General features: G+C 35.5%; 1 protein-coding gene across 4 annotated transcripts; it reads right to left on the reverse strand.

Annotated features, from left to right (window-relative positions):
- Nucleotides 1-5,996: 5,996 nt before the first annotated feature.
- On the reverse strand, nt 5,997-33,044 carry C9orf72 (C9orf72-SMCR8 complex subunit). 4 transcript variants are annotated; one of them, XM_005334183.5, is made up of 12 exons: nt 32,691-32,775; nt 28,692-28,917; nt 25,929-26,416; nt 24,809-24,868; nt 21,832-21,927; nt 21,050-21,114; nt 19,755-19,827; nt 16,944-17,060; nt 12,712-12,947; nt 9,137-9,194; nt 7,951-8,060; nt 5,997-7,839 (listed from the first exon to the last, which is right to left on the reverse strand). In XM_005334183.5, exons 3-12 carry the CDS (start codon nt 26,370-26,372, stop codon nt 7,653-7,655), a joined length of 1,446 nt encoding a protein of 481 aa, XP_005334240.2. In that variant the 5' UTR covers nt 26,373-26,416; nt 28,692-28,917; nt 32,691-32,775; the 3' UTR covers nt 5,997-7,652. The 4 variants fall into 4 exon arrangements, with proteins under 4 accessions (XP_005334240.2, XP_021588022.2, XP_013217800.2 ...); XM_021732347.3 differs by lacking the exons at nt 28,692-28,917; nt 32,691-32,775 and adding an exon at nt 32,957-33,044; XM_013362346.3 differs by lacking the exon at nt 28,692-28,917.
- Between the last annotated feature and the right edge of the window lie 39,045 nt (nt 33,045-72,089).

A 72,089-nucleotide genomic window follows, 5' to 3' on the forward strand; every position in this document is an offset into this window, starting at 1 on the left:
TAGGAGTGCTCTGTGGGTTTCTCCAAGGACAAAGGCCATGTCCCTTCGTTGGACAGGCTTTGCTCTGAGATAGAGGCTGGTTTTTCATGACCTTCTTTATCCCTGGTGTGTTAGTTAATTTTTCACCACAGTGATCCAAACACCTCACAAGAACAACTTCGAGGAGCGAAGATTTATTTTTATTTTTGCCCAGTTTCAGAGGATGATTGGAGGAGTGGGGAATGAAAGGGTAAAGTTTCTAAGCTGGAAAGCTTGAATGTAAAAGATTAGGTATTATTAAGTTCCTCTGTTACACCCAGAACCTGAAATTCCTGAGATTGTTAAAACAACGCCCTACTGGCCATTTAGCCTAGGGCCCTGTGTAGTTTGTCACAGGGCCCGAACCAATCAGTTTGAATGTGTAACGCGCTTAGGAATGACCAATCACCCCCGCCCGACCTGTTCCCGCCAATGAATGTGCTAATCACGTCTCAGAGTTGTTGTTCAATTTCCCCGCGCCTCATGATGATTTGTTCTGATGTATGCAAAGCCCACCGCCCTCTCCAGAAAGTGTACTTAAGCTCTGCTTGACCTCTGCTCTGGGCTCTGGGCTGCTCTCCCTTCTTGAGTGAGCACAGAGCCCCAGCGCGCTGGAATGGATCCCCAATAAATCCCCTTTTGCCAATTGCATGGAGTAAGTCTCTTGTGCGGTCTCTCCCTCCGACGCTCCACGGACCCCTTTTACAATAGTAGATGGCCAGTTGCTTCCATCTGCTGAGTGAGGCAGATCACGGTGTAAGGGTGTGGCAGAAGAAAGCTCTGCTCAGCCCACGCAGCCCAGAAGTAGAGAGGGTGGGGAGGGGGAGGGAGGGAGAAGGGAGGAAGATGCCGGGGAGAAGATCAACCCTTCCAAGGACATGTCCTCAGTGATCTACTTCCTATAAATAGGTACTACCACCCAGTAGTCCTTTCAGCCATACATGGATTTATCCACTGATGAGGTTAGAGCCCTCATGATCAAATCACTTTCAGAAAGCTTTACCGCTGAGCACAAGAGACTTTTCAGGACATTTCAGATCCAAACCATAATACTTGGTACTATTCTTTGCTCTGAAATCTACTTTGTTTGGTGTGAATATTGCTATCCTAGCTTCTTTTGATTAACATTAGTATGGGGTTCTTTCCTTTCCATTTTAGTCCATTTGCATGTTTCTGGGGATTGAATTGAGGGCCATCCTACCACTGAAGTTACATCCCTAGTCCTCTAAAAAATTTTTGGATTTTGAAACAGGGTCTTGCTAAGTTGCCCATTTTGGCTTCGAACATTCATCCTCCTGCTTCAGCCTCTTTAGTAGCTGGCATTAGAAGCATACACTGCTGCATCTTTATTTTTAAGGTGTGCTTCTGTTGGCAGCCTACAGTTGAATCTTGATTTTTATACAATTTGACCATCTCAGCAACTTAATTTTTTTAATTGATAAAAATTGTATGCATATAATGAACAATATGTAGATCTCACATGTATGCGAGTTCATTTGGCATTGATCTCTTTTAATTGCAATGTTTAGAATGCTTATAACCCAAATCTCTTTTAAAATAATTATCTTTATGTAAAAATAAATGTGGAGTTTATAACATATGTAAAGATAAAATATGAGGCCACAATAGCACAAAGGTGAGAAGAAAGAAAGATGTATACCACTGTAAGGATGTTTTTCTTCCATTTTTTTTGGCGTATTAAAATTGTACATACTAGTGAGATTCATTATTACATATTCATATATGCTTACAATTTAACAATATAATTTGGACAATACCATTCCCCAATATTGCCCTTTCCCCTTCCCTTATTCCTCCCCCCTGGTTCCTTTCCTTTACTATACTGATCTCCCTTCAAATTTCATTAGTCTCCCCATTCTTCTTTTCCTTTTTCCTCTCTAGCTTCCACATGACAGAAAACATGACTCTTGATCTTCTGAGTTTGGCTTATTTTAGCATAATGTTCTCAAGTTCCATCCATTTTCCTGCAAGTTACATAATTTCATTCTTCTTTATGGCTGAATAAAACTCCTTATGTATACATATCACACTTTATTTATTCATTCATCCACTGATGGACAACTAGGCTTGTTCCATATAGTATACAGAACTACACAGTATACAGAACTATACTGTATATAGAACTATACTGTAAGGATCTTGTAGGTCAAGTAGTATACCACTTGAAGATAAGCTGTAAGTTAAAGATGTATACAATTAGTCAATTACTAAAATAACAAAGTGATGAACAAACAGCTAATCAGGTAACAGGTAAAGTAGAATAATAAAAAGTAATCCAAAAGGGGGAGGAGGAGGAGGAGGAGGAGAGGGGAGGGGGAGAGGATGGTGGTGAGGGAAGAGGAGGAGAGTGGGGGAGGAGAGGATGGTGGTGGGGGAGGAGGAGAGTGGGGTGGAAGAGAGGATGGTGGTGGGGGAGGAGGAGGGTGGGGAGGAGGAGAGGATGGTGGGGGGGAGGAGGGTGGGGAGGAGGAGAGGATGGTGGGGGGGAGGAGGAGGAGAGGATGGTGGTGGGGGAGGAGGAGGAGGGTGGAGTGGAGGAGAGGATGGTGGTGGGGGAGGAGAGGATGGTGGTGGGGGAGGAGGAGGGTGGGGGAGGAGAAGAGGAGAGGATGGTGGTGGGGGAGGAGGAGGAGGGTGGGGGAGGAGGAGGAAGAGGAGGAGGAGGAGCAAGATGATGGGTTTAAGCTGCCATACCAATAATCATAGTAAATGTTCTTTGCCTGGCATGCACAAGTTCTGGGTTCCATCTCCAGCACTGGGGGAAGGGGTAAATGTTCTAATTGCCCCAAGTACAAGTCAGAGACTGTCTAGGTGGATGAAAGAGCAAACCAAGATGCAAAAGCACTGGTTAGGTACCTCACACAGTTTAAGTGATACAACCTAACAAGTATTTGAGGTGGGTATTATTCCATTTCAAATATTTTAAAAAATGAGCCTCATTTATCAGTTCTAATAGTCTTTTGGTATAGTTTAAATTTTTCCATATATAGAACCATATCCTGCAAACAGGGATAATTTGACTTCTTCCCTTCCTATGCATATGACTTTTTTTTTTGTCTAACCTAATCACTCTGTTTAAAACTTCTAGTATTATATTGAAAAAAGAACAATGGGAGTGGATTCCCTTGTCTTGAATTCAGTTCATGCAGCAACATACAAAAAATTGTGCTTTTCCATATACCAAGAATGAATTTGCTGAGAAAAAAGATCATGAAAGTAATCCCATTCATAATAACTATAAAACAATTCTAAAATTCATACCAAAAGACCCTGAATAGCCAAAGCAATCTTGTGCAAACAGGAAAAAGCTGGAGGCATCACAGCACCTAATTTCAAGATATCTTATAAAGCCACAGTAACCAAAAGAGCATGGTACTGGTATAAAAAGACACAAGACCAAAGGATTAGAATACAGATTCCAGAAATAAGCCCATGTATCTAATCGATTCTCAACAAAGGCATCAAAAACATACATTAGAGAAAGAAAAGCCCCTTCAAATAAATGGTACTGGAAAACCGAATGTACACATACAGAAGATTGAAACTTGACTCCTCTCTCTCAGTCTGGAAAAAAAAAAAATCAACTCAAAATGAATCAGGAACTTAAATTTAGAACCTGAAATTACTAGAAAAAAATATAGGGGCAACATCTAAGACACTGGTAAAGGCAATGATTTTTTTTTTTGGATAGGACCTCAAAAGCACAGAAAACAAAAGCAAAAAATTGACAAGTGGGATTATATTGCACTTAAAAGTTTCTACAGAACAAAGAAAATAATAGAATGAAGAGACAACATACAGAATGGGAGAAAATATTTGCCAACTATTCCTCTGTCAAAAAGTTAATACCCAGATTATACAAGGAACTCAAAACACTTAAGGAAAAAAAAAGTATTGGGGCAATATTAGGGCAAATATCTGAGCAGTTACTTCTCAGAAATACAAATGGCTGAAATGAAAAAAATTCTCAATGTCATTAGTCATTAGAGAAATACAAATCAAAACTACAATGAGATGCTGTCTAACCCCAGAATAGCTACTATCAAAACAAACAAACAAACAAACATATAAATGCTGGAGTAGATATAGAGAAAAAAGTACTAAAGAACTTTTATATACTGGTGGTGGGAATGTAAATTTGTGCAGCCATTATGGGAAATCTATGGAAGTTCCTAAAAAATTTAAAACTGTATCAATCAAATGATCCAGCCAAACCATTTTTGGGTATACATCCAAAGGAAACAAAATCAGCATACCAAAGAGACACCTGAACACCTATCTTTATTGTGGTACTATTACAATAGCTAAAATGTCCATATATATATCCACCTAGATATCAGTGTAGGTATCCATAACAGATGAATGGATAAAGAAAATTTGGTCTATTTACACAATGAAATATTATTCAGCCATAAAGAACAACATCTTGTCATTTGCAGCAAAATGAATCAATTGGAAGTAGAAGACATTGTTAAGTGAAAAAAGGCTGACAGGAAAGACAAATGGTGAGTGTTCTCTCTCCTATGTGGAAGTCAAACTGAATGTAGACTAGTAAATAGAGCTTGGGAAGGATGTAGGGCAGGGAAAGTGAATATAGACAGGTTGGATTTGATCATGCATGCTGTATGCATATTATGGAAATATCACATTGAGCCCTTTGATATGTAAAATTGATGCATACTAATAACTTTTATAAAATTATAATTAAAAAGTAAAAAATACTTTTTAAAAGATCCTCAGAAAGGTTCAAACAACACAGTAAGGTACTATGAAGTGCTGTAGGTCCATAATACTTGGTTCCTTCTCTCTTCAGTTCAACAACAGAGTACGTGCTACATTGAGGAACAGTGCTAGGTGCTGCGTTGCATGGAAACTACAATTGTCCAGGAAGATATCCAACTCCACTAGCTGTGTGACCACTGGCTGCAAGTTATACTTCTTTAATAAATCTTTTCATATTTAAGATGAAAATAATGAGCCTGATAGAGTTATAGTGATGATAGCCTGAGAAAGTCCAGTGGATAGGGTGTGTTAATTGAGAGTAGCTATCTTTGTAACTTTAAGCTACACTCTGTAGATTCTAGGAGAGATACCAATTTGTGCAATTACAAATCAAAATCTAAATACTGTTATTTAGATTTTATCCAGAAGTGACATTCATTATTTTTCTGTTTAGCCTGTAGCATCACAGAAACATATCATATAAATAATCACATCATTTTACTTTATAGCATTTTATGAAGCTTTGGTTTCTTCTTTGAGAATGTTACTGATGAAATAAATCACTTTTTTTTTTTTTTTAAAGCATGGTGGAGTTACTGGGAATTGAACCCTCAGGTATTTTGCCACTGAGGTATATTCTCAGCACTTTTTACTTTTTATTTTAAGACAAGATCTCATTAAGTTGCTAAGGCTGGCCTTGAACTTGTATTCTTCTGCTTGGGCGTATTTAGATGAAGGAATTAAAAATCAGTTTGTGCTTGGCAAATCAGTCTTGTTTTAAAGAAATCTTTCAACCCAACAGCTATATTTATTAATAAAACTTTTTTCATGGAGTGAAAATGCCAATCCCACTTCTTGCTTTCCAAATGAAAGAGTTCAGATTACTTGTACTTTTACCTTGGATACCAGTACCAGATACCTAGAATGAGTAACTTCAGGTAATATTAATATCATTATAACAGAAAATTTTTAAAAGTTTACTTAACTACTATTTTACATTTGAAATATGTTAAGTGAAAAATTAAAATGCCATCCTGAAAGTTAAACAAAACACTATTTTATTTTTTAAACATAAGAGTGCTGCATCATACAGTACCTTTAAATATATTTTCTTTGAAGATAGAAAATTAAAAAAAGATAGTTTAGATCCAACATGACTGTCAGCCAAATCAGAAGCTAATCAATCTTCCAATATCATAATAGTGTTTTTTCCTGAACAATAAATGAAAGAGACAAAATTTCAAAGAATTTTATTCAAAATTCTCCAACTAGGAGAAAAGGTAACAATGTTTACACATGCTTTAATAACTTATTTCACTGTACATCTTATGTTCTATACAACAATACAATAAACCAACAAAAGAAAATAAGTCAGCTCTTAAATAGGGATCTACCATATAAAAGCATTGAGCACATACAGGACACTAAAAGATGGTATCTACAAAATTTTTCTTGACTGAGCTACACGTAGTATATCCATCTTGTTCAGTGTTTAAGATGTCTACCTCTTTCTGACTCATTATGCAAAAGCTATTATGACCTTTCAGAATAGAACATATCTTTTTCATTAAATTTTGTAGATGGGAGCAGAAGGGCTCTATCAATTTTATATCTTTCATCTACTTATATTTTCCCTTTCATGTCACTTCCAGTTTTAAATAAAAATATCTGTGTTTGATATGCTCCTATGTCAACACTTCTCTAGCAGAGAATTATGTTAATTATTTTTTAGCCAGTAAAATGGTCCAAACACATTAAGGAAAGTAAAGAAACAGACCACTTAGTTCTGACAAAAATAGCACCTAAAAAAATATCACTTCCGTTAAGTTTCTCCTGCTGCTCTTATGTGATGCAGGCAGCAAGGCAATAACTTCCAATACATGGGCAGAAATAAAAGGTGGAAGAAGACCAAAAACTGTTTTCTGTTCTCAAAAGATCTTATTAGTTAGTGTATTCTCTAATGCATTTTATAAACTTGGATCACCATGACTGCCAAACCAGGTAAATGATAGATTCTGTATGAGAAAAATAAGTGGAAAGGACTGACTAGTGGAATCCGAACTTCTTCCAAGTAATTATACTTTCCATGGGGGGTGGGGAAGGCGCAGGAGGTGCACATTTCTATTTGGCTTGAAAATAATAAAAATTAATCTGAAAAGTTGGCAACAACTACTAAAACAATTCAATTTCCTATATTTTCCTGGACAGAGCTTAACCATATTGGATGTTGACAACAATGATAAACAAAAACCACACTGAGTTTACCATAATCAGGGACTGCAAATAACTGCCTGACATTTTTATATAGACTGAATTCTAAAGACTAAATCTACAAAGTAGGATCTAATGATTAAATTTCAATAATTATTGAATTATTGATCAATCTCTTCTTCCTATTCAAGCTAACTTCTTTTCTGTGGAACTGAAAATTTTAAATGCTCTAAATTTGCAGATGATTGCAAAAGTCTTACAGTAATCCTACATACCAAGAAACACCAAAAAATGTCAAGTCAATTACTATGATATTTGCAGAAGCTAACTCAGATTTCACTTTGATACATGTAAACCATGAATCATAAATTAAAAAAAAACAGTAGTTGTGGTCAAATTTATATACTATTAATATATCTTTAAAAGACAGCAATAGTATTTGTTATAATTGTAAACAGAAGTCCCCAAGAGAGCACATCTAGAAAGAGATATATTCAATGTTAACGATGCACCTGACATCCCCTACAGACCTCTTGTGGCAACTGTAGTGTAACTAACTTTAACTGCAATGCTGAGTAGGACTCTAGGGGCATAATTTTGGGGAATGATGCTTCCCACACCATGGAACTATTTCAATAGCAATAGTGACTGTGATGAAATATACTTAATAAATTCCACGTTTAAAAAGTCATTAGGACATCTCGTTCTTGTACACTTGTGTAGAAAGGTCTTCCAAAGATAAAAGAATGTAGGCCTGGTTTGATTTTCTCTGCTAGAGCCATTATTATGTTAAGATCGCCCTCTGCTGTTAAATCAAGGTCTATCTTCAGATTTCGAAGAGATTTAAAGGGCTTTTTCCCCTTCTGCCTACAAATAATAAAAGAAAGAAAGACCCAAACATTATAATACAGCAAATATCAAAAGGGAACAAAACAAAAACATACAAAGGCTTTTCTTCTGTAGAGGACTGTTACTCACGTATCATCTTCTATGTATTTTATTAGTGTCAAGGCTTTTCTGTGAAGGACAAGCAGAAACTGTGCAAGGAAAGTACTCCTGAGAGATAAACCAGGTTTCAAATGAAAGACCTGCAGGAAAATGAAGCATTTTAACATATAGATTTCCTACCATTCTATGTATACAGCATGTTTCCCTGACAGTGTTGGGAGTTACCTGGCATTTTCACTAATGCCCTCTAATATACAGGAGTGTGGTAGTAGCACTAGACTGAAAGCAATCTGAGTTTTTATAATTTCCTATTTTATCTATTTTGGTGCATTCAAATTTTGCATTCTATATCAAAATATATCCATGATCATTTATTTTATTATGAAAAATCATTAGGTAAGTTATTTGATGCTGTTTATCTAACTTTTTCTAATCAAATCTTAAAATTGAAGCTCTCAGAAGTTAGGCCATACTCATGGACTATGGTTTTGAAATACATATCTGTATTCTAGCATGGGTAGGAGAAATGTGTGCTTATGTAGGGGGAGAGTAGAAGGGTTTTACTTCGGCATGAGAAACATGGAAATTGCATGACTACAAATTATCCTTGAACTTTGCAATATATCCTTGAACTTTGCAATATATCACAAACTACACAGACCTGAATCCAAATTTTCCAGTTAACATAAGGATCTCATTATTTCAAAGTTACACGTATGACAGTCTCCTGGCTCAATCCCCAGAACAACATTACAACAATGTTTTGTTATATAAGAAATAAGTCCCAGGTATCTATCATTTTCTTCAAATGTGTAATTAAGTAAATATTTTTAAAAAATGAGACAATAAAGATGTTATAATCTAAACAGAAGTATACTAAGTTTTAAGAACATTTTTGGCTCAATAAAAGCAAATAAACAACTTACCTCCCCTCAAAAAAACAAAACAAAAATCAAAACCCCTGAGTGAGGCTAGCATTTGAAATTAAAATATTTATTTTCAGTGGGAATGCTGGATTTTTAATTGTTAATGAGGCTAGACTCTACTAATAATTCATAAGAAAAATGATTTAGGAGCTTTAGAAAGATCATAGAATAGGTACTACAAAAAAGAGAACTTAATTCCATGATGTTTCAAATATATAGCACAAGCACTATATGATATGTTTGAAAAGAAAACATTTAATCATTCTGACAATGGATGGTTCCATGTTTACCTGATCCAGGAAGGCTTTGACTAGAGTGTCTCTGTGTAAGACATCCTGGAAAATATTCCTACAAAGAAAAGAAAAGGTCCAAATGTTGAAATGGCTGTTTAAGACACTTTCTACAACCTCTTACTCCACAGTCAATAAGTTAAATTCATATAAATGGTATATCATGCATAAACATATTTATTAGATTATAGATGTACATTTTTGGAGATAGAAAATATATTTCCAGAGGCTGGCATTGGGTATTTAATGGTACAATGTGTGTTTAGCATGCATTGGTCCCTGAGTTCAATTCTTAGCACCAAAAATGAATAGATAAAAATAAATAAATAAAATTTAAAAATACACAGATCCAAACTCAAGGATATTATTGGTGTTTATCAGGTTAACATATAATTATTTTTTCTAAATAATATTCCCACACTATGGAACTACTTCAACAGCAATCATGATTATGATGAAATATACACAATACACCAGGAAGGGTATGTGTACATCTACTAATCTATTTCAGAACTCTCATCTTACACATACAACAAAAGTCTTGGGGCTGGGGATGTGGCTCAAGCAGTAGCGTGTTTGCCTGGCATGCGCGGGGCTCTGGGTTCGATCCTCAGCACCACATAAAAATAAAATAAAGATGTTGTGTCCACTTAAAACTAAAAAAATAAATATTAAAAAATTCTCTTTTTTTAAAAAAAAGTCTTAGACAATTAATAAATATAATTGCTAATTCTGACAATCTCACACACACAAAAAACCCAGCAGCAAAAATAACACTAATGTTATCACCAAAAACTAAAACAAATCAGTGACATTTGAGTGGGATCAAGGAATAAACCCAGTTGATAATGGGCAATATCACAACCTCTGGGTTAGCATTAAGAGGACACCATCTGCAAATAACATGAACTAGAAACCTAAGAAAGTGTCATCTACCTTGGCAATGACCAAAGAGAGAGAAGTCAAGACACAATACCCACTTGAAATGATTTGTGTCTAACACAGCACCTAGGACATACCAGATGCTAAAACAAGAAAGACTGTTTTCTTCCCAGGCCTCACAGCCTTTCATCTTTTCTCTTCCATCTTCCTTAGATTTCATTCAGATCAGAGAGGTAACATAACATTCAATAAATGAAGTAATTTTTTAAATGAAAGAGAGACTGAAAATAGTAGATAGAGATCATCATATTACTGATAGGAGGGATACAGAAGAGAATGGGTGGTGCAAACTAAGTAAGAGAGTAACTCAAGTTTCTTAATTTAGGAGATGAGTGTAACTAACTACAGCAGGAACTGAAAAAGGAGAAGTCAACATTTCAAGATTATTGGCTGGGCATTAACAACACCACTTTTCAAGCTTTGAGGAGAGATTGTGACTATAAGGCCCAGTGTTCTGGTTTATTTCATTGAATGAATATCTCGATCATATCAGAATTGTATGAAGCAAAGTATCTAAAAATATTTTCAGTGACTGGATTTTAATATATAGACAGTGACTAAAATTATTTTTATAAGTTGAGGTAGAATGCTTGCCTAGTATGTATAGGTCACTGTGTTGGACCCCAGCAGAGCAGGAAAAAAACAAACAAACAAAAACAGCTCCCATACATAGAAAAAGTAAGTAGTATTGTTTAAAATGAGTCTACCACAAATTAAAGTTTATACATATTCTTGTAATCGAAACTATTTTTCAAACTTTTATGTTCAAAACATTTAGGGTTGTAAATAAAATTTTAAATTTATGACATTATTATGCCATGTTCAGCAAAACAAGAATAGCTGGCTTAAACATATTTACAAAACAAAACGAAAACACTAAATGGTTGCAAACCCATTCTTTTTTTTTTTTTAAATACAGCAACAACAGAACTATTTTCTTTTCTTTATTTTTTTTTTTTGAGAGAGAGAGAGAGAGAGAGAGAGAATTTTTTTTTTTTTTAATATTTATTTTTTAGTTTTCGGCGGACACAACTTCTTTGTTTGTATGTGGTGCTGAGGATCGAACCCGGGCCGCACGAATGCCAGGCAAGCGTGCTACCGCTTGAGCCACATCCCCAGCCCGCAAACCCATTCTAAAGTTTACTAAATTCTCTTAATGGAGCTCCTAAGCAGGCAATCAATCAAAAAAAAAAAATTCTAAACCTTTTAGAAAGTGCAAATTAATTTTGAGAAATCTATATTCATACCCAAACTACTAATATGTGAAAACTCAGTGACATGGAATTCCAATTTGGCCAATGCTTTTTTTCTGAAGCAATTCCTCTAAAACTTTCTAAATAGCCAATGAGAACACTGGAGACCTGAGAAAGATGGACCCTAATTAAGTCATCTTTATGCATATAGAGACCTATGTTGCTGGGGATTCCTTGGACATAATGTTCTTATTCTGTGCTTTTGGTCAACATTTTACTATGGCTACTATGCTAAATGAGTTTGTTGCCTCAGTTCAAAATTTTCCTTAAAAGCAAAGCACAGAGCTACTCAATCCAATTTTATTGCTGCTTTATATACTTCAACCTGGGTTATTATAGTTATGGTTTTTTGAGTATATTTTATGTGCCAGCACTGTGCCAAGCACTTTTAATTGATTCAAAAAACCTTAATATACTACAATTCTTTTTCTGACTTCAGAACACCATTTAAGTATTTTCTTGAAGTTTTATAACTATGAATTATCATCATCATGTTTTTTTCCGTAAATGATCCACAATCAATATTTAACTGTCATTATTATTCTTTTTAGTGCACTGATCACACTTTGTGGTAAGAAATGACTAAGGGGGCTGGGGATGTGGCTCAAGCGGTAGCGCGCTCGCCTGGCATGCGTGCTGCCCGGGTTCCATCCTCAGCACCACATACCAACAAAGATGTTGTGTCCGCCGAGAACTAAAAAAATAAATAAATAAATATTAAAAATTCTCTCTTTCTCTCTCTCCTCTCTCACTCTCTCTTTAAAAAAAAAAAAAAAAAAGAAATGACTAAGGCAAATATAAAAATAACATAAAATATATTACGTGCAATATAAAACACAAAACATAAGAACACTATATTAATGTATTTCAACAGTTTAATTGTTTTCACAATATCTTTGTTTATTTATCTTTTTATGTGGTGCTGAGGATCGAACCTAGAGTCTCAGACGTGCAAGGCAAGCACTCTACCACTGAGCCACAACCCCAGAATTATTTAATATTTATGTACAAGAAAAAAAGACTTGGAATTACTTTATATAATAATCCTGTTCAGACTATTATACACTAAGTTATAAGTAGTGAAGGGAGGCTATTTGATGCACTACTATTAACCATACTATTTCCTACAGGCTATGAGCTCAATACCTATTTGTTAAAAAAGTATTTAAATGTTTCTTTTAAGAGCTAATTTTAACTTATTTTAGGGGAAATACAATAATATTTTCAAAATGGATAGCTTTGTTTTTAAAAAAGTTGATTAAATATTTTTTAAGCATCATTATGCTAGTGATATTTCTTTCCTTTTAAATATAATGTGTTTGTTTTACTCATAAAAGATTCATATTGTTTGCCAAAATCAAAAGGCAGAGCATTACATACAAATCAGGAGTGAAGCTCTCATCTGTGTAGATGATGGTGTCCTGTGCCATGTCTTCTTCTGAAGTGGCTCTCCAAAATGCTGTCAGCTCCGATCTCATGTATCTACGCTGATTATAAATGTGTTCATGACAGGGTGGCATCTGCTTCACAGTATTGACATCCACATCGATATGTGTGGTGGGATATGGTGCATACATGACTTGACGGAAGGGCAGTACAAAGCTTCCAGTTGAATCCTGTCAGAATGAAAAGAGAACTTACTGTCTTACATGCCAAATGATATTAAGTTTTTTTTTCTAATTAAAACAATGGCTTTGATTTTATTCTAGAATTTTATCATACCTTACAGACAGAAGTGTTCATTACAACATCAGTTTTAAAGCAAAAACATGAGAAACACTTTAAGCATCCAAAAAGAAGTGATTAAATAAATTTAAAATGAATTTATTATCTAATTGATAAAAATAAAATTACTGAAAAGTTCATGTTGAAATTGGAAGAGGTTTACAAAATATTGTGAAAAAGCAGGTTAGAACATGCAGAGTATAATTCAATAGGGAGAGGTTGAAGAAACTACATAATTTACAAAGCTGAATGAATATTTCCAGAGATTTTATTGTTTCAATATATTTTTCATTTTTAATTGACACATAGTAATTATACATATTTTTTGGGGTATAGTATGACATACATACAGAAGAAAAAAATACTAGAAAGATATGTGCCAAATAATAACTGTGGTTATATCCAGGCATAGTGGTGCATGTCTATAATCCCAGTGACTCAGGAGGCTGAGGCAGGAGGACTATGAGTTCAAAGCCAGTCAGAACAACTTAGCAAGGTCCTAAGCAACTAAGTGAGACCCTGTCCCAGGATAAAAATAAAAAGGGCTGATGATGTTGCTCAGTGGTTAAGTACATCTAGGTTCAATTCCTGGCATCAAAAAAAAAACAAAAAACAAAAAAAAAAACTGGTTCCCAATTGATTGTATAATTACCTATTGTGTATGAGATACTACGTTATGAAGAGAACATAGAAGCTATTTCACTCTAATAATGCTGCAGTAATCATTTTTATATTATGTCAAGGTATTTTCTGGAAGGTTATATAATTTAGATTTGCATGGAGAACTCCTGAAATAGTTTTTCATTAAATCAGTTTCAAGTTTTCCATTAAGCATCTGGTACTGATCTCTTTCAGGATAAAATTATATAATAAAATGAGAGGCTGCTGAAGAAACCTTTTATGTTATGCCTTTAGTAGAAAGAAGTACAAATTTCCAACTTTGTAAAACTTAAATTAGAAACATGCTTCTTTAGTTTATTTTAATACTATTCTTCTGAGTGCAGTACAGGCATTTTACTGTGCTGAATTAATAATTTATAAAGCTGAATTAATATTTCCAAAGACTATTGTTTCAATACATTTTTTATCTTTAATTGATATATAGTAATTATGTATGTTTATGGGGTACAGTATGACATTTCAACACATGTGTTCAATGTGTAATGATCTGATCAGGGTAATATATCAATCACCTCAGATATTTATCATTTCCTTTTGTTGAGGATGTTCAAAATTCTCTCTACTAGCTATTCTGAAATATACAATTGATTGCTGTATTAATTCATAATAACGTGCTACAGGACACTAGAAGTTATTTCTCCTATCCAACTGCATCGTTATACTCATTAAGCATCTTCTCTTCATCCCTTCTCCCCCACACCCTTTCGAAGTTCTGGTAACCATTACTCTATGCTTCTATGAGATCAACTTTTTAGCTTTTACATGTATGTTAGAATATAGATTATTCATCTTTCTATGCCTAACTTATTTCACTTAACATAATGTCTTCCAGTTTAATCAATGTTGCAGCAAATAACAGAATTTCATTTTTAATGACTGAATAATTTTATTTATCCATCCATTAATGAACATCTAGGGTGATCTCATACCCTGGCTGTTGTGAATAGTACTGTAATAAACACACCAGTGAAGATGTTTCTTTGATATATGGATTTCATTTTTATTGAGTACATACTCAGTAGTAGGACTGTTAGATCAAATGGCAGTTCTATTTTTAGATTTCTGAGGAATCTTCATATTGTTTTCCACAATGGAGTGCTAATCTATGTTCCCACAAGAGAGCTCTCCTTTTTTTTTTTAATCTTTGAAAGAATGTTATTTTTTTGAATTTTTGATCATATCTACTCTAACTGGGGCTAAGATGGTATCTCATTGTCATTTTAATTTGCATTTCCCTAGTGATAATACTGAACATTATTTCATTTGTTTATTGGCTATTTGCATACATTTGACAGATGTTGATTCAGATAATTTTTAAATCTGATTACTTTTTAAAAATTTGCTGTTGAGTTGTTTGAGTTCTTTATACATGCTGGATATTAATCCCTCATCTAATGAATAGTTTGCAAATATTTTCTCCTTTTTCACAGATTGTCTCTTCCCTCTGTTGACTGTTTCCTTTATTGGGCCAAAGCTTTCTAATTTGAGATTATCACATTATTATTTTGAATTGATTTTGTACAGGTTAGGAGATAGTGGTATAGTTTCATTCTTCTGTATTCAGATATCCAGTTTCCTAGTACTATTCATTAAAGAGACTTTCCTTTCTCCAATGTATATACTTGGTCCCTTTGGCAAAGATCAATTAGCTGTAAATAATGTGAATTTGTTTCGGGATTCTCTATTCTGTTTCACTGATCTATGTTCATGTTTTTATGTCAGTACCAAGCTGTCTTGTTTACTATTACTTTATAGTATGTTCTGAAGTCAGGTATTAAGCCATCAAATTTGTTCTTTTTCCTTAAGATTGATTTGGCTATTTAAGGTCTTTGGTATTACAAGAAGAAATGCATTGATTCTGTAGATTGCTTTGTGTGGTAAGAACATTTTTAGAATATTAATTCTCGTCCATGAACACTGGATGTCTTTCCATTTTTTGGCATCATCTTCAACTTCTTTAATTTGTTTTATAATTTTCATTGTAGAGATCACATCTTTGTTTATAGTACTCCTAGATATATGTTTTTGTAGTTATTGTGAGTAGGTTTTTTTCTTGATTTCTTTCTCAAAATTTTGTTATTATAAAAAAGAAAAAAAAAAAGAAATTCTGTTATTATTATGTCAATCAGTACCATTTGTATGTTGACTTTTTTTATCTGTAAATTCACTGAAATTGTTTATCAGTTCTAACAGTTTTTTTGGTGAAGCCTTTAGGTTTTTTGATATATAAAATCAAGTCATCCACAAACAGGGATAATTTTATCTCTTCCTTTCTTATTTGGGTGTCTTATATCTTTCTCTTACCTTCTTGCTCTAGCTAAGACTTCCAATATCACACTGGACAGGAAAGGTAAAAGAGGACATCCTTATCTTGTTTCTAATCTCAGATGAAATTATTTCAACTTCTCTCTAGTCAGTATGATATTCGATGTAAGTTTGCCATATTCAGCCTTTCTGGCATTGAGGTGTGTTCCTTCTATACCTAATTTTTTAAGGGTATGTGCAACATTTTAAAATATTTTAATACTTATTTTCTTTCATTTTGCTATGCCTACATCCTTAAGAAAGCATTTACTATGAAAGAATCACACAACCATAAGGAAAGCATTTCTTCATTTCTTTGACTATAACTGAGACATCAATAGTAAATTCAATAAAGTACATAATTGCTTTTTCCTTAATTATTGAAAATAATTATCAATTACCTTTATATGTTTTAGTCTTTGAAAAATAAACTCAACTAAATGAATATAAACTTTTTCTAATATGTATTAGTAATACATACTTTTTCAAATGTGTATATTAATATATATGTATGAATTACTCAAATCTTACACACTTTTAAAGATCTTTAAATTTTTTCAATAAATTTCCTATGTAAATACAAAATGGTAACAAAAATTCAAATTGGTTCAGTAAAAAAAAAAATATTTAGAGGTGCAACCTAATTCAAGCACATATTTTTTAAAAAATCCTGAGGCTATACACATATCTACACAGGAAACCACCTGGCAAGGAAAAGATATTTCATGGTGTTACACTGACGATACTAAATATATATTCATAAGATAATATAGTCTATGCTCAGAACTATGTAAAGGAAGTCAGTCCTTGGGCATTAAACAAAATACTTCAAGTATTTTTACAAAGAGTCTCAAAAATTATTTTTAAAAAATGGTTTCACTTTTGATAAATGGAAAGTATACCTTTAGCAGGCCTTGCACAAAGAGTCCTGACTCATATTTAAATGATGATTCTGCTTCACATAATCTGGAGCATTTTCTCTCTGCTGGAGTCAGAAAAAGGCATAATGTTCTCACTATCTATAAAAGAAAAGATTTTAGCATTAAAATATGAAGTAAAAAGACCACTGATTTGCTTATGAAAATGTTTTTAAATTAAAAATTTTAATTGTTTTGTCAATTAACATAAAAATATAAATCCTGTTCCTTAGTCACCTGGAACAGTCCATAGGATATAACACTTATTGCTTACAAAAGGTGATTTTTATGGCCAAATGAGTTCAAGATATGCTTAGTAAATTAACTATATGGTGTCTCAAAACCTGTAACTTTTCTTTCTTTTTTTTTTTTTTTTTGTACCAGGATTGAATCCAAAGGCACTTAAACACTGAGCAACATCCCTAGCCCATTTAAAAAAATCTTTTTTTTTCTTTAAATTTTGAGACAGGGTCTTGATAAGTTGCTTAGGGCCTCACTAAGTTGCTTAGGCTGGTTTTGAATTTGTGATCCTCCTGCCTCAGCCTCCCCAACTGCTGGAATTACAAGTGTGCACCACCACATCTGGTAAAATCTGTAATATCTGAATACATATTGTGACTCTCCAGGTGAAAAATATAATATGTACCTTTTCTCATACTTATTTGACATATTTGTATTAGGTTATTAATTTTAGTGGGAATTTATGACCCAATACAGTAATTGGTTATATCTCCACCCAGCAACAATTGTTTTTCAAGCAAGTAAATAACTTTCAAGAATAAAACTAAGTGCATTTAAATTACCCAAGTTATAACTTATGTTGTAACAGTTCTACATGTAAATCCCATTATAATGAATATCAAGGAGTATCCAAATTCTTAAACCAAAAGAAAATTAATTCTATTAAATTTGACTTAATATAAACATGCTATTGGTGGGGGTTCAGAAAACACTGATTCTAATAGCATCTGACCTAGGGTACAACTAGAAAAAATAAAAATGAGCCATATAACTGTTGGAATTCAGACTAGAGTGATAATGTTAAAGCACTGTTTTTTAATTACAGAAGTGGAAACTTTTTTGTCAAATTAAAAAGACAAAAGGCAAGCTATTCAATCTTAAGAGGATAAAGGATGAGAAAAAAAATTTTTAAAATATGTTTTTAGTAATACATGGGCACAATATCTTTATTTTGTTTATTTCTTTTTATATGGTGCTGAGGATCGAACCCAGGGTCTCACACATAAGAGGCGAGTGCTCTACCACTGAGCCACAACCCAGGCCGGAGAAAAATTTTTAATAAACAGAGCCTTCCTCCTTTCATAATGCAGACTGAGAAGCACTTCTAAAGAACTCTAAGGCTTTGTGGGGGTGGGTCACAAATGGGAAACCACATTTTTGGGGCAACACAAATAAGATTAATAGTCTCTAGATGAAATATAATGAGAGAAGAATATTAATCTCTCATAAATGGTTGTATAAGAGATATAATTTTGGCAAATTAAGGCTCATGTGAATTCATGGGATGACAAATTAAACAAAAATAATGAATAGCTTTATAAAACAAATAATCACCTCCAACATATCTCTTGTTTAAAATGTTGTTAAAAAGAAATTAGATTTGCTTAAATTGATAGACATATGTACTTATCTCTGGATTCTTTCTAATTTCTAACTAATGGTCAGTGAAGAAAAGTACAAAATATCTTAATTTACCAACTAATGCTTGGAAATATAACTAATCGTTCACTAATTATTTACTCAAAGCACTGAAGGAAGTAGTCAAAACATTACTAAATAAAGTACAGCCTCCACTTACCATCTAGAAATATTAGCTCCCTAAAAAGGATAGACATGGGGTAAAAATCAAGGCAATGAAATCAAGATGATCAAATGCAGTTCTTCAGAACTAGTATTATAGGCCAGGCTATATGGGCAATGGCCAAACAGACTCCATTTTACCCTAAGATTCCATGTCATGTAAGAAATCCTTCTCTCCTGGGAACACCCTGCCTCTGTACCCATCAACAGTTGCTTCGCATAGCATGTGTGACAACACAAAATGGCAATTCTTATATAATGTAAAATTGTTCTCTTTGGTTCCCATTTTTCTTGAACAAAGTACCCTGTCAAAGAATGATTGCCTAGACGTTAGTAACCATTCTTTAACTTGTATTCAACTGGGTCATTTTGACACACTTTCCCTTCTGTTTATGATTTTAGATCTCATGACATTTGTTTATGGTTTTGAATCATAGCAACAGCCACTTATGATTAATGTGATTCTGGAATATAAAGGTAGACTCACAGCCTGGGATGGAATTGAAGGGTGTAGACTTGTAGCCTGTCCTTTGGCCTGCCAGCTGGTGAATTCAGACTGCCTGCTGGTGAATAAATGTTCCACCTTTTGCTTTAAGATCAACTTAGTGATTTATTGCAATCTTGCCATAACACTAGTACCAAAAGTACATAGCTATCTTTATATTTATTAAAGATAAAATTGGGAAATAGAAGGCTTTTAAAAGCTATCTGATTTTAAAATATTCTCAAAACCCTTTATACACAACTGAGATTGGTGTTTATGAGTTATCAAAATGAAACTGATAACTGAATTCTTATTCAAACAGTTCATTTCAAATTCATTCTGCCATAGGGTATCACAATAATTCGCTAACATTTTATTTTTTCCTTATACTATTAGACCATTTGAATTATAACTTAACATGTAAATGACAATCCATGACATGTTAGTAGTATTAAAATTCAGATCATAGTCTATGTTATAAAATGAATTACCTTATTTACTTTCTCTGCACTGCTGCCTACTACAACAGAGCAGCCACAGGTTTGCAAGTGTGAGCTGATGGCACTGTAGATCAATAAATAAAACAGATTTAAAACCCTGGCTATAAAACAATTTCATAAATTTAAAAAAATAGTAGATAAGCTTCAAATAACTCAGAGTAGTTTTACATGATAAACACCAACACCATAAGTATAATACTATCTTTTATTTGTATGAAACTTCACATTATCTAGGGGCCTTTCACAGAGATTGTCTCGTTTAAATATTAAGATGACCCAGTTAGTAAAATATTATTTTATAGCTTAAGAAACTGATATGTAGAGGGGTTAAAGCCAAATGAGATTAAAAATAGTATATGAATGGCTGACTTAATAGATTTAATACTAAAGGGCTTATGATTCAAGCTATTAAGATTTTTTAGGTTAAACATGCCTGATACTCCATCATGAGCCTAGAGGAAAAGAATGTAAACATAAAAGTTAATACTTTATTTTTTCACTTCTCATTTTTAAAAACAAAGTTCACGATTATCTGCAAATGTAAAGAAATATGAGATAATACACGCAAGGCACTTGGTATTAGGAAGTAGCACATAGGCGCTCAAAAAATAGTGGTCATTACTATTATTTTCCTTAGAAGAAATATAAATAGAAAATGTGAGCTATTGGCTCATAAGTGATTTTATGTGCCAGGCAGTGTTGTAAGTGCTTTATATGATTTATCTGATTCAATGCTCACAATAACCCTAGAAAGTAAGCACTATTATTCTTCCCCATTTTACAGATGAGGAAAAGGAGGCACAGACACCTTAAGTGGCTTATCCAAGGTCACACAACAGTATCCCAGGCAGTCTGGCTTGAGAGTCACACTCTTAAGTACTAAACTTCATAGTTAGATAAAAAAGATCAGCACAAATAATTTTAACGAATAATTTCCATTTCGAGGCCTAAATTACTTGAGGCTATCTATAATACAACTTAATTTAAGGATTCTTAATTTTAACATCAATGGGAAGTAAAACAAGAAATCAGAACGAAAGGACCAAGCTCTCTTGTCTGGGTACTATGGAAACTCAGCATCTTAAAACACTAAAAGGAGTAACAGCAGATATATCACAATGAGTGAAAAAGTAACACAAGTGTTAGTTCAAATATGCAATATTATCCTTAAATTGTCTGGGGAAGTAGGTATCATTATTTTCTTCCTTCCAAATCTTGTTATGGGTGAGCATATAAGATTTGTATCTGTTTCATTCAGCATTTAGGAAATGAAACAAAATTCTTACTTGAGAAGAAAGCCTTCATGACAACTGTCACCAATATCATCATCATTGAGTACCGTATCAGCTATCTAAAATGCACCCAAAAAATGAACAAACAAAAAAATTAGTCTGGGTAAAACAGGATTGAGAGAATGCTTTTATACCTAAGTTTTAAAGTCTAGGTTCAATATAACACATTGTCCTCATTTTGGAGCATCAAGAAAACCCATAAAATAATCTCTTTGAACTATCACAACCTTTTAAAGAACAAATGTGAAAGATGGTCAGTCAGGTTAAGCAACATTTTTACAAGACAACTTCCTCTTCTGAGCTGTCAGAATCAAGAGACCAACCTCAATGACAAAGTCAGAAAGCAGTAAGAATATTTTCCAAAGATCTCTCTCTATACATGCATAATGTGTGATTTAAAATGTTCTCAACAAATGATTAAGGAAACTAAATTAGTGAATGTAAGTAAACTTCCATTAATAGTCATTAATTTGCACATTGCTTTGTTACAAAAAATACTGTATTAAATACTTTAATGTTTCTATAAGTTCTAGAATTTTCCCACTTTTAGGAAATATAAAGGTGGTAAAATAACTAAATTTAATTTTGCCATGACTATCAGTGATAAAAAAACTGATCATAAAATTCAGGATTCTATGTGTGCTTATTTGTGGCTAATACTTCATCCAAATAGTATAATGATAAAATGCTTACCAACAAAATTAGAATGTTATTAATATATATAATAGTAGAATAATTCAGGGGAACTGATAAAGGTTACCCCCATAAGAACTTACATCTATTTCTTCAGGAACACTGTGAGATTTCATAGATGAAAGCAGTTCCATTACAGGAATGACTTCTCCAGTAAGCATTGGAATAATACTTTGACCCTGCACAATAAAGTAAAATGAAGAGAAGACATAATAGAGGACAAGATGGGCAATAAAAACTTAAAATGAACTTAAAGAATTTTCATGTTATTTAAGCTCATTTTCATTCTTTTAGGAATAAATTTTCTTTAGTAAGCATGGACTCTCTGGTTTATCATTTACTATTATATGCAACAAATAAACAACTGTGTCAAATTTAGAAAGAATCTCCTTTGATATCTAATTGAGTTATAAAAATTTTATTAATTAAAGGCAATCAAGTTATGAAAGTCAAGCTTAAAAAGACTTTGAAACCCTTACCAAATAACTCATTAGTAAAACTTCAATAAATGGCCATCCTCCACACTGGAAATAGGGTATAATCTATCCAAAAGCAAATCAAATCATCACAAATATTTTAAAAGTATCTTAAATAAGGGTGATTCCTCATTTACTTACTTACCACACCACCATTCAGTTTTGCAACCAATGTAAATATGTGAAATTTTAGAGATGTAGACAAAATTGTCAAATCTCTATCTTTCCTTACATTTCATGAAATAATTTTATTCAAATTCTTCTCTTTTATCTTCAAATTAGATCTCTGTTATCCCTATATCCATTTTTTTTAGTACCTTAACTCAGCTTTTCAAAGTCCCTTATCATTTAAATTGCTTAAGATTTAAATGTGCTGCTACCTTTGGAAATTTTTATCCTAAGTCGTAAACTTCTTTGCATAACAGGCATTTTATTATTTTAAAAAATGCATTTTATAGTAACTTCCAAAATTAACCACACTCATTGCTTTTAATTTTTAAAATAACTGTTGAAATGCTTGTTTACAATTATAATTAATACAACAAATCTCATAAGAACAATGACTCAATCTGTGTTGAACTTCCATCTTTGGTAAGTGATTTACCAGATGACAGCTATGAACATCCAAAATCAGCACTCACTAAAATTGTTTCATACTATTGTGTCATTTCCAAGCAGAATTTATTTTTCAATATAAGGCTGTTGAAAGCACATAATGTGAGACATGCAAGACTCAATTATAAGACAACTCCCCCTTTTCAGAAATAACAATTTTAGGAAAACATTTCCCCTTAGGTTTAGGCTCAGATAATATTTTGGACAAAGAATCTCAGGCATTTATCTGACTCTAAGTAAATGAATAGTCTAATGATCAACAGCAACAACAAAAATCCTACAAGACTGAATATAGAAGAGGATCTTAAAAAAATATATACATGTATGTATGTATATGTGTTTGTGTGTGTGTGTGCGTGTGTGTGTGTGTATGGCCCCACATACATAAAAGAAACCCGTGGGGATTTCTTTTCCTCCTTGTACTTCTCTAACTTGAACTTCTGAGTTTCCTCTCTAAAGACTCCAATTTGTCCCAAATATCCTTTCCTACTGACACAGAAGGATAAGATAGCAGTTTTAAGAAAAGCCCTTAAAAGAGGCAGAAATTCATTAATCATGGCAGAAACTCATTAATCAAGGTTTCTGGTTTAAAAAAAAAAACAGTTTTACTAAAAACAGAATTTTATTTGGTCCTAAATTTCCTTATCTTGAGATAATTCTATTTAATTACTCCATAAGTATCAGGTTAGAGGTTGGTGAACCCACTAAAAGCAGAATTTCATTTGGTCCTCAATTTCCTTATCTTGAGATAATTCTACTAAATTACTCCATAAATATCAGGCTGGAGATTGGTGAATCACTACATTCCTATGGACCTATTTACCAACCAGCAAACAAAGTAAAGGCAAGCTTCTCTGGATGAAGGGAAATCTTATCTTATAAGTTTTAGCCTTTTTCTCAGAATTACCTCATTTGATTTGGAAGGTTATTTACAGAAGTACAAAGATGATAATTTTGCAAAGATTATTGTATAGGCTTTAGTATTTTCTTTGTTAATGCCCCATACTTTCACAAGAATTATTTTGCTTTTTTTGCAGACCTTGTACATGCTAGGCAAGTGCTCTTCTACTGAGCCACACCCCAGGAAGCCACACCCCTAGTCTCTCATTAGTATTTAGAAAACTAAATATTTTTTAAAGCATCATTCTGTCCCAGTCACACTGAGGAGAACCAGAGCAAAGGCAATGTAGCCATGCTTAAAAGACTGGAATTTTACAAGAAGAAACAAAAAGGGAGGGTGGCCTATCAGAGCAATAGGAGTAAAGTTAAGAACATTTTCTCCACTGGCGATTCCCTTCAGGAGAACTTTTCTGCCCCACAATGAAATGGACTGTATTTAATTTCTATGAGGGAAGTTATCCTCTTGTAGTCATGCTTCTCAAACTCTTAGCATCTATTATTCCCCAAGGTCATTCAAAGGTACAGGATAAACATGGTATCTTTTCCTAAGGAATCAATGTTACTGAATGTCTAAATGGTAAGAAGCTAAAAATGTCACTGGCAAATTTCAATATTAAAACAAACAGATATATCATGGAATAAAATATAAGCTGCATTAGTTTTAAAGATACAGCATGAGACTAAAGAAATAGTCTTAAATGTGCTTAAAGCTGTGTTGCGTCCTGAACACCCACTCCTCATCTTTCAGTTACTCATATACAGATATCTGAGAAACAATACCTAGAAGATCATATATACATTTTAAAAATTTTTATATGAACAAATTTTCCAAAAAAGGGAGCAAAATAGTAATTTGTAGATATAATTATCATTTCCCTTTATTTATTTATCTCTTCAGATGTAAAATATAGATACTTTTTGTCCAGTTTATTTTATATGTAGACTGTTTATTTTCAGACTCACTCTGTCAAACTAACATGTTGTCAAGGCCTTATAAGGAGCCAAATGCCTTGTATGGACATATGCTATGGGAATAATGGGATATGACTGCATGTAATCTGCATTTTACCTGATCTTCCATTCTCTCTGTGCCTTCTAAGACAATCTTCTGGACATTTTCTTGCCTTTCCTAAGCAAAAGAAAATTTATTTATTAAAACCACTGCATTTGAATACTTAGATATATTCTGTGTAATTTACTTTATAGAAAAAAATATTCTCTAGAGGGAACTAAAGGGAGCAAGGCAGGATGAACCCAACAAACCCATGCTTTCATAGACAGTATAAAACAAAATACCCTTTATTCTGCAGTGAAAAAAGAAATATAATTTAGCAGGAAACAATCAAGTTTACACCTGCAGTTTCAAAAAGGAACATGATAAAGCATTTTTAAATGAAACAAAATCAAATTGAATCTGAGGAATACAGAGCTTGTTTATTTTAAATGATTTTCATAAACATATGAGGAATAAGGAGGTGAGTCTACAAAGAGCAAATACTTATTCTTTAAAGGTGCTATTTCTCCTTACACTCAGTTAGAAGTCTTATACAATTAATAATGCCTTAATAAGACTTTCAGGTTAGTATTAAATTGGAAAATAGGAAGAAAACTTAAATTTGTTCTTTCAAAGTGCTAGAAGAATACTGAAATATAAATATGATTATATATTAGAGTACAGGATTTAGTGGGAAATGATAATTCCCTCTAGCTTAACCTGCAAAATTAAAAGGAATATTTATCTCCTAGAAACTGTTTGGTCCAACCTTCTCATTTTATAAATTTGGGAACTTGGCAAGTTAAAGGGACCAAAGGTTCCCGGCAGATAGTTTCTGAAACAAATGTTCTAAACTATTATACCTACACATTGTAGTAAGTAGAAGACAAGGTCATGCAATGAAATAAAAATAAAAATGTTTTAGAGTCAAAAGCTCCCAAGACAAATCTAAACTCTAAAAATTTCTTTTTCCTCTAAGCTTTAGCTTTTTGTTTGTAATACAGAGTTACCACCTCCTACCTTCCATGATTACTGTGAAGACAAATTCATCTATATCTAATGGGGTAGACATAAATATATGTTGGCTTATGTCAAATGTTAAATGCATATAATTTCCAAAAATTAGATAAATGTGTCTGAAAATAAACTCTGAATGGCTATGTTAGCATGATTAACAAGCTGAGAAACCACTCACCTTATGCATCCATATCCGTCCTTTCCGAATAATATGTGTTAATCTATCAACACACACTCTGTGAAGTGGGAGATAGAAACTAAGCTCCGTCTGTGGAAGTATAATTGATAGTCCATAAGTACTCCGATCTCCATTCCAGTTTCCATCGAAGATTAATGAAACAATAATTACTCCTTTTTCAGACAAGACAAAAAACTTTACATCTATAGCCCCACTCTCTGCATTTCGAAGAATTTCTCCATTTAGGGTGTGGTTGGCAAGAAAAGTTATTTCTCCATCACTGAGAAGTACCTGATCTGTCTTAGGGGCCCAAATATGCCTTACTCTAGGACCAAGAATATTGTCCCAGTAAGCAAAGGTAGCTGCTAATAAAGGTGATTCACCACTTAAAGCAATCTCTGTCTTGGCAACAGCAGGAGATGGTGGTGGGCAGAGAGTCGACATCACTGCATCACAAATTTCACATTATCCAAATGTTCCAGAGATATCTAGATGAGAGCATACAAAGCAATGATTAGGTTCAGCAATTTTAAAGGTATCCATCCAAACCCCCAAAGAGACGAATATTATAACTAAAGCTCATACAACAGACCATTGTTCCCCAAATATCTGGACTACGTGCAATTCTACCATGATGAGATATTTGGTTCTTAACTATAACTAAAGAGGGGCAAAATGGGAAGGGGAAGTCTCAGCTAGACATGGTGACACTTCTTGTGGATTGAACTGTGTCCCCCCAAAGATAGGTTCAAACTCTAACCCCTTATATATGTTAATGTGACCTTATTTGGAAATAGGTGTAATTAAGTTAAAATGAGGTCATATTAGATTAGAATGGGTCCTAATTCAGTGGGCTTCTAAGGGGAAAGAGAGAGATTTGGAGACATGTAGACACAAAGGCAAGACAGCCATGTGAAGACCAGAAGATAGAAACTGAATGATGCAACCACAAGCCTGAGAATGCCAAGGACTATAAGTAACACCAGAAGTGGAAGGCACAAGGAAGTTTCCCTACAGCCTGCAGGATCATGTTCCTGCGAATACTGGACTTCCAGCTTCCAGAACCCAGAGAGAATGGATGCTATTTTAAGTTATCTAGTTTGTGATGCTTTGTTACCCTAGCCATCTGACAGTAGAAATACCTTAAACCTGCCAAAAAAATTTTTTTTTTCATAAGATGACAAAATCACATGTCTGAAGCTACAACAACAACAAAAATGATTAAAAAGTTTGGTTATCCTTGACAAACTCTCTGGGAATCAGGATACTGAAGCTCACTACTGGTGAGCTAAAAGGTAAAAACACTGACAGGTGAAAACAAAGATAAATACATTTAATACATTAGTAAAGAAAATGGTATAGTACTTTACCATTGTGAAGAGAGTTCTATACTAAATGGCTAAAATAAATGCTTCAGTTATTAGAATAGAAAAAAACAAACAGAATGGATAAAGCCCGTTCAAAGCTTTCAGTCTGCTGAGGAAACAGACATAGAGAACACAAACAAGCTTGCAGCCAAGCTAGAATGCAGGGCTCAACTCGTATATCTTGATCCACTCAAAGACATCACTCTGAAAGTGTATATTCTATGTAATATTAGTGTAAACCTAACCAACCTTGCAAGTACTATAATTGAAGACTTATAATCAAAGACTGAAAGTGAAAACCATTAGGACAATTTCATTTAAGCAAGTCTAAAATTATGGATTCTATTATCATAATGTAATGGAGAGCAGCTACAGGTGAATGCTGATACACCTGTTTGATGACTTTGGAGCTAACATTTGATTTATAACAAAAAATCAAATGTGTCAAATTAAACCATTTTACATTAAGAAATTTTATCTACATATTGTCAAGAGAGTTCAGAGTCTTATGAAAAGCAGTGACTTCTATTTTTAAAGTCTGTGGTGAATATTTTTATCATACTATGAAAAGGCACACAAACTATGGCAAAACACTTAATGGTGAAGTATGTACAAAAATAGTTAACAAAAAAACAGTATTTACCTGTGTATTTTTAATTTCAAAACTTCATTTAGGTAATATTTGCGTTTTAGTATATGTCAATTTAATAAGTCTTAAAAGGCCACAATGGATATGAGCTCTATCGCTTGTTAAAAATATCTACTGTTTTGAATATAACTTCAACAGTCAGTTTACAATGACTGAATACAACAAGGTAATCTGAGTTGGAACTGTTATAATGCTTTTGCTGTCATTATCAACAATAGCAAATGGGAAGTGGAGGCAATAAATTAAAGTAAACACATAGCCATAAAATCATACTGCAAAACATTTCTTTTTTCTTCTTTCTTTTTGGATAAAAAGGTGAAAATCAAAAAGGCAACATTACAACTCAAATTATTATATTGAAATTAAAAGAATTTCCTAAACAGGATTGAGAGCTATAGCAAAATCTGATTGAAATATGAGAAAACCTTTTACCTGATTGTGAGAATTAAATTACTAATGATCACTAATTACATTCAGTCTCACTCCTAGTATTAGAAAAAAAATGAAGGCTAAAGATCATGTTGAACTGCTTAGCTTTAAAAGTTGACAATAGAAATACAGTAGTTGCCCCTTATCCTTGGGGGATACCTTCCAACTGGATGCCTGAAACTACAGATAGCACCTCTCTCTATATACTATAAACTCTAATTTATGAATTAGGCACAGTAAGAGATTAACAATAAAATAGAATTGTATAAGTTATGTGAATGTTTTCTCTCTGAAAATATTTCATTGTACTATACTCACCTTCTTCTTCCTATGATAATGGGAGATAATACAATGAATAGTGATAAAGTGGAGTGAATGACATGTGCTGTGACTCAGCTTTAGGCTACTAATGACCTTCTGATGATACATCAGGAAGAAGACATCCACTTCAGGTGATCCTGGATCATTGAATCATGACAACATTGATGTTAGATGTTAGCAGGAGACTACTTTGATGGTTGAAGATCTTCCAAGTTCCAATTTTCTGGAAGAAAATTTAATCAGAAGTTGTTGTCTCTAACTCATAGGGTTGCTGCAGAGGTTTTAATACTATGGGTGACTTTAATGCTGTTCTATCTGAAGGCAGTATTCCATAATTTTTTCCTTTAATGTCTGTGCAATTTCAAATACTTCAGCAAATTTTAGAAATGTTCAGGTTGCTAGTTCTGTTTCAGTTTCATCTTCCTCTTTCTCTGCAGATTACTAAATAAGTTCTTCTGATTCCTCATTTTTAAAACTTCCCAAAGGCCCTCAATGTTTTTCTACTTCTTCATCCAGCATTTTGGCAAATCTTTCTCCACCAACTTGTCTTACAGCTTCTCCAGTATTTTTTGTATACTGCAGTCAATGGCTTGGTGCCACATGTTTCAGAAACCTGCTGATGCCTTTGTGTAAGTTCAATGCTTTCTGATACAATGTGCTGCCGTCACTCAGAACACATTTTCTGTTTATCATATATCCACAAATTGAATGTGTTTTCCATCTTAACTAAGCACTTATCACACACTGTGGCTGTAACTTTTGTAATTTGAGGCATACCAGCAAGACTAGCATAATACTTTTTCCTTCTTCATAATTTCACAGAGAAAAGATTCATTTTTATCATAGATCTTAGCAATGTCAACATACAGGGTTTTTTCTTTCCTTATTGAGAACTTTTACCTTTTCACTTAAAGAAAGGAACTTATGTCATTTTCTCTTGCATATCCAAATTGCCAGCATCCTTACTCCTGTGTTTTGGGCCATTATTTATTAAAATAAGGGTTACTTGAACATAAGCACTGCCATACTGTGACAGCCTACCTGATAACCAAGATGGCTACTAAGTGACTAATGGGCAGGTAGCATTACAGTGTGGATACACTGGACTGTTCAAGGACAGCTGGGTGCAAGAGAGCAGAAAGGTGTAAGACTTCATCAAGCTACTCAGAATGGCATGCAATACAATTTTTCATGTATTATTTTTTAAGTATATTTGAATACATAAACTGAAATCATGGATAAGGTGGGACTACTATAACCTAAGAAATGAAATGTCACAGAGAAGTATAATCAGGAGAGTTGTAAAAATTAATTTAATGCTCGAATCATCTTTGGTAAGAAAAATTCATATGTACAAATGTGGCAAAAAACGTTCAGCTGAAAACTAATATTTTTATCTACATATTTTATGTACATGTAGTGTAGGCTACTCCAGGTTATCTAACATTAGTCATATAATCTTTTTAGGGAAGCAAGGATCCAAATTGGGTGAGATGGTGGTTTGCCATTCCTATAAAGAAAGAACAGGGTTCATGAGGGTTTACCCAATACACTTTCTAAAAATAATCCAATGTATGCAGACATATTATATTAATTAGCATCTATTTAATCTATTAGCATACTAGTAAATTTGAGCTTTTGCTTCTTTAAACTTTTGCTAAAAATCAGCTATATCTTTCCTGAATGGTATTTAGAAAGTTGACTGGTCCAATGCTGTGAATCAGAATTCTTCTATGATAGGCTCTCATTCCCTATAACAATGTTTTCTGTTTATTTTTCCCAGATCCAAGAGAAGCAGGGTCCTAAACCAGCCCACTTCCAAAACAGGGGCTGCCTATGGCTACTTTAAGGATAGTGAACTGCTTAAAACACTTTCTAAATTTTTAACATCAGGCATTACTCAGAGATGAAGTTCCTAATATCACTATCGAGCCATCTCTCACAGATCAAAGTTTCTCAGATTAACAGGTAAGTTAATCTACCACCCCTTGGAAGTACGCAATTAACACTGAACCAATAATAATCTTGAAAGAAAGGAGTCTCCATTTTTTTTTAAATCTCTTTCTCTGAAAGTAAACTTTAGACTGCTAACATAGCCAAATAGAGATTTTATAAATTTCTCAAGTGGAATGTAATTGTTTCCTGGAGGAGGTAAATACTGGCTTGGTTCACAATCAAGAATATAGTCTGCAATTTTTCTCACTTTTGTTTCATAAAGAGCACAGTCATACTGGGGCAATTTCCAACAGATTCAGTTTTCTTAAAGTGGCAAGGGCATGGTGGAGGTGCTGGTTAACAGCACTTGTGTAACAGAGGTTTCAGATACCTGTGGTCAAACTTGATCCCAAAATATTAACTAAAAATCCCCCCACCCCCAAATCATAAGTTTTAAATAGCACACCATTCTGAGTAGTGTGATAAAATTCACAGTCTGTTCCAAGGATGTGAATCATCCCTCTGTGCTTTGTATTCATATAGATATATTCATCTATATATTCATATACACTACCTGCCCATTAGTCACTCAGTACTCCTCTTGGTTATTATCATAAGACTGTCTAAGTATCAAAGTGCTGGGTTCATGACAACTTTTATTTTACTTAATAAAGTTGAAAGTACAATGATATTTTTAGAGGAAAAGAGAGAGAACATTCATAGAACTTTTATTACAGTATTTAGTTATAATTGTTCTATTTTATTATTAATCTCTTGTGCCCAATTTAAACTGGATCATGTCTGTATGTAAAGGAAAAAACAGTTTATAGTGTTCTAAACTATATATAGTTACGATCTGTGGTTTTAGGCTTCACTGGAAACCTTTTTATGTATACACTAAAGATAACTACTCTGTATTTCAAATATCCTGGTTCCATATAGTTTTTTTAAAATTTTTAGTTGTAGATAAACACACAGTATCTTTATTTATTTTTATGTGGTGCTGAGGATTGAACCCAGTGTCTCACACATGCCAGGCAAGTGCTTTGCTGCTGAGCTACCGCCCCAGCCCCCCCCCCCCTTCCATATAATCAATACCCCATATGTCATAGTCTTGTTTTCTGTGATGCTCCCAGGTTATGCTAAAAGTTTCCCAAAGTTTGTTGAAGATCCTAACAGTCCTTTTTTGAACGGTTTGTACAAAGTAAAAGTAGTGCCTAATTGTGTACCCTCGCCTTGCACTACTGGTGATGGACAGGAACAGAATAAACAGAATTTATTCATCTGTGCCTAACAATCTGGGCGTCTGAAAGGGGTAACCCTCCTAGGCCAATGCACGAGACTTCCCACCTTTTCCTGAACACAAGTCCTGGTGGAATTCACCCTGATTAGTGAGACCCTGTGTGGACGCAGACATGTAATCAGTGCACTTCTTTCTGAAACAGATTACCATCAGCCAAGTGATACCTAAGTCACAAGAGTCACTTCCTTTAATAAATGTATGCAATCTCGGAGCTGTGAAGCAACCAGGCCATGTCTCACAGACTGGGAATACACTCTGCCTAGCACTTCTGCCCACATTTACAAAACAGCACTCCTCATAAACTTCTACTGATAATCTACAGGAGACCAGTAGTCGGTTCACACCCCATCGCACCCAGCGCTGTCTCCTCTCGGCAGGAGCCCTCTCCAGCTCGCCCAGAGGGGCCGCGCGCACTCCGGCTTTCCGCGGGCCAGCCCCTTAGGCGCCCGAGGCTCCCTTCCTGAAGCCCGCAGCGGAAGCGCAGCTGGAGGTTGCCCCGGGTCTCGGGAAGAGGCTGGCTCGAGGCCTGCGGGCGAAAAGCCGGGAGAGGCCCGAACCCATCCCAGTCTCCGTGCCACCGCCGCCGGGGGCCGGGATGCAGGCAGCCCTACTACGCTAAAGCTGGAAAGCCCCAGGGCGGCTTTCAGTCCGGGAAGAGAATGAGTCGAGCGCTGGGAGAAAACCCGCGATCGCCCCAGTGCCGACCCGGCAGGCTGACCCCAAACTGCTGGTCTAGGACTTGCCAGCTGTCCACTCACCCACTCGCCGCCGCCAGAACCTCCGCCGCCGCCGCCAGAACCTCCGCCACCGCCGCGGGCGCTGGGACCGCAACCGCAGCCCCGCCCCCGGCCCGCCCCCGGCCCGCCCCTCGCGCGTCCTACAGCTACCGTACAGCCCCACGCCGCAGTTCCTCTTTCGTTCTCTTCTGGTTAATACTTATCAGTTCGTTCCATGTTCGCTCTTTGCGACTACTAAGAAAGAAAGTGGAGGGCAGGAAGGGTGGGAAAACAAAAACACACGCCACCTGCTCTAGTTAGACCCGCCCCTAGAGAGAAGGAACAGGGCAGCAGGCATGGCTGACGCGCCGAGCGCCATCTTTTACGTGGGCGGAACTTGTCCCTGCTTGATGCACGCCTATTTCCTAGTAGGACACCGTAGAACACTCTTTGACGTTTTCAGTGTGCGAATATCGTTGGCGCTTGGTGAAAGGAGGCGTCGGGGCGGGCCGACTTGCAGGTTCTTTTTCCGAAGACGTGTTGCGTGAAAAATGTTATTGTGGCGTTAACCTAGATAGTTGGTGTGGCAGTAGTAGGGAAATCTGCTGGACTCTGAGAAAGCAGAACAGAGTAAGTGGCTGTCAGGTAGTGGACGTTCAACAAATATTTGATGAATAAGCGCACCCCCCCCCCCCGCCGCGCCTTTACCATATGGTTAACTAGAACACGTTTATGACTCCATGACAAGCACAATATATTAGGCATTACCCCTCATAGGTCGTCACTGCAATTTTAGCATTTTCTCAAGCATGATTACCATATTTGTAAACATCATTTTTGATAACGCACAATGTGAATACTTTTTTTTTTAATCTTGGAAAAATGCACTTTATGTTTGATATGCTTGGTGATTCTTTTGTTCTGCAAGTGTGCATATACCTCTTTTGCCTTGCAGATGAATAGCACTTAACTTTTTTTTTTCAACATTAAAAGTCATGCAGTAATGTTTTTTATTCCCAGAAGAGAGAAATACACAAAGTACTTTCCATCAGTCTATACCTTCAGACCCCTTACTTACTTTTGTATTCTAAGTGGTTACCATTTGTCAAGTTTTCACACTATGTTTTGTATTATGTTCTTTATTCCATAAGGAATTATACCTCATTTATATGGGAAATTGAATGCATAGAAACAGTAGAACCATGATTGGGAGGCCAGAATGGGGCTGGGAAGCTATAGATCAAAGGGTAGGAAGTTTTAGTTATATCAGATGAGTAAGTCTAGAGACCAAATGTACAACATGATGGATAAATAGTAATATTGTATTCTATACTGGAAAATTGCTAGGAAAGTGGGTTTTAGGTACTAGCATGCACAAACAAAGGTAACTATGAGACAATGGGTCATTAATTTTTGACTGCAATGATCACTATATATGTCTGTTGAAAAATCATATTATGTACTTTAAATATAAACAATAAAAAAGAATTACACTTAGTTTTCCTGACATCTTTGGGCTATAGGTATTACTCCTTGTTTTTCCCTTAGGAGATCATGAGGGGTCAGAGAGAGTAAATTATTTGCTCAAGGCCACCCATTTAATTGATTCTGTACAGTATCCAGCAATTTCAGGGCCCCTGATGTGCTTAGGACATCAGCTTGATACCAGGTCGATTACAGCCTTTCTCAGGTAACACCTGTGGTGATTAATACTAACACCTCTATTTCAGAGTAAGATTGGAACTTGGATTAAGTGCCTAGGGAAGGAATACAACTCCTAAAATAGTTTTTCCTACTTCAAAATTTTGCCTAGAAACAAAATAATTCCATTGTCTCCAACGGATTTCTGGTTTGTGCAACATCATTCCTAGAACAGTTTCATTACAGACATAATGAAACACAGAGGCCTAAATTCTGTATAACTCTGAGAAAAAAGATAAGTTGTAATACAAAAGTGGTGCACACCTGTAATCCCAGCGCCTGGGGAGGCTGAGGAGCATGTTTTCCAAGTCAGCCTCAGCAAAAGCAAGGTGCTAAGCAACTCGGGTTGAGACCCTGTTTGTAACTAAAATACAATATAGGGCTGGGGATGTGGCTCAGTAGTTGAGTGCCCCTGGTTCATTCCCCTTGGGCCCCACCCCCACCCCAAAGTAGCTTTGTATGCATGATGTTTTGTGCTCAATGAATGTGAATCTTTTCCCCCACATCTAAATGTACAATTATTTAGCCTTTGTGTAGCAGTGCAGTAGCTTGTATATTTTCCATTGATGTAAAGCAAAATAATAAAATCAGGAGTGAAACAATAATTATAATTTAATAAGGTGGTTCATAGTGCTTGTATTGCCTTAAGGTCTAGAATTGGAGGACAAGTATTCTAGCATACATCCCTTCTTCAGAAAACCAAACAGAAAAATGATACTAAGTTTTTAGTAAGGTGATCCATGTTAGCCCACCAAAGAATCATTTGGAAGGACTTTAATCCATATCCCCTCCAAACTCTTCATCTTCCCAGAGAAACCACCTCAACTAATTCTACCATCTTATTGAAAATGAGCTTTGCTATATTTCCATCTCAGGAATCATAGTCCCATATTTTCCAATCAGAATAACGATTTAAAAACCCTATGTAGAAATGTTTGAATTATCCACATAAAATTAGCATTCAATCATAGAAAGTGGCCTCTCTAAGGGAACAGAAAAGCAGATAGAAACAGAGCTGCTGTAAGTATTGTTTCTGCTTTTGATTACTTATGAAACTTGGGGCAGTACTTCTCTGTGACTCAGTTTCTTTAGCCACAAAATGGCATGTGTAATAATTTCTCACAAGGTTATGAAGCTTGTGCAATTAAGCAAGCTAAGAATTTAGAAAAGTACATTCAAGAAGCGATAACTCTAATCTCAAATTTAGTAACTATCCAGGGATAATAGGAGCAATAACAAATGAGTTATAAGTTTTTTTGAGTTATGTACATATTTATACTTTTCATAAATATTATATCTTAACCCAAAGAACATTTCTGCTGCCTCAGAAGTGCCAGTTGTTTCTTATCCTGTCTATTAATGTGTTTCAGAAATGTAATATCTGCTGCTTTAGAGTTGGAGCTGAGGGTTTGCTGATTAGCTCCCATTTACCAAGATTATAGCAAATTAGATTTAACTGTGATTGGCATGTGAACAATCTGATGTTGGACATGGATGAGGAATATTGCTATATGAACCACGGTGCATTTAGTTTCTTTTAAGTAATAAGATTTAATGTGGTTGCTTAAATCATTGCAGACTTAAAATATGCACTTTATGATACATTACCTTTTGGTGAAATCTGAGTGAACCAACACACGATATAGGTACATCCAGGTGTAAGCTTGGTTTTTAGATATGGAAAGGTAGTTCCATGAGCCAAGTGTGATGTAATGATTTAGATAGATCTCTTTCTGTCTCTCTGGAGCTAACATAATATAGGCAACACCCCTGCAAGAGAATGTCATTAAGATCCAATTATATTTCTCTTCAGCTCCTCCTGGGACTCACAATTCTATAAACACTAAGCCCATAATCCTCTCAATGAGAGGAATTTCATCATCTACTAGGAATTAGCCTCTGTTCCTTCCACATTGGTGTTCTGTATCTTATGAAAAACAGTTGTGAGTGACCTAAGGCCTGAATTAGAGTTCCCGATAGGGGTGGGTGGCTCATCAGTATACACAAAATGAAAAAAAAAAAAAAAGATGTGGGAAAATAGAGCACCATCTTCTTAAATCTTAAGAGGAGCTAGGGTTGTGGCTCAGTGGTAGAACCCAGCAAGCTTGAAGCACTGGGTTCAATCCCCAGCACCACATAAAAAACTAAATAAACAAAATAAAGGTATTTTTAAAAAAATCTAAAAAGCACTAGTTTATGGAGAAGAAGAGAATTTGAAATGCTCTAATTTCTTTAGAGGTTGAGAGAAGTTGTACTTGATAGGCTGGTGATCATATGGGATGGACTTTAGATGCAATGAATAGTGCACTCTGATGCTTTTGATGCTGCTCTATATGCCTGAATCTCAAAGGACCTGTTCAGTTGAGCCACAGGGTTCTCAATGGCAAGGACTCCCTTTTTAGCCCTGCATTTTCTAAACCCAGCTCAGAATATCTTCCTGCGCACATCTGCCTCATTTTACCCTTCTAGTTGCAACTCTGTTTGGATTTATGCTTATACTTTATTGTGCTTACTGACATGCTGCTTTGTAAGCAGGTTCTTGAGTTATTTTCTGTGTAGTGTGCAATAGTTGCCTCTCAACTTTGTCACAGAACCATAGGCTTACAATTTCACCCATTGACTCCTCCTTTAGCATGTGTCAGATGATTAGCAATGCCAGGTGGTTGATTGAAACTTCACTCCAGCTACGCAGGAGTGTATTCTTGGCCCAGAGCTCCTGTGATGCAATTGTTTCTTTTTGAAAATAGCTTTTGCTTTTATTTGAGAGTCAGGTCACACTGATTTAAAGTGGGTGAGAAGCTATAGGGGAACTAATATCTCTGTGTAGCCTCTTTGCTAGCGTCCTTGCCCCTACTATTTCAATAAAGAAAAAATCTGATGATGCACATATGTAATTTTAGCTACTGGGGAGACTGAGGCAGGAGCATGGCAAGTTTGAGGTCAGCCTAGGCAACTTAGTGAGACACCATCTGGAAAAATATGGGGGTGTGATGGGGGTATAGGGGTGGAGATGTAGCTCAGTGGTAGAGTACCCATGTGTTTAATCTCCAATACCAGGGCAGGGGGGAAGAAACTTAAAAAAAGAAAAAAAAATAACTAATGTCTCTGGACTAATTTAAGTTATTTAGTTTTCAAGTGTTTTGACATCTGGTAAGTTTTGACATTTACCTTTTTTCTTCATTAAAATTATCTTGACAAACTTGTCTCTTTCTCTTCCATACAGTTGTAAGGTCTGATTGCCTGCAAATTTTCCACAAATAACTTTGTTATAGTCTTATTGGAGTTGTGTGAATTTATAGATTCATTTCTCTTCTTTCCATTTATGAGCATGGCATAGCTCTCTACTTACATCTTCTCCTATCATCATTAATTAGGTTTTATAATTTTCTCTTTTTATCTTTTGTGAGATTTTCCCCAAGTTATATTTGAATTGTGTTTTCACTAAAAATTATTTCTTCTAAAAATGGCACTCTCTACTTGTTGCTGATATTCAGTAATGCCAGTTTTATATGTTCATCTTGAATTTGGCAACCCTCCTAAATATTCTTATTGGTTATAAATTTTAAAAATAAACAACATCAAGAGCTTTGTAAGGTTTTGAACAACCAATAAAATTTTTTTTAAAAAATAAATAAAAAAATAAAATAAATAAACAACAAACAAACCCCCAAACAATCCCCAAACCCAAGAGCTACTAGTCATTTAACTTTCCTGAGCTTCAGCTTTCAATAACTTCCCATTTCCTACAGTATCCAGGGACCTAAGTGTGGCTCCACAGTCCCTTCACAATCTGCTTCAGTTGACTTTCCAGAGTTCATTCCTACTGCCCTTTCCCATTTCCCTTGCTGATCCCGAGCGCTCACTGCTCTGTGACCATTCACACCATTTATCCAGCCCCATCAGTTAATAAGGAAATCTCATTATCTATATCCATATGCTGCCTCCTACATGAAGCCTTCCAAATTTTCCCTTTTGGAATCAATGAATCATTGCATTGTGCACTTCCACTAGTAATACAAAAACCAAACTTTATATTCACACGCTACATTTTTAGGGCAAATGGTGGTCATCCAATATTGACAGACCTAATAGAAGCTATTGGAAGTGACACAGTATAGGGTTTAAAGGCATGAGCTTTAGAGTCAGATAAATTTAGACTTAAATTCTGTCTCAAGCACTTTGTACCCCTGGGTGTTACTGAATGTCTTTGAGCTGCAGTTTCCTCCTCTTGAAAATGGGATTGCTTTAAGGACTAGATAAGATGATTCCTGTTAAGTGTTTGTCCTGATACCTGCATGTATCAGTAATTGCTTAGTAAGATTAGCCACTATGACCACATGCTGGATGCTCAAGGATGATTGCTGAATAAATCTATCCTGAGCTCAAGTCTACAGATGAAGATAGAGGAAAAGTAACTTACCCAAGGTCACAGCTTTAGTTTGGGGCTAATCTATAACTAATACTTTTGCATGCCATTTACCAGGAGAGACCTCTTTGTCACATATAGAGCCAGGTGAGGTGGTATACATTTGTAATACCAGCAGCTTGGGAGGCTGAGGCACGAGAACTGCAAATTGAAAGTCAGGCTCAGCAACTTAGTGAGGCCATAAGAAACTTATCGAGACCCTTTCTCGAAATAAAATTTTTAAAAAAGGCTAGGAATATGGCTCAGTGGTTAATCATCCATGGATTCCATCTCCAGTCTTCCTGAGGACAGAGACCTTGTTTTGTTCACCCTTTGCCTCTAAACTTAGTGAATTCTCAATGAATGTTGAATACAATTCAACTCGAAAAAATTTCCATCAGTGACAAGTATAAATTAATAAAATCCCTTTAATCAGTGTATAGGTTGCACTTAGCAAAATTTTACTCAGCTCTAAATATGGCACATGCTCAAGTAACATTAATGATAAAAAGTGTGATTTGAACATTATTGCATTTTTAGGTGACAAAACAATAGAGCACTTAATCATCAAGTTTTATAGATAGAGATTTCATACACTGCTAAGCAAAATGAATAAGAAATTAAGACACATTTTATATTTGCAAGTGTATCTTTGGAATTTATCATCAGTTTTAAATTTGCTTATAGAAGATTTAAAAGTATTGCTTTTACAGAAGTAATGGAATTTGAAAAGTTGTTATTATAAAGGATTAATTAGTTGTTTTTTAGGAGCAAGGAACTGAGTCATAGGTAGTAACTCTGATTTCAACAATATATGAAGGAACAGACTGCTATATCATTGTTTTTCATCTCAAAAATATGTAGAGAGACATACATCTTAAATAGCTTACCTGGAAAATTACAGAATGTCTACCTTACTATATTTAAGATTTTGCAAAATTTCACATACATTATAGACAGATGTGCATCTGTCTATAGTAGTATAGAATGTAGTATAGAACAACAAACTGGGTGGATAGATGGGAAGGAAGTTATTATTTTTAAATCACAATATTATTTCTCTCAAAATTTATTTTATTTTTCTTAATTTTATTTTTTTATTCTAATTTGTTATATATGACAGCAGAATGCATTACAATTCATATTACACATATAGAGCAAAATTTTTCATATCTCTGGTTGTACACAAAGTATATTCACACCATTTGTGTCTTCATACATGTACTTAGGGTAATGTCCATCTCATTCCACCATCTTTTTTATACCCCTTGCCTCCTGCCTTCCCCTTACTCCCTTTTGCCTTATCTAGAGTTAGTCTAATCTTCCCATGCTTCCCCTTCCAACCCCACTATGATTCAGCCTCCTTATATCAGAGAAAACATTTGGCATTTATTTTTTTGATATTGGCTAACTTCACTTAACATTATGTTCTCTAATTCCATCCATTTACCTGCAAATGTCATGATTTTATTCGCTTTTATTATTGAGTAATATTCCATTTTGTGTATATACCACATTTTCTTTACCCATTTATCTGATATGAGCATCTAGTTTGGTTCCACAGTTTAACTATTATGAATTGTGCTGCAATAAACATTAATGTGGCTGTGTCTTTGTAATATGCTGTTTTTAAGTCCTTTGGGAATAGACCAAGGAGTGGGATGGCTGGGTCAAATGGTGGTTCTATTCCAAGTTTTCCAAGGAGTCTCCGTATTGCTTTCCATATTGGCTGCACCAATTTGCAGTCCCACCAGCAATGTATGAGTGTGCTTTTTCCCCCACATCCTCACCAACACTTATTGTTGTTTGTATTCTTAATAGCTGTCTTCTGACTGAAGTGAGATGAAATCTTAGAGTGGTTTTGATTTGCATTTCTCTAATTGCTAGAGATGTTGAACTTTTTTTCATATATTTGTTGATTGATTGTATATCTTCTTCTGAGAAGTGTCTGTTCAGTTCCTTGGCCCATTTATTGATTGGGTTCTTTGTTACTTTGGTGTTTATCTTTTTGAGTTCTTTACATACCCTAGAGATTAGTGCTGTATCTGATGTACAAGTGGTAAAAATTTGCTCCCAAGCTGTAGGCTCTCTATTCACCTCATTGATTGTTTTCTTTTGCTGAGAAGAATCATTTATTAATTCTTGATATTAATTTTTGTGCTATAGGAGTCTTATTAAGGAAATAGGGGCCTAATCTGATATGGAGATTGGGGCCTACTTTTTCCTTCTGCTAGACACAGGGTCTCTGGTTTAGTTCCTAGGTCCTTGATCTATTTTGAGTTGAGTTTTGTGCATGGTGAGAGATAGGGGTTTAATTTCATTTTGTTGCATATGGATTTCCAGTTTTCCCAGCACCATTTGTTGAAGAGGCTCTCTTTCCTCTTATGTATGTTTTTGGCGCCTTTGTCTAATATATAACTGTAATTATGTGGGTTAGTTTCTGTGTCCTCTGAATTTATTTTCTTACCCAGAAGCAACTCATTGTTTGCCTATATTCTATATGCAGGATGTTGAAGAGAAACAGTCTTCTCACATTGCTGATCACATCTCAAGTGTCAGTTCCTTTTACCAAATAGTGCTTTAAGAAAAGAATGAAGACACTTCACAGGAAATGACACAGGATCTAATACTATAGCAGTTTTTCCACTCTTAAACTAAACATTACAAATCCAGAGATGTGCAGTTTTCTTTTGTGAATACAGAGGAGAAAAGAAGAGATAAAACCAAGTGGTCCGTTTAATGAATAGCAAACACCTAACTCTCTCCTAGTTTTTTTACACCGAGATCCAATTATCTCCCACATTTCTTGAGTTTTCACAAACTATGTGTGTATTCAAGTAGAATTAAAAAAAAAAAAGAAATCCTAATGAAGAAAAAATTTAAAAAATGAACAAAGAATTGTAGTTCAGATAATTTAAAATGTTTAAATAATGTCCTTGTGGGGGGAAAAACATTAAAAAAAGTGTAGTTCAAATTCATACTTGGTGTAGGGCAGTTTGCACAGTGTCCAGCTCAGTTTGCCAAGTGCTTGTTAAAATTAATTATCGTACAGCAGCTTTCACTGTCTAAGTCGAACTCCCAGAAAATATGCTTGGAGTGGAAAAATGCAAATTGTGTTATGAGGTAATTTTGCACTCTAGGGACAGAATTTTTTTTTTCATCTCACATTACTTCATGTTGGAAAAGGTTCATTATTATTTATAAAGCAGAACAAGCCCCAAAGCCAATCCATTTCCAGCCGCATTGTCACTTTCTGCATTCCAAACACCACTACATTCCCAAATGAATAGGCTAATTTTTTCCTTACAGAGTCATAAAACTTGCTTGGGGTATTACTAACTTAAGTGACAGCACTTTATTCAAAATAATTCTTATTCTCCATGAAAAGCATTCAAACTCCTTATTTTGATGTGGCCATAACTCTGGTGGAAGAGAAATAGGCTTATTGCTTGTTTATCACTATTGAATTTTGTTTCTCTGAATACTGTGGTCCTATAACAATGGGGGCTGCTAAAATCCTTTAGAATATGGGCTTAGAAGACAATTATTTACTACTTATAATTTTATATGCACTCCTAAAACTTATTTTTCAAGTGTATTTGATCAGTGAGGTGATTAAGTAATTCATTCAATGTAGAATGCTGTAATATCCTATTTTGCAATATCTAAACATTTTTATCTAATTAATCATTTCAAATGCATCCTAATTCTACAGTAATTTAAGGCAGGGTACTTTTTCTGGGGTGACTGGGTTAAGTCATGTGAGATGAATATGTCTTTCTGCAGGGCTCCAAAGTTCCAGGAGAGCCAGCGTGTTGCAGCTAGAAGGTTTTTCATTTCAACATAAGAACTTGTGACAGTCTGAGCTGCATCAGATGGCAGCAGTGGTAATCTCCTGTCAGGGGAGTGTTCAGAGGTGGACTAGCTGTGCCAAAGAGGCCATTCAGATATTCCATGTTCTAGTCCCAAGAGCCATGATTTAATGGCTCCTTTCAGTGTACGTTTCCTCTTTTCATCGATGCCTGGTTCCTGCAACCCAAAGAGCACTTACAAAGTGAAATCCTTTTCTAAGGGTAAGACAGGAACAGAAACCTTCAGTTCCTCTTCTGATTCTGGCCAACCCATGCAGAGAAAATATCTGTGAAGGCTGTCAAAGGGAAAAAGCTTCCTGAGATGGTAGAAGATTTTAAATTGGAGAGGAATAAAATAAAGAAGTGAGACTTTTTAAATTGTAAGTTGCAATCCAACTCTTATTTCTGAGAGATACTTTTGTTTTAAGAAAGAACAAAAGACTATTGGGGGAGTCTAATTTTGCAAGGTTATTCACTTTTTGATCTTTGGGTAGAAATCATGGGGCAATGTCCTTTCTACTACTCTCCTGACCTCCTGCCTTAGGAAAAAATCAACCCTTTTGGGGGCAATGCTAATTATGGCAGAACTTTTCCTGAAAAAGACTTAATTTTTATGATATCCAAGGCTCATTTATAGTTTTTCTTCCCTTGAAGCCTTTCTGGATTATTTCTTCCAATAGGACTTTTCTGTTTCTGGTCTAGAATATTTATCTTTTAGGATTTATTTGGCTACTATTGGGCTCCTTTCAAATTTGAAACAATTTCATCTACTCAGAGGTGTTTGGATTCATCATTTTGGCATCATGATTTATTTAATGACATAGTTTAGAGGTTGAGAATGTGCAAGTGTGTACTGATACCTTCACAGTCAGAGGGGTACACACACAAGGGAGCTCCGACAATGACTTGTTCCTGGTATAGTCTCTGTTTCATTGTGTTCTTCTGGAGAGATAAACTGCCACTTGCCACCCTGAAGACAAAACAAAATATATTTAGGATTCACCAGAGTCCAAGTATTTTTACATCAGGAAGCAATTGTCTACTTCTTGTTGGGCAGCACTGTTGAAGGTATATTTAGTAGTAATTTTAGTCAGCTTTTTACTACTGTGACCAAGAGGCCTGAAAAGAACAATTTTAGTTTATTGGTCCCACACTTTCAAGGGTCTCAGTCGGTAGATGATCAACTCTGCAGCTCAGTGAATCAAGTGTGGCAGAACATTATGGCAGAAGAGTGTGGTTGAGGACATGGCCACCAGGAAGCAGAGAGAGACTCTCCTCACCATGAACAAATATAAACTCCAAAGGTATACCCCTAGTAACCTACCTCCTCCAGCCACATCCTATCTGTCTACAGTTACCACCCAGTTAATCCCTTCAGGGGATCAATTCACTGATTAACCCAATCATTTCAACTCTAAACTTGCTGGCATTGTCTCACACATGAGCTTTTGGGGGACGCCTCATATCTAAACCATAATAGTAATCATGTTGGTTTGTAGGGCTGATGTAACCAATAACCACAACCTAGGGAATTTCAAACAACTTTCTTCATTCTTTCACAGTTCCAGAGATCAGAAGCCCCAAGTCAAGTTGTTGGCAGGTTGTACTACTCTGGAGGCTCTGGGGAAGGATCCTTCCTTGCCTCGGTTTCTGTGACAGTTGACAGTCCTTGGTTTCCTTAGTTTGTGAAAACATCACTCCAATCTGCTGCTCTGATTTTACGTCCCCTTCTCTTCTGTTATAGAGACACTTGTTATTAAATTTAGGGCCCACTTGGGTAATCCAGGATAATCTCATCTCAAGAGCCTTAATTTAGTTACATGTACAGACTTCTTTCCCAAATAGAGTAACATTCCTAGTCTCCAGGGATTTACATGTGGATATTTTGGGAAGGGATGTGTCACTGAACCCTCTACAGCAGTACAAAACCTTCTCAGGGATTTCCAGCCCTTATTCACTGGCAAGAATCTACTTCCTTTGGCCGTTGGAAAGGAACAGAATTTGTGCCTTTGTTCCCATTTCCACCATCCAAATCAATGGTGAATCATATAAAGGTAGCACAAGTAGATTTAATGCCCGGCACTTCAAACATGTTTTTAGTAACCCCATTTTGACTGATTCCAGGGTCATATGTCCACCTATTTCTCCCTTGTGCTGTGCCATGGGCAGGTGGAGGGCAATACTTATTGACCTCCTAGTCCTTAATAGCCTGCCCTGGAATAGAGAAATTAAGCATTCATACCCACAAGCCATCCTGTTGGAACCAGATTACTGAAGGAAATCATTTCTAGATGTGGGTGTTGCTATAGTTTGTGAGAGGCTTCATCCCCAGGGTCACACTATTAGGAGGTGGTAGAACTTTTGAGAGTTCAGGCCTTATGGGAAATTACTATGCCATTAACGTCATGCCATCCAAGACAATAGTAAGACCTCAACTCCTTTCTCTTCCTCTCTTTGCTTCTAGGCCATAAGGTAAGCAGTTTTACCTGCCATTTATCTCTGCCATGGTATATTGCTTAGCCACATGCCCAAAACAATGGGGCAAATTATTTATGGACTGGAACCTACAAAACTGTGAGCCAAAATAAATCTTTTATCTTATTAGTTGGTTATCTCAAGTATTTTGTTATGGTGACGGAATGCTGACATAAATATCTTCAGAAAAGTTCAATTCCAGGACCAATTACGAATGTTAGGAAAGCAGCTCTAATTTTGTAGACACTATTTCACATCAATAGAAAACAACATTACAACACAAGATCAATATTTCTGATATCATGCTTAATGTTATTCTTTGAGAATGACCAGAAATTGTCATTTATATAGAGATGTGTTCTATTTTGATAATGCTAGAGAACAAGTAATGACTTTGGAGAACATAAAGACTAATGTTCCCAGGGTCAAAATTTACCCCCTAGTCAATGTAATATAAAAGCCACTAGTACAGCTTATCTGAAGGGAAAATGAATTCCACCCCTACTTTCTTTTATATTATTCTAGTCCTGTGTCTATTGCATTTATTTTTTAGACTTGTTTTAAAACTGAAGAATACAGCACATACATAGAAAAGTACACAATTCTTAAAACCACAGCTCAGGGGATTATCACAAAGTAAACACACTGGATAGTCACCATCCAGGTCAAGGAAAAAACAAAACAAAACATATTGGGAGGCTTACTCTCCCCAGGAGTGACCCGCAAGCCCCTTTTCTGGCACTACTCTGGCCCATCTCACCAAAGTAGCTAATATCTTGGCAGCTAACAGAATTAGTTTTGCCTGTGTTATAGTTTTATATCCCATGTATACTTTAAACCTTTTAAATCAAAACATCTGAAAACTATCCCTTTTGTGATATGCCTTCTTGGAGGTAAAAATAATTGTTTCTTTGTAGGTACCTCTCTGTCGGTAAAATGAGTAGTTTGGCCCATAAATCATTATCATAGAAACTTATTTGTAATTTACATGAGAAATCAGCATGAAAAGTAATATGACTTGGTGATCTAACACACAGAAACAAATGGAATTATTTAAAATAAAGATAAATGAGCACCGGATTTTTCAATTTGTAAATTATCTGGTTTTCTTTGTTTTATTCTTTGTCTTGGTAATTGTGACTTTAACATTTGGGACACAGTAGCATTTGCTTTATTATTTTTAAACATTTTTTTTTTTCTACTTGCTTGGTCTCCTGTTAGAATGCATTTTCCCAACAAAATGCTTCAATGTTTAATAGTTAAGACAGAAATGACTCTAAGGGGTGAGGCTGTAGCTCAGTGGTACAGTGTTTGTCTGGCATACTATGTGTGAGGCCCTGGTTTTAGTCCCAGGCACTGCATAAAAAAAAAAAAAAGGAAAGAAATTGAAATTACTTCTAAGCTAATAATGTGTAGATGTAGAGAGGCTTAAATTTGGTGGCATAAAATTCTGACTGACCCCAAGTCCTAATTAACATATATGTGAACATTATATTTACTTCATTCAAAAGTAGAATGGGATGTGAGGTACGATGAAGAAGGAAAATGGAAAAACCACAAGGAATGTTATTTGCAAAGGAATCAGGTGTAAGGTATAATCCAAATTCAAAAATATTGAAATGTTGGAGAAAAAGTGCATTCTTAAAATCCAGGAATCATGTTATTGTCATCTGCTGATGACATTGTACAGATACACCTAATGTTGGTAGAATTTCTTGTAAAATTTTTTTTAAAAGTAAACAAACAAAAAAGTCTCAAAAAATCACTCTGGAAATTTTATTAACGTCCATTAGTTGTCATTAGAAGTAGGACCAAGTTATCTTCTTGAGGTAGTAGGAATATTTGTGTATCTTGTCATTTTAAGATCTCTCCTTGCCCTTAAGTGTTTGTTCCACTGTCTACCCTTCCTTTCTACCATCTAAAGAATTCCATTTTTTGAGTTAGTCCTTTGAGTATCATTTGTGCAAGATGCCTGGGAAAGGAAACTGGCTGCTTGGTTTCTTCTCTGGCTTTCTCTTGGTTCATTTGCATGGCTTAATTGTATATGTTAGTTAATTGTCACTATTAAAAGCACAGCTCCTGACCTGGAAGTAATGAAGTACAGGACACATACCTCTTAATTTCCCAACTGTGATCTCAGTTTACTGAGAATAGAAAACCCCCTTAAGTTCTGAGAGTGCTTGACTCACATGAAGGGAGTTTCCAAAGGGTATAAAAAGAGGAAGCCCAACTGGCTTGGTAACCCTGTGTCTAGATTTGAACACTGGCTCTTTTGTATGGGCTTTTAGGAGTGGTCAGTTGGTGCCATTTTCTTAAAAATTTGCTTCACTTTGACTTACTTGTAAATGCATGTAGTTATGCAGTATCATTTGCCATATCTTTGTAAATATCTGAGCAATTACTTTCTTAATTTTTTGTTAAATCATCTTAGTTTTTGAAGTATTATTTTAAGGAAAGATTTTATATCACTTTTATAATACAAAACCACTACCACTTCCCAAAAATGTGAAAGAAATAATAATAATAATACCTTTTAAACCATCTGCCTTTTTTTGGTAAGTGGCTTAGAAGAATAAATTGGGGATTTGGAATTAGAAGATGAAACTTTTAATCTCAGATCTTCTACTTTTGAGTTCTTCAATTTCGAGAAAGTCACTTAAGTGCTCTAAATCCCAGTCTCCTCATTGGAAAAGGAAAAAATGTTATTCTTTGAGAATGACCAGAAATTGTCATTTATATAGAGATATGTTCTATATGGGGAGGAAATAATAATGCCCACTGCAAAGGGTTATCATGAGGATAGAGATGACACTTACAATCCTAATATTTGCCTTCCTTCTTTCCAAATGATATTGGATCAATCAGGCTACAAAGGAAAATGGGTGGTTCCCTTTATTTTTAAGCCTAAAGTCAAGGCAGGTTTGGCACATGGGGCTCATCTCAAGTGAAAACACCCATCCCATTGGTTGGCCGTGGTTCCCTGATGAGGGAGGTATGAGACCCCACTGTGACCTATGGATAGATGATGTCTGCTCCAAGCTTTGGGGGAAGAAGGCTGATCTCAAATATGTGACACTTAACTCCTGCCTCCTCTTCACCAACCTCTCTTGGCTCTCCAGAATCTGCATCTTGGAAGTCATGTTCAGCATATACTATCTTCTCAAACAAACCCTCCAAACTCCCCTCAAGTCAATCATACAGAGTTTTTCCCCACCCTGAAACAGTCAGTGTTCCAAAGAAAACACTCTGGTTCTTCTCATTCTGTCACCACTTTCTCACTCCTCTGAAAGAATTAACCTTCCAGTACAAGGAGTTCTTCTTTAGAGAGAGAAGATGGAAAGAAGAGCTGCCCATGTAACTGATACAGTTGTTCTACCACTTTCCACATCCTGTAATGTGTCACAGAAGGTTATTGGGCACCTGCCCAAGGAGGCTGGAGTGAAGGAAAATTGTATGAGTCTGGTTAGTGTTAATGAGGTTAGTGTTGAAGTCTCCACGGCACTTGCTGAATGCTACTTTATCAGTCTCTGCAAATAGCTCCCATAATGGGAAGTGCTACCAAGAGTGACACAGTAGAAAAAGCATGGGGCATAAAAGACTATTTATGACACTTCCCTTTTTTCTAGCTCAGACTTTGGAATGAAGGTAAACAAATCATTAACACACAACAAAATTTATTTTTTTAAGCTTTAATGTTCTGCCTTGTAGGGAAATAATACTGTGGAAGGAAACTTGACAAAAAATACTTTGGAGAATTTCACTTTTAAATGACATTTCGATGTCAACAGATTCTAAAGGCTGACGTCGACATTTCTAATATGTGTCCATTACTATTTAATACAATAGGTTAAGTGTTGCTTTAGGGAGTTTATAATTGTTCACTTCCAAAGAGTGAAGAGGATGCTTATTATTTTTCTCATTACTTCTCTTTAGAATTTGCATTGCTTTTATCATCCACAAACTGCTCCTTGGTAATTTTTATCACCAACAAACCTATATCCTGATTGGCTTCTCTTGAAATAGAGGGTATTGTTAAGTCACTCAGGATAACAGATATTGTACTGATGGGATCAATTAAAATGAATCGTAGCCCAGGGAAAGGTGCTTTGTGAACCATTACAATGTGACAAGGATGAGTTTGGAAATAATAACTTATTTTATGACCACATTTCATAATCTTGCTCACCCAGATATTTATGACAATCACATTCTGGACCCACATAAAGGACGAGATAGAGGAAGATAAACTGGCAAACATGATTTAAAAGGAACTGATGTTTATTGATGAATTTATTTCAACATTTCAAAGGGTTTTCAAAAAGGCATCTTTTATAGACAACTAAAGGAAGAGGGCTGTTAATTCGGTTGACATCTGAAAGCTTTTCCACACCTCCTCCTCATTACACTTTCCATTCTTTTGCTCCCTTCTCCACTAGACATTATAGAACCTCTGGGAAATTGCATTTGAAAATGACCCCAAATCCCTCAAACATTGACTAAAGGCCAAAGTTAGGATGTGTGACCTTTCTGTCATTTTTTAAAAAATCATTGAATCGAATGCCTAAGCTGTACAGTTCCTGTCATATTATTTGAAATTCTGATTTTAGTGATTATATGAGAACCTTCTAATATGATGAGGGATTTAAATAACTCACTACTAGATTTTTCTTTTTCACTTCAGCTTCATCCCAAATCTCCTTTACTCAAACCTCTTCAAGGATTATCTTTCTGGCTGCCGAGGAACCCCCAAATTTCTGCCTGGCTTTAATGGATCAGTTCCCTCACATTCTCTCTACCTCCCTCCTTCTCTAGCCTCATTATTCTCTGTACTCTCCCTCACACTGCATCTTATGCTCCCTCTGTTCTTCCTCTTACCTTCTCCCCTGACTTTCATTTCATCAATGTAATTCCCATATTGAGCTTTTCTTTCTCTCTCTCTGCCTTTCCAAGTCAGAAAGACCTATTCAAGGCCTATTTTCTTCCAGGGACCCAGGCTAGGCCATACTGTAAGTTCTCCTTCCTCTGATGTAGATTTTAAAGCCATGCTATCCAGCAGAAATAAAATGCAAACCACATAGGTAGTTTTACAATTACTAAAAACAAGTAAAATGAATTTTGACAATGTGGTTTATATAAATTAACATATCCAAAATATCATTTATACATGTCATCAATTTAAGATCAGTGATGTTATATTTTCAGTTTTTCTAAGTCTTAGAAGCCTGGTTAATATTTTATAGCAGATACCAGTTTGGACTGGCCACATTTCAAGTGATCAATATGGTTAGTGACTATTATATTGGACAGTGTAGGTTTAGAGTCTATATTATATTCTCTAGTTCTAAAACATATACATTCTTAAATCACATCTTTGTGTTAGGACCTAATTACAAACCACTCCTTGGCTTTGGAGGTCATGTTTTATAATTCCTCTGTCTTTAGAGTTCATTCCTTAGTATGCAATAAGCTGTTAGTCATTGCCTGTTGATGGATTGGTGATATTAATCTTATCTGTGACCTCTTCAATAGAGCACACTTACTCCCACTACATCTCCATGCTTGAAATTTTCCTCTTCTCCCCCATACTTGTATTATGATTCAATAACCATATCACCTGTGTTGTGTTAGATTTGAACCTTTGTGTGTATGTTAGATAGAATTATAAGAAATAAAATGTGCATTATTTTCAGTTCTGTTGCACTAGAGAGCAGCATTTTCACAGAATACACACCATTCAGACAACTCAGGCAAAATAGGATTTATAGCTGAAATCAATGGAGTAATTACCTCCATTGTTCTTCTTTACTTTTCTAACGGAGACCTGGGCAAAGACAGTAACAATCTTATGGTAGCAGGACTGAACCATGAAGCAGAGACTCTCCAATTTGATTATAATGGCAAAGACACAGTTTTCCAAGCTGAAACCAAATCATTGGGCTGAGAGTAGCTTATAAAATAGCAGGCAGGAAAAGAAACTCTAGAGAGTGCCAAGACAGATGAGGGGACTTGAAACAGAGGACAAAATGAGGAGGTTATTAAACTCTGCCATGGTTGCTAAGTGGGGATAAGCAGGTAGCCTATACAAACCTTACCTATTTTACAATTTTACAAACAAAATGGGCATGTGCACTATTTCTAGGCCTCTCAATGTACTTCAAGACAAATGTCCCCAAAACAGAATGTCAGTATTCTAATCCTAGAACTGTGCCAATAAACAATAAATCAAAGTTCATAATTTGTCTGATCACATAAATTATCATATTAAAGTTACAGACATTATCTTCAGATAGTCTAATTCTTAGATCTTAGAATATTTATTTAGAATCTATCAGTTGGTCCTTATTAAGTATAAAATCCACTTAATAGTAAAGTCTTATTTCTGCTTCTTATTGGTGATGCCAAACATATTTGCCTATTAACTTTTCCTCCACATCATATCCAATATATCTGTTCCTGAACAGAATTGCTTATCTTGGCTTAATTTTATGTGTTACAATTTCTCCATTTAAAATATTTGGGGTCTTTACAAACTAGTGAATTTCAATAGCAGGATCTTCATATCATAGGCATTTCAGTGAAAGCAAAGCTACAAGTAAGCACCCACGGTGCTTCAAATGAGGGGCTTGGGAATTTGCTGCGACCTCGGTATGAAAACTGTCACATTGTGCTACTGATATTTTTCCCTCAGGACCTATGCATGTTGTCCATGCCTTGGCCAATTCCTTCATCCTGAATACAGAGTTGCATATGCACATGCTGAATTCTGAGAAGCCTGGGAGATCCTTGTCTCAATACTCACTTACCACTTGCTAAGCGATGCCTACAGTGCTAAAATAAAAGCATCTTTTTTGCTTATGTATTTTGTCAGTGGAAATGGAAATGTCTACAGATGGAAGACTTTGCTTATTGGCAATTTATGCCAGTGTTTGGCAAATTGTAGGTAATCTTCTGAATGGGCCAATCCATGATGCTTATTTTTTTCTTACTATGTTTTTCTTGTTATGTTTGTTTTATTTATTACAATGAGTTTTTAAGTATTTTAAAACTAATAATAAAAAATTGGGTTTTGTCATTTAAATGTCATTTTGTCATTTATTTTAAAGTTGCATTTTCCAGTAACTCATTTTTAATGCATTGTCCAAAAGCAATGGTCTTCAATGGGTCTTTGGTCATAGTTTAAAAGACACTTATTTTATTCCTTGGTGTATAGAGTAGGCAAGGGTTTCCCTTTCCTTCCTTCCTGGTCACCATCTGTCCTACCTTAGAGTACATTTTGATAGGAGGAAGGAAACATAAAACTTTGGCCACCAGAGGGAGGGAATAAAAAAGAGGGAATAATTATTTTAATGAAAAACAGGGCTGTCCTTGTTATTTTTCCTAAAGCTAGTTTCTGCATCTATTTACAAATCTCCAATTCTGTGATCTCTTATTCAATGTTCTCTATGTTCAAGGCATTGTCCTTGGTGCTAAAAGGGACTGGGTAGTCTTACATTCCTCTCATTAAAACTTTAGTGATTCCCAAATGTGCCTGCTGTATATTAGAATCACATGGAAAGCTTTAGAAAAAGTATAGATTCCTGATTTCATCTGAAATCCTACTGAGTCAATATCTCTGTGGATGGTATCTGCAGTATCTTTTCAAAAGCTTTTCAGTGATTTTGATGCCTGACTTGGTTTAATTGTACTACTTTTAGTCCTTTGTCACCATTTGACATAAAGGATGTAAATTAGAATTAGCAACAACTGGAATATGAAAAAATGTAATCATTACCTCAATAAGCATAGATTAAGCACTCTACTTTTCCACACAGTAGATACAAGGAAGTTGAACTAGTCAGGGTTATTAGTACTAGTGCTATAACCACAATATTCACACTTTAATTGAACAATATATAATAGAGCTTTATTTCTTTTTCTTTTGTTGATACCAGGGATTCAACTCAGGGGCACTTGACCACTGAGCTACATGCCCAGCCCTATTTTGTATTTTATACAGTGTCTTACTGAGTTGCTTAGTCCCTGGCTTTTTGCTGAGGCTGGCTTTGAACTCATGATCCTCCTGCCTCAGACTCCCAAGCTCCTGGGTTTACATGCACGTGCCACTGCGCCCGGCAAGCTTTACTTCTTAGAGTACGCTGCAGATTTGTTCTCATGGTGAGCTCTTCTCAAAACAATGAATCAGAAATGTATGCTCTTTCAGCTTGGAACACCACCATCTTTGCCACAAGCCTTCCAAGTTACCCACGTAGGGGAAGAAGGAGAGGATCATGCATGAGGAATGTTTGTGAACCAGGCCAACAAGTAGGATACATTCCATCTGCTCACACTGCCTGTCTAGAAGTAGTCACAGTACCTCGATTAGATGAAAGGGGGCAAGGAAATGACCTTCCTGAGTGTCCAGGAAGGAAAGAAAGTGATTTGGTAAATACATAGCATCTCTGCCACAGATATATAAAGTGTAGTCTCTGTTAGTCTTTTAAGCAACTTCATTTCTCCCAAGGTAGTGGGAAATAAAACCACTGAAGAGACACAGTTTAAGCAAGTACAAATTTACTTCTATAGATTTTATGAAGGGTTGTAAAGGGTGTTCTCCTAATTCTCCCAAGGAATGCAAGGTAATGGAGGCACTTGCTTTTGCATTATAAATTACAACATTAGTGCATATCTATGAGGTCTCCAAATACTGCTGTTCACATTCTACATTCCATATATGTGTTATGTAAATATATATGTTTTTAGTATTTTCAAATGAACTCAGGAACATTCGACCACTGAGCCACATCCCTATTTTTTTCCTTGGAGATAGAGTCTCACTCACTATGTTGACCAGGCTGACTTCAAATTTGCAATCCTCCTGTTCTAGTCTTCTTAGTAGCTAAGATTACAGGCAAGTGCCTCTGTGCCCAGCTTATGTTCCAAATACTTTTAAGCCAAATTTTCATTTGGTCTATCTTTTAGATTAACCATGGACCAAGGATATGATGGTGGTCCCATAAGATTATATTGGAGGTAAAAATTTGCTGTTGTGCAGTGATATAGCTATTGTATAGTAAAGCTGGTTGTATAAAAGTATACCACATATAATTATTTATAGTACATAACATTTTCCAATGATAATAAATGACTATGTTTTGGTTTATGTATTTGCTATACTAGACTTTTATTTGCTATACTATGCTGTACTATACTTTTCATTTTAGAGTATACTCCTACTTATTAAAAAAATTTCTGTGAAACAGTATGGCACCTTATACCAGCAGCAGTCTCGTGCATACTGTGCTTACTGTATTTTCATTGCATCATTTTCTCTTTTATTTGATTTAATCTCATGTTGTTTTGTTCGTTATGGCTCTAGGAGTAACATATGCCATACATATATAGCATATAGACTAGGTATCTTGTAGGATATGACATTTGGGTTTATGTAAGTATACTCTATGATGTTTGCACAATGATAGAATTGTCTAAAGGTGCATTTCTCAGAATATATTGCTGTCATTAGGTGATACATTATTTTGTATTAATAAAAACAACTTTTTATTAGGGTAAGAGATTAACCATCTAAAATTGCTTTCTGTTACCAAGATTATGTGCTGAGTAATTGCCCTTCTGAGTAATTATACTCCTGGGATATAACTTTAGGAAATATATATATATATATATATATATATATATATATATATATTCTCTACCTATCTATCTATATCTATTACACACAATTGTTCTTTGAACCATTATTATTACTCAAAATACGTACATTTTAAAATAATCAAATGTACATTTAAAAAAATCAAATAGAAAGGAATGGTTAAATAACTGTTGATATATACTCAAATGATATATTAATAATTATATTAATGTTAAAAACTGATGACTTTCTAGCAGCTTGAAATGAAGTGTATGACATAATATGGTATTAAAATACCAGTATACAAAGATGTGGACATTCCCACTAACTAGTAAAAAGAGAAATCAGGGAAAGCAATCAGAGGACAATGAGGTAAAGCATAGAATCTGTCATTTCAGTGAAGCTTGAAATATGGACAAATGAAAGGCAAGAGAGGCAGGAAAAGTTGAAGTGCAATCCATTCATCAGCTTTAATGCACTTGCATTGTTGTAGATCCCAGGAGGAAATAAAAAAGAGATGGTTTTAAAATTGTGCCTCCACAGGCCCTTGTCTTTACAAGGTCGCAATTTCATTGAGAGCTTTTTGTAAACTTGGGAGCATTTTAGTTATTAATATATTCAGATGATATTTGAAATTCCTCAACAAGGTGTAATTTATCTTTTAAAATAATAGCCTTTATAGAATGCACATGCTGCACATACAGTACTAAATATTTGAATTTAACAGTTTTTAGTACTGCTCTCTGCCCTTGAGTTGAGTTTTGTTTGAAATAATCCGAATATTCTCTAATAGCAATGCAGAGGATAAACATACATAAAAGACTCATTATTTTTGCTACTAAACACATTGCAAAAATAATATTTATTATGCTCTTAGGAATATGGATTAAAAGCAAAATGAGTTACTCAAAAGATGTCATGTTCTGCAAAAGCATACTTTGACTTTGAAAGTAGACCAGCAAGGTTGGAGTACAGAATCAAAAGGCCAAAGGGGGCTTGAGAAATCATATTTCCATTACTTGCTTTCATGCAGAACTGCAGCTAACCCATCTTAGAAAAATGAGACCCTGGTTTTTAATGACATCCAGGAAGGCATACTGTAATCATATTGAGGAATGGCTTTGGGAGTGGACAATAAACTTGTCTGCATATCAGTGTTATTGCATTTGAAGAAACATTGCTTAGCTATAGAAAGACCTCAAGGATTAAAAATGCCTGTGTAAGGCACTAGCTCTGGGGCAGCAGTTTATTTCTCTGGATTTCCACAGTCCATGTGCAGAGAAGCAAAACAGATTCATATACAAATCGTGTATACACATACATGCTCATATTAATAAAAATAACCAACTACAATCATTTCTACACAGGACTCCATAAGTAACAGTAGTTTTATTATTAAATAATGTGTTAAATATCTGCAATCCAGCTGTAATATCTTAGAAAACCTAGTAATGTCATTCCTTCCTTATTTAAAAAATATTTATTGAGACTGTAGTGTGCAAAATATCATATTAGGTACTATGAACCTTCTAAACACAAAAAAGGGTGCTGCTCTCAAACACACTTAGCAGTGGGGACGAGACACAAATAAAATATACCTAGGAAATATATCATAGAATGTGAAAGGATATGGATGCCTTGCAGTTGAAGCTAAAGACATTGAACTTGGACTTATGACCATCTGTTCTCTGGGTAAGCACATTCATTCTTTCAATAGATATTTATTCAATGACCATGGGCCAGGCACTATGTTGGTAATGAGTAAGCAATGGTGAAGATGATCTAGATCCAGGTCTCCTCAAGCTTGTAGTTGAGGGATAGGTATGAAGCAAACAACCTCCAAACAAAGTAAAAATGAAATTATCATCAGTGCTGAGAAGGAAATGTATTCATTTCCCAGTACTATCATAACAAAATCCTATAAATGTGGTGGCATAAAAGAATGCAAGTTTATTTTCTTATAGTTCAGGAGGTCAGAAGTTGGAGTTCAAGGTGTTGGCAAGGGTGGCTCCTTTGTGGAGGCACATGCCCTAGCTTCTGGTGGCTACTGGCAGTCCTTGGTGTTCCTTGGCTGGTGGCAGCACAACCCCAATCTCTGCCTCCATTGTTTCATGGCATTCTCCTAATGTGTCTGTCTCTGTGTCCAGATTTCCCTCTTCTTATAAGGCCAGCAGTCATATTAGATTTAGAGCCTACTGTAATTCAATATGACCTCATTAAAACTTGATATTTCTTCAAAGACCCCATTGCCAAATAAGGTCACATTCACAAGATCTGGGATTAGGACATGGATTTATCTTTATGGAGAACACAATTCAACCCTTAACAGAAAAGAACAGGATTACATGGATAAAAGTAGTGTGGGGACTTAATTTATATGGGGGCCCTCAGAGGAACTAACATTTAAGGCATTCCTAAAAAGAATCCGGTGTTCTCAAGAACCTTTGCTCCATTGCAAGAAGTTACCTAAAAGAAGGGAGAGCAGAAGCTTCCTGTTCTTCCAGAAGGTCCTTTTGAATCCCCCTTCACGTTTCCTCAGCAGGAGACATGAGGAGCATGGTCTAGGTACCCCACTGGTAAGTCACTCTGGATTAGTTATTTGGAGATGTAACCAGAGTACTTGCAAGCTGTAGTTAGGTGGAACCAGAGATAGTTCCAGTCCTTACAGATTTCAGCTATTAATCACAAATGTCATTTGGATTTTTACCTTCAACCCAGACAAAATTAGGACTTTTAAAGACATTGGACATAAGAAGTATGGATGTGGTATTACAATAATGAAGTTGGCATCACTGTTTCATAAAACAACTCAGAAAACCTCATGTGATTCTGAGAGTTAAAACTTCACTTATTGTTGCCAGTGGAGCAAAACTTGATCAGTTTTCTCCCAGAAGACAGGCAAGAATGTAAGTCTTTTGTGAAATAAATTGTAATTGGAAAATGATACCTTGAGAAAACCTCATAAGGTAATAGAATTCTGCTGAAAGTTACTACTTAGGCTATTTTATTGCAGAGAAAAGGCAGGGGCTCAACGTTCACTTTTATTATTACTGTACTTTGATCATTAGAAACTATCCTTTGATAGTATAACTAATTATACAAGTAAGTCTGGGAAACATTCAGTAACTCTCATTATTCTAGTATGTATGCCATCCATTACTGACCTCTTTCCATGAACAGTAAGACCCGAATATCTATGTCATTACCTATAGTGTTTCATTTAGACCCATTATCTATAGCATCTCATTCTTATTTTAGAACCAATTTGTACTCCTGGACACTGATTTATAAATGTGCTACAATGAAATCACATTTTAAAACAACCATCTAAGCTAGGAATACCACACTCAAATGCTAACCTCACAGAATACCTAAAGCTCCTCTTTTTCAGAATTCTTCATTAGTGTGTCTTTATTATTACCAATTACACTGCTCTCAGCATTTATGAATCAGTATTTGGTCCAAATAATTCACAGGACAAGTTTTACCTTGAAAGGAATTTGAGAATTCTATGTAAATGTAGTTAGTTCTGTGTTATCTTTATTTATGGGTGATGGTGTAGCATGAATAAATCAAATCAAATAATACCCAGAAATTTAACTCTACAGGATGGATTATTTTTCTCTCAGTACTGAGGATGGAACTCAGGGCTTTGCATATACAAAGCATTCACTGTGCCAGTGAGTTATATCCTCATCCCTAGATGTATTCTGAATTAGTGATTTTCAAATTCTATGTAAGTCCTGAAAACCATTCTTCAAGTCCAATGTTGTGCATAAGCCTGATGTAGGAAACAGATAAAAGAGAAGCTGCTTTGATTTAAAACAGTATTAGAGGCTGGAACCTCCAAGAAACCTCGAGTTTCTCAAAGTCCTGAAGACCCTGCATCAGACCAAGGATTTTAAAAACATGTAGTCCATGAGTCCCTGTGGCCATAGGACTCTGCTAAGGGGTTGTGGAGTGATTATTTTCACAAGAAAATAATGCAAATTTCTGGGGGAAAAGAAGCTACTTAATAGTGATATTTTGTGTCTTATTATGAGACATAAAAGTTGTATCATCATTGTTTTAATTTTTTCTTTATTATAATTGTTAACATTTAAACAGCACTGAGTTCTTCCTCTATTGAAAAGTAGTAACCCAAATTGTAGGTAGGTCTTAGATCTTTTAGTTTATCTAAATGAGACGTGGGGGAAAATGTTTGAAAGTTGTTCCTTTAAAACTATATTGAATTTCCTCTCTGTCCAGTCTTGGCAATAAATAGACAAATGAACAACTTTTCATTCCAGCACAGTTTATTTCCTCTGGCCACTTTCTGATGGAGGTGTGAAAAGCCAAATTGTGAATAGCTAAAGGGAAAAGCAGAAATAGCAGCAAAGAGCCTCATTAATGGGAGAAGCAATATGTGAAAGGGCTTTGAGATGCTGAGAACACAGATATTGTGTAGCAGTTTATTGCTGTTATTATTCTACAGAATGTGCAAATTCAAAAGCAGCAGGAAGTCACTGCTCTGTCTCTGCCTATCTCCTAGCCTCCGTGGACTTACTCTTTCCATAATAGCCTGCTGTATCTGGCCTCCCACACACAGGATCAGCCCCACCTGCCTCACACTCTATTGTATGTATTACATTAGTCTTCAAATTCTTAAATCAGATCTGTTTTGCTGCAGATCTGATAAGTGGGTCTCTCTGAGTTTCATGACACAAGGCTTCTAGGGCCCCGCTACTCAAAGTGCTCCTCAGGGACCAGCAGTGTCAGCATCAGCTGGTATCTTGTTAGGAATGTAGCCTCTTAAACCTCACCTGAGACTCACTGAATCAGAATCTGCATTTTTCTAAGATTCCCAAGTGACTTGTATATACATTAACTTTGAGAAGCACTGGTATAGTCACCCTTGTGACTACTTGCAGGCTCAAACTTGTCCCTAGGATCCATGCTTCCCTGAGGATTGTTGCCTGCTGCTCATCCACTTGCTTACTAGGTCTTGTCATTACTGCCTGCTCTGAGATTGGCCATCACTTTATTGGGCTTAACTCTTTTCCTTCTTTGGGATCTCATCTCACATGGACCCAAGCTGATGCTTCTCCTGGTTTGCCTTAAATTGTATGCATTGATGATCTTTGGGAACAATGTATTTCCTGTGGTTTGGAAGTGGCCTCCAGCAAAGCCCACATGTTAAAGGCTTGGCTGCCAGTGTGTGATGATTTTGGGACATGGGACCTATGGAAGAAGTTAGGTCATTGGGTGTGTACCCTTGAAAGGGATATTGGGACTCTGGCCTTTTTTTTCTCCTTTGTTGCTTCCTGGCTATTACAAGGTGAACATGTACTCCCACCATGATATACTGTGCTCCAAAGAGTTGAAGAAGCAGGGTCAAATGACTATGGACTGAAATCTCTGAAATTGTTAGCCAAAGTGAACCTTTTCCCCTTTTAAAGTTGATTATCTCAGGTATGCGTTACAGTAATGGAAACCTGACTAACACAATATCAAACTGAACTCTCTTGCGGTATCTGTAGGTCTCAGTCCACTGGTCCTGAATAGGTTTAACAACCCAATGCTCTTTAACAACCAACATCTTTAAATCATTAATCTGAAAAATACCTTTAAAATTATTTGAAATAATTAATTTCTACAAAACAATGATTAATTTCTACAAAAAAAATTAAGCAAAGTTTTTTTTTTTTTTAAAGAAAGTATTTCTTAGGGAGCTGTTAGTAATGGGAGTTGTATAATGAAAAAAAGCCAGGTACAGAAAGATAAATATTGCATGGTGTCCCTCATATGTGGAATCTAAAGAGGGTGATCTCATAAAAATTTAAAGTAGAATAGTGATTACCAGAGGCTGAAGAAAGTAGGGACAAGAAAGAAATAAGGAAGGATTGATATTATTAGGCAGAAAAAAATAAGTTCTGGTGTTCTGTTGCACAGTTAGGTGATTATAGATGATAATATATTTTATATTTCAGGTAGAAGAAAAGATGTTGATTATTTTTACTACAAAGAAATTATAAATGTTTGAGGAGAAAAATATGTTTGGCCCAGTTTGAACATTACATAGAGTATACATAAATCAAAATATCACATGGTATACTACAAAAATATATAATTTTTATGTGTCAATCAAAAAATAAATTTAAAAATTAAGAAAAAAAATTAGTTTATTTTTGCTCCCTGCACATTTTTTATCTTTGTGTATTCTATTTTTATTATAATATTGGCTGGTACTCGTTCCTATGATCACGGTAGCCAGATTAATAACCCTCCAAAAATTTCCATGTTATAAACTTTGGACCTTTTTACATTGCAAAAGGGACTTTGTTGATGTGATATAGGGACCTTGAGATGGGGGAGATTACCCTATAACCTAGGGGGATACAATCTAAGCATGAGTCCTTAAAACCTTTCCTAGCTATAGTCAAGAGAGATCTAAATATTTTTATTATCATAAAAATAACATAAAATAACATCTGGGATCCAAAAGATGTGACCTGTTGTTTCTGGCTTTGGAGATGGAAGAACAATGCCATGAATCAAGAATGGTGGGGCTAGGGATATAGCTCAAGTGGTAGTGTGCTGGCCTGGCATGCGCAAGGCACTGGGTTTGATCCTCAGCACCACATAAAAATACATAAAGATATGAGAAAAAAAAAAGAATGGTGGCTAGCCTCTAAAAGCTAGAATGGCAAAGAATAGATTCTTCTAGAACCTCTAGAAAGGAATGCATCCCTGATTTCATTTTGGTAAGATCCATTTTGGACTTTCAACCTACAGAATGGTAAGGTAGTAAATTTGTGTTGTCATAAGCCACTAAACTGGTAATTTGTTATGGCAGCAATAGAAAAATTATGCTAAAGGAGTAAACAATTTAAATATAAAGTATACAACACTCAGATGCATTTTCATGAAAATTTGCATTAAGATAAATATAAATTTTTAAAATGGTGTTATTTTTCATATATCTTTTCAAAAAAGTTTCCTAATAGTACATTTATTAATATATGGTATTATCAAATTTAGCCTCAATAAATAAATGTGAACATTTAAAATAAAATAGTTAATGAAGCTGAAGTTTTAAATATTTTGATATTTAATAAATCTGGTTATTTTATGATAATAAAAGTATTTGCATTTCTCATGTTCTATGTTCATCTAATTGCCAATATTTCACTTGTATTACACTAAGCTTACATATATACAAATTTAAATCTAATATAAAATGCTTGATGTTGCAAAATGTTCTTCAGCAACCATGTTTGATTTTTAAAAATGAATTTAATTCAGAAGTACCACTGAACTACAAATTGGAACATGAAGAAAGCAAGAAAATAGATGCCTGGTGCTCCTGGGAAACTATACTTCATTATGCAAGAATCTATTGCATTCATGTTATTTGAAAGGAAGGATTTGACAAGTTAATTAATTTGTCTCTTCTCTTACCTAAGTGCTTCTGCCACTCAAACACTCCCTGCTATCTAAAGCAGTGTCTCTCTGATTTCAACAGTGGCACAACCCTCAGACCTTCTCAGAATTCAGATGTTTTGCCTTTTGTTTGGCAGTCACAGGACACAGGTTGTGGAAAGCACTTCTCTGGGCCCTGAATGATATGAATCTTGAAAGCAGGTATTTATGGCTATGAGTCATGTGTGATAGCACTATGCAATGGATCCTGAGGGACAGAGGCACCTGTGTTATTTCCTTAATGCACTTATTTGTGTTGGTTTCTTACATGCTAGGCCATATAAAGAACACCTCTTGCCTGGATCCCAGGGCAGTGCTGAAATATCTAACATATCATCCAATCTTCCAAGCTATTATTGTCTACTTTTTGTATGAAAAAGAAAAAAAAGTTTGTTTCCTTCAAGGTTGAGTTATCTTACAAATAGTCTCCATTTAATTACCTTAGTGCCAGAAGTGCCAGCTCCAGAAAGGGTGAGAAAAAGCATTTAAGAAAACCCATTCTCTTTTATCAGTGAGCATGATTCACTTTACTGATTTTTTTTTAATCATAGGACTTGGGCTTATTACAGGTATTATTTGTGCTGTTGGCTTCAAGTTCTTATGGTTGAATTTTCTTCCACCCTAACTTTTGTAATACACTATTCTTTCTCTTCTCTGATGGCTCTCCTGTAACCACTTTCTCTTTCCTGCAGTGGTACACCTGGCATAGGCAGTGGTCTGTCCCTGCTGGACTTTGCATCTGTGCTACCTGAGCTTCTCCCTACACTTCTCCCTGTACCCTGGGCTGAATCTGCTCCTTGTCAGATGGCTAACACCTCACGGAGTTTTCTCCTTTTCATGTTGCATTTATTTTCCTGGAGTTGAGAATCAGTGTTGTCCCAAGAAGATCCTTGAGATCTATTTTCATTCTGAAATTCTTTTCCTGATAGAACTAAGGTAAATGTCAACAGTTTCTATTATGAAAGAGAAAGCAAAGCATTGTTCATATAAAAGAAACATATGATCCAAGTTATTTTTGATCAATTTATATCAATCAAGATATAATTGCTAATCTTATTCCTTGAAGAACAGTTTGCATATTTCCAATCACTCATTACAAAGGCACACTCTAACATCTAACATTTATTTTAACAGGACTTAGTGGCATAAAAGTAAAATATGGAAACTGTTGAGATATTGTTGGGTATATTGTGGTGGCAGCTCAGCCATTAGTAAGCATCACTAATATTAAAAGCTGTCTTGACGTGTATTGTCCTTGCACTAAATTTGCATCCTATGGCCACAGGTCCTCTCTGCATTGTAAGTGGACCTTTCTCAGCTGTAGAGAGAGAGAGAGAGAGAGATCTAAATACTTTTATTATCATAAAAATAACATAAAATAACACCTAAGATCCAAAAGCAGTTCTCTAAAGTACCTCTACCTTGTTTCTCTTAGAGGAGGTAGGTCCTTAGAAGCAAAACTTGCCTGCCTTGGAATTCCAAAGCTGAGCACCAGGGTGACCTTCAACTCTATTGCCTACTCTGTAGGATTTAGGTAACTAACTATCTTTAGATATTTGATGAGCACTACAGAGATGCTTCCTAATAAATAATTGGTAATCTTATGAATCTTAGGAGATAAACTTAGTGGGAAATTTAAAAAAAAATGAAGAAGAAACTAGTGAAGACTTCCTCATTTTTTTTTTTAAACAAAAACAAAAAATCAGAGTTCTGCAATTTCTGGTTTTTTTTTTTTTCCTCTTCCTTTTCCTGTCTTGCAACCTTATTGGTACAACCACAGCATAAAATTCTAAGATTGTTTAAAAAATTGTGGTTATAACCAAGTTGAACTGGAGTAAGTGGATGTGATATGCTAGACTCAGGCTTTACCAAGCTTTGCCTCGTTGGCTGTTCTTCAACAACTGAGCCCATTTGACCCACACTTAAGAATTCAGTGCTGCCCAGTTTCCTAGGGCAGTCTCTTTGAAAACAGGGTCTGTTTTTCTTTCTTTCTTTCTTTCTTTCTTTCTTTCTTTCTTTCTTTCTTTCTTTCTTTCTTTCTTTCTTTCTTTCTCTCTCTCTCTCTCTCTCTCTCTTTCTTTTTTTCTCTCTTTCTTTCTCTCTCTCTCTCTCTCTCTTTCTTTCTTTCTCTCTTTCTTTCTTTCTTTCTTAATATCTAGCTCAGTGGTTTACAATTCTGACTGCACATGAAAAACACCTAGGGAGTTTGTATAAAATACCAGTACCTCAGCTCCATTTCAGAAAAATTAAATCAGAAATTTCAGGATGGAGCCTAGGAATCACTCTCAGGTTCTTTTAATGGTTCTCTTGGGATGAACACTCTTCTATCCTGGGCCAGTGGCTCTCAATTTTGTAGTTTTTGTCCTCCAAGGGATTATTTATCAATGTCTGGAGGCATTTTTTATTGTTCCAAGCAGAAGGGTGCTACTGGCTCCTAACTAAATAGAGACCAGAGCTGCTGCTCAACATCTTGTAGTGTACAGGTCAGTCCCCAGCAAGAGACTTATCTTGCCAAAAACATTAATTATGCCAAGATTTATAAAATGACTTAGATGAGCACCAAGACTGTGTCAAGTTATCCTGAGCTGAGTCTGTTGAGATTCTACTAGTCTATTCCAGGTGTCAGATTAGATCCTCATCTAATCCATAAGCCTCAATTCCTCTAGCTCTGTTTCCAAACCTTAATATTTATTAGTAGAATAAAAGATCTCCAAAGGTTGATGGTCATTTGCTGTGTAGATAGATGAAGAATTATTACTCCTAACTGCCCATCACTGTGTTCTTCCCCCATGTTGGAATACAAACGTCACTACCTCTCAACCTTCTTCTTGGCAATTATTTGCCTTTTCACAGGGGTCTCAATCCTGGAATTTTCATTTGTGTTATTATTTTAACTGTGTGCTTACATTAGTAAGTAATGGCAACAAACAAACAAACCTCTCAGTGGCTTTATTTATGGATAAGAGATCACCTAGAATTCAGGAAGAAAATTGACCAGCAATTTCAAGACATTTCTGTAATACAATTGTTGATAAATGAAAATGCTACTGGGGAATTTATACACGAGTAAGACAAGCATACGACTGCCCCAGGAAATCTCTGAGCATACAACTTTTCTTAGAATCAGAATAAATCAGAAGAAGAGTCAGGGAAGGGAAGAATGAATGAATAGCAGCTCCTTGCAGGCTCACAAATAGATGGGCAAACTCGATCATAAAAAGACATCTAGACTTTAATGTAACACTGCTGCCTGGGAGGATCCAGCCTCCTGGTATGGCAAATACTTTAGGGAGAGACATCCAATAGTGACACTTTATTGCTTTGTACCCTGACTGATGGCACTAGAGAAGCAAACTTCATCCTTCTTTAGATTCTTGATATAGAGTAGGGTTGAAAGATTTAGCAAAGAAAGATAAAGGGTACTCAGTTATATTTGAATTTCAGATAAATGACAATTGTTTTTAGTATAAGTATACCAAATATTACATGGGACATATTTTTATTTAAAATTTTTTTGTTGATCTAAAATTCAAATTTAATTGGGCACCTCATCTTTTATCTAGCAGCCCTAATTTGGGCTTTCCTTCCAAGGAGGAATGATCAGGAGTAGATTAACTAGGATAACATGGAATTGCTACTGCTTGACTTACTATCTAACACTGACTTAAACAGAGTTGATGGAGAAAGCAATGGGTGAGGAGTACTTAGGGGCTCTCTTAAAGGCTTAGCTGGAGATTTCAAATCTTACACAAAGTCATTTGGTGATCATCATATCCTTTCCATTCATGTCATCATTCTCCACAGTTCAAACTTTTTTGAAATTTCTACTTAGAAACAGCATACTACAGAGACACAGCCACATCAGTGTGTATAGCAGCACAATTCACAAAAGTTAAATTGTGGAAGCAACCTAGATGCCCTTCAGTAGATGAATGGATAGGGAAACTTTGGTATATATACATAACGGAATATTATTCAGCATTAAGAGAGAATAAAATCATGGCATTTGCAAGCAAATGGATGGAGTTGGAGAGTATAATGCTAAGTGAAGTAAGCCAATCCCCAAAACCGAAAGGCCGAATGTTTTGTTTGATATGAGGATACTAACTCATAATAGGGACATGGGGGGAGCATTTGAGGACTGGAGGAACTTTAGATAGAACAAAGGGGAGAGAGGGGAAGAGAAGGGACATGGGAATAGGAATGATGGTAAAATGAGTTAGACATCATTACCCTCAGTACTTGTATAAAGACACAAATGGTGTGAAAATACTTTGTGTACAATCAGTGACTTGAAAAATTGTGCTCTATATGTGTAATATGAAATGAATTGCATTCTGCTGTCATATACAACAAATTAGAATAAATACATAATTTAATAACAATAACAAAAAAGAAAACTCTCATCCCATGACCACCTACAGTTAACTTGACCTAAAATGGCTCTGCCTCTAATTATTATCTACTTCATTTGCATGGATTTTTTTTCTCCTTTTTTGATGTCATTTTTATAAGGTGGGGAACCATTGCAAGGTTATTCTAGAATGGAGTATTGCAGAATTTTAATAAAGATTATTAACTCTGCTTATTAAGATTCCTTTTGCATTCTTGTCTCCTCTTACTCTGATAGTGGAAAGAATAAAAATCATTCCATAGTTCTATATTTTCTCTTTGTTTTGGCCTTCTTTCCATTGGGTATTAATTTTACTTCAGGTCTGCATCCCCTTCATTTATTAACTTAGCTTCATGATGCTTTTCTTTTTTTCCTACTTCTTAGGTCTTATTCTCATGTGGGCTTTCTACTCAACAAATGCAGTTCATGGACACATGAAGCAAAAGAGACAGCCCTGCATTAGTGTCATGCAGCTGAATGGATGAAGATGAAATTTAATGGGCTCTTGTAATTTGAGGGTTCTGGTTTTACCTAATTTGTGTGACCTTAGCTTAAGTAATAATATGATTTTCTGAGACAGGAACTTCAGTCATGAGCACTGGAAGGCATGTGGACAAGGATATGTAGTTAGTAGGTAAGCCAAGCTGACTGCTCAGCACCTGTCAACATTGTGTATACAACATTCTAGTCCTGGAGACTCAGAGGGCAACACACCTTATCCTCATAGAGGAGACGGATAATAAACAAATAAATCAGCAAATAATTACTCTCAGGTGGTGACAAGCACCATTGAGAAAAATAAGGTGGGGTGATGGATGAATGTATCTTATGGTAAGAAGGAGAATGCATTTAAAGCACAATGATCAGAGAGGAGTGACCATTGACAGAGACCTCACTGATGGGAAGGAGAAAGCTGAGTTGCTATCTGGGGAAAACCTAGACAGAGGGAACAGAAAAATGGAAACACTTAAGCTCAAGAAACAGTAAGAAGGTGGTAAGGAATGAAGGGTAGAGTTGGGGAGGGGTAAGGGTAGTCAGAGAGGGAAATCTCTCAGGAGGACCCGCTGCTTACACACTTAGGTCTGATATCTTTAACTGTACTATCTTTTCACCTTTCCCTGGCCCATAATACCCTGTCTTGACCACAGGTACCTCTTCCACTTTCCCTGCTTCTCCAGTTCCATCTGAGTCAAATCACTGTGCCAATCTTTCTCACTTAGCTTAGGCTTTTACACTTAAAACCAGGTGTTGTTTTTTAATCAAGCTTTTATTCTCTATTTTTTTTGACACTTTTAACAAAGTGACACAACACCTTTTTATTGAAAACAGCCGCTGATTTTATTATAATATTATTTGAATATTAGGAATATGCTAATCAATGATATAAATAAAATGAATTCTACAAGAGAAACAAGATGCAATCATCCCATGATAATAAGATATGTATTCCATGGTTTGGATTTGCTTCTTGATATCATAATTTAAACACTTTTGAAAATATCTGGAGAAAATAACAAGAATTACAAAAGATGAAAAGAATTTTCTTATTATAGCACCAAGCTTCAAGAAGGTGAAGGATGCAAAGAAAAATACACTGACATGAAGTTTGGTTGAAGTTTTATGCTTGTAAAATTATAATATGCTTTTTTACTAGAAAACAATGAAGCTCTTAAAGAAAATTCGTAATTGAGGGTTTTTTCAGTATCTAGAATTGTGAAAACTGTGATACTTGATGTGATAAATTCTGCAAAACTCTCTCTGGGTTATAAAGCCAATTTCTTCAAGAGACATTGCTGTTGAATAAGATAATTTTTACCAAATAGCTCAGGGGAAAAACATGTTTGAGATTTAAGGTGCATCTTTTGTTGAGAAGTGCAAAAGAAAGTAAAAATTTTAAGAAAAAGGCAAATTTTGCTGTCAGCTATTTTATGCATCTGTTAATCTTTTATAACCAAGTTTGCAGGGCAGAAATATAAGGAAGCAAGTTTTCTACTTGATTGGGTTACAAAACCAGGTGCAAATTTTAGAGTTCCTGTTGGAAAGGTATTTTTAGTTGTTATAAAATCACTTTTCTTCCCCAAATTTTCTGGCTTGCACAAAATATACTTTAAAATAAGAATTTTTTCTTCCCTCTTCTTATTAAAAAAAACAATTGCAGAAGCAGAAAGTCTTTTGGTCTTAGTCCCAGGATGCATTTGACAGGATGCTGAGGATCTGCCTCATGCAATCTTGGGATGAGGTTACAGGATCAGCTGCAGCAGAGGAAATGAAACTTAGACTGCATCATGAAATGAAACTTACTAGTTAGACTCATATCATTGTTGCTCAGATCAGCAGCATTAGTGTCCATATCACCTGGCAAAGAAGTGTAAATTCTCTGGCCCCACTTCAGATCTACCACAATCAGGAACGCAAAAATTGGGGTCTCACAATCATATTTTGTTAAGGCTTTCTGATGAGTTTGACAATACATGCTCAGGTTTGAAAACCACTGAATTTGATTAAGCTACCATTGGCAAAGGCTCATTTAATAAAATTGTCCCTTCCTCATTTGCTTTTCTGAACAGGCATACATTCTGTCACTTCTTGACACCATGGCCACTACTAAATTTTGAAAATAAATTTTTCAGCATATTAAAAATGTTTTCACACTTTCTCCTCTTCTCCAGACATAGACTATACTATATGCTGTTTAATACAAGAATTAGTGTGAAGTAACTACTCAGTAAATTCTAGTTCCCTTTCTCTTATCCCTCAGATATTTGCCTGCTATTCATTAACTAAAAGGAACAGAGATAAGACAACTGGCATTTCTAAAATATCCAAAGGTAAATTCAGAGAGTAAGTTGGTAATCATTTTTTATAAAGACTATACTCAATCAAGTTCAGCATATCAAATATGTTAATTTTAAGAGCAAAGCAAATTAAACACATTTTTATCTTCCTTTATAACAACCTCTTATATATTAATAATGATTAAAAATTAAGAGTACAAATATTTCTCATATTTCCTGAAATTTTTATATTTTTCCTCCCATTGTGCAGGGACTCAGACCCAGGAAACAGATTCAGGGTTTGGCAGGTGGAAGAAGATGCAAGATGCAATAAGGATAGTAGATATGCTTTATTCAGAGATGGTAACAGCTTTCAGCCTCCAGCTTCAGCTGTAGCCCTTAGCCACTTCCATTTTAGCCTTCATTTTGCCCTTCATAGCCCCTGAGTCTTTTCCAAAGGCCCCTTTTTACATGTAGGCCAAACAAAGAAGGCACAGTGGCAACAGGTTACATCAGTAGCTCATGCTCACGTTAACAGTTACAACCTTTATCATATATGTTGAGTTAAAGTGTTTCTGGCCTCGACTAAACATAACATAGCCAATTTCCAGCCCTGGCTATACACTAAGAACATAACATAGCCTGCCAGAAACCTAAATATAGCTATTTTGAGCCGGCCCCAACATCCCCTAAAAGCAAAAAATGAAAAAAAAAACCAAAAACAAAACAAAACCAAAAAAACCCCAGTGCCTTCCTCATCATTTCAAAAATCTCTAGCAGCTACATGTTTCCCACTAGGAAATATCCATGGGAAGCCTGTGGATATCCAAAGGGTGGTTCTCTTAGACTCTACTGTTTTAGGATCTTCATCCCTTGAACAACTCCTATTGGCCAAGGTCAATAATATGATTTGGTGGTATTCTATTTGATGAGAAAGAATGTCATAGGAAAGGAGAATACATATATTTTGCCTATTTCAACACATTTGAATTAAACCAGTATTTTCTCAGACTACCTAGTAATGATTTTCAGACTTTGGTCCATGTAAAAAAAATCATTTTATGATCTTGTTTAAAATAGAAAATATGGTCATATCTTGATTTAGTGATCTAGGGCAAAGCCCAGAGGAAAAAATATGTATAGTTTTTCAACTAATACATGAGCATTCTGGGCAGGTTGGGTCTTTTCCTTGATTCTTTGCCCATTTGTTAGTGTTTGCATAATGGGGTTTGTTGTCAGTGTAGATAAACCCTCTATCCCTGCCATGATTAGATTATCCCTGCCAAAGATAGCAATGGGGGCTCAGTGGGAGCCAAGAGAATCATGTGAATGAGTGGCACCTTTCCAAGACCAGGCTCCTTAAAGTGGTTTTGAAACATAGAAAGAAGTCAGTAGTTCACTTTGTGAGACCCCAGCACAGTAACTCCTTAAGAATCCAGTGAGGAAATGTGTCAAAGAAGCTTCTCCCACTGTGTTCTGGCTACCTTTAGCTGGAAAGTCTGGGAGTATCCAGGGACATCATTGTCTGTGTAGACAGTGCAGTTCTCAGGAAGGCTGATAAGGATGATAAGGTCTTTCCCAGCTGACCTTGGAGAGGTGATGCGGGCAATGGGGACTGAATCAGGAAAAGGAGGAGAGTCTGGGCTCTGTGAGGGCACTGACCTTATTTGGAGCACATTTGAGAGACTTCTTTGGAGACTATAATAATGTGATGGCTTAAGAGGACAGTTTGAGGTCTTCAAATTATACTGGCTAAGCCTGTTAAGGTCGGAGATATTTGGACCTCATATTTTATGTACATAAAGCATGTGTTTTCATCTATGTTAAGGGAAGTCATGGAAAATGCGGCATATATACAGAATGGAAAATTACTGAGCAATAAAAGAGAATACAATCATGGTATTTGCAGGTAAATGGATGGAGTTAGAGAAGATAATGTTAAGTGAAGTTAACCAATCCCCCAAAAACAAATGCTGAATGTTTTCTCTGATATAAGGAGGCTGATTCATAATGGGGTAGGGAGGGGGAGCATGGGAGGAATAGATGAACTCTAGATAGAGCAGAGGGGTGGGAAGGGAAGAGAGGGGGCATAGGGTTAGAAATGATGATGGAATGTGATGGTCATTATTATCCAAAGTATCTGTATGAAGACATAAATTGGTGTGGATATAGTTTGTATACAACCAGAGAAATGAAAAATTGTGCTCTGTATGTGTAATAAGAATTGTAATGCATTCTGTTGTCATATATAAATTAAAAATTAATTAAAAAGCTCCCCCCCAAAAAAACCAAAAACAGGGAAAGTCATGGTACTGGAGATACATCACTCACTGAACTGGACATTGCTGGGTTCTGATATTGACTTAAGACAAATAAAAACTTTGAGAAACTGTATGAAATGTGGGCATATTTTTTCACTACATGAGTCTTTCTTTACCATAACTGGAATCTTGAAAAGGTGCATCTGTGACTGATACTCTGACCTCTTGACATACAGGTGGAGCCAATCAATCAGAAGGCAGCAGTGTTTTGACTGTAGGTGGCTCATAGGTGTTCTTTGAACCAGCCACCAAAATTTGATAACTATTATTGTGTTTCTAAAGCATGTTATAAATACCACAAATCAACTGAGAGTGGATTATCTGGGGGTAATAATTAATATATACTTAAAACATATTTTTTGTTTGTTTTGAAAGAAATCATGAGAAGCATAGACAATTGTCCTTAGAATAGACAGAAAGTTCAACAAAAAA

This window comes from Ictidomys tridecemlineatus, chromosome 4, assembly GCF_052094955.1.
Source record: "Ictidomys tridecemlineatus isolate mIctTri1 chromosome 4, mIctTri1.hap1, whole genome shotgun sequence".
Lineage (NCBI taxonomy): Eukaryota > Metazoa > Chordata > Mammalia > Rodentia > Sciuridae > Ictidomys > Ictidomys tridecemlineatus.

Coding starts and splice junctions, on each gene's coding strand:
- C9orf72 (XM_021732347.3), bottom strand. CDS start 26,372: ATGTCGACTCTCTGCCCACCACCATCTCCTGCTGTTGCCAAGACAGAG. Junction 21,115..21,831: donor GTGTTCCTGAAGAAATAGAT/GTAAGTTCTTAT, acceptor GGTGCATTTTAG/ATAGCTGATACGGTACTCAA. Junction 12,948..16,943: donor TTGTGCAAGGCCTGCTAAAG/GTATACTTTCCA, acceptor TCATTCTGACAG/GATTCAACTGGAAGCTTTGT.